Source organism: Manis javanica, chromosome 10 (genome assembly GCF_040802235.1).
Source record: "Manis javanica isolate MJ-LG chromosome 10, MJ_LKY, whole genome shotgun sequence".
NCBI classification, from domain to species: domain Eukaryota; kingdom Metazoa; phylum Chordata; class Mammalia; order Pholidota; family Manidae; genus Manis; species Manis javanica.
In genome coordinates, this window is record NC_133165.1 from 32,558,467 (window position 1) to 32,630,106 (window position 71,640).

At 43.1% G+C, this 71,640-nt stretch overlaps 3 protein-coding genes across 6 annotated transcripts; 1 reads left to right on the forward strand and 2 right to left on the reverse strand.

Moving 5' to 3' along the window:
* Window positions 1-761: 761 nt before the first annotated feature.
* TRIM4 (tripartite motif containing 4) lies at window positions 762-33,430 on the reverse strand. 4 transcript variants are annotated; one of them, XM_073215106.1, is made up of 7 exons: window positions 32,686-33,430; window positions 31,758-31,859; window positions 26,623-26,718; window positions 25,715-25,945; window positions 13,947-13,969; window positions 13,583-13,680; window positions 762-2,362 (listed from the first exon to the last, which is right to left on the reverse strand). In XM_073215106.1, the coding sequence occupies exons 1-7, from the start codon at window positions 33,076-33,078 to the stop codon at window positions 2,298-2,300; spliced, it is 1,008 nt and encodes a 335-aa protein (XP_073071207.1). In that variant the 5' UTR covers window positions 33,079-33,430; the 3' UTR covers window positions 762-2,297. The 4 variants fall into 4 exon arrangements, with proteins under 4 accessions (XP_073071207.1, XP_036867752.1, XP_036867754.1 ...); XM_037011857.2 differs by having other exon boundaries at window positions 762-6,895; window positions 32,686-33,426; XM_037011859.2 differs by lacking the exon at window positions 25,715-25,945 and having other exon boundaries at window positions 762-6,895; window positions 32,686-33,429.
* Window positions 33,431-39,759: 6,329 nt separating this feature from the next.
* GJC3 (gap junction protein gamma 3) lies at window positions 39,760-40,585 on the reverse strand. Its single transcript, XM_017651977.3, has one exon. It carries the CDS (start codon window positions 40,583-40,585, stop codon window positions 39,761-39,763), a length of 825 nt encoding a protein of 274 aa, XP_017507466.3. The 3' UTR covers window position 39,760.
* A 12,455-nt stretch (window positions 40,586-53,040) lies between these two features.
* Window positions 53,041-58,157, forward strand: AZGP1 (alpha-2-glycoprotein 1, zinc-binding). Its single transcript, XM_017651982.3, has 4 exons — window positions 53,041-53,323; window positions 54,561-54,821; window positions 56,880-57,155; window positions 57,574-58,157. Exons 1-4 carry the CDS (start codon window positions 53,056-53,058, stop codon window positions 57,897-57,899), a joined length of 1,131 nt encoding a protein of 376 aa, XP_017507471.3. The 5' UTR covers window positions 53,041-53,055; the 3' UTR covers window positions 57,900-58,157.
* The last annotated feature ends 13,483 nt before the right edge of the window (window positions 58,158-71,640 follow it).

The window sequence follows — 71,640 nt, forward strand, 5'->3', positions numbered from 1 at the left end:
GAGATTTTTACAATGGATAAAGAAGCAAGATGTGAAAGTGTGTGTGTCATACTAAATGAGAAACCAAAAATGGGATTATCTGTCAACAAGCATTCTTTAGGTCTAGACCATCATACTGATAATGGTAAAAATGTGAGGAAAAGCAGATAAGCTGAACTTTCAAGTTTATTCAGAGGACCTTTATCCCTTTGACTATGGAAATCTTCTCCACTTCCAAATCCTGTCTCCTGCATCCTTTCTTTTAGTCCTGAAAGGAGCCAAGGTCACCAAAATTGAAGGCTGTACTCATCAGCATAGGTGTTCTATGACAAATATCTTTCCCAAAATCTTTTTTGAGTCTTAGTTACCTGGGTTTCTTTGTTGTGTCTCCTTTCCAAGTTTTTTTTCTTTTTGGTCATTTCATACCCCCTTACACCTTTCAACATACCAGAAGATGTTTAAAGCAAGTAAATATTTAAATAATTAATAGTAACAGTGTATGTGTGTTTACTGTGTAATAGTAAGATGTATGCCAACAATGGAACAAGGATTGGGAAGCAAAGTCATACTGTTATGAATTATTTCACCACATGAAGTAACACATTTGAAGACAGATGCAAATTTTTCAAAAGGTATACTGTAGACCCTATAACAATTAATAAAAAGATGTTTTAAAATATAAGAAGCAGAGAAGATAAAATTAATTTTTAGAATGCTCAATAAAGCTAGAGAAAGCAGGAAAGAAAGAAAAAACATAGAAGAAATGAACCATAGAAAACAGCTAGGAAGACAATACATTTTAATCCAACTATACAAGCAATAACTTTAAAGGTGAATTGTTTAACAGTGAAAAATTGACAGACTGGATAAACAAAGCATGACCCAACTATATGAGGTTAACTAGTCAGGGTTCTCCAGAGAAACAGAGCCAGTAGGAGATGGACCACTGGCCATTGGCTCAAGTGATCACATAGGCCAAGAAGTTCCACAACACGTTGTCTGCAAACTGGAGAATGAAGAGAACTGGTGGTGTAATTCATCCCAAGTCTGAAGGCCTGAGAACCAGAGGAACTAATGGTATAAGTTCCAGTTGGTGTCTCAAGTCCCAAGAATCAAGAGACTGATCATTTAAGGTCCAGCCCAAGTCTAAAGGCCCAAGAACCAGGAGCACCAATGTCCAGGGACAGAAGATGGTATCTCAGCTCAAGCAGAGAAAATTTGTCCTTCCTCTTGCCTTTTCATTCTATTCAAGCTCTCAACTAATTGAACAATGTCTACCCACATAGGTGAGAGTGATCTCTTTTTTTTTTTTGAGAGGGTATTTCTCTTATTTATTGATCAAATAGTTGTTAACAACAATAAAATTCTGTACAGGGGAGTCAATGCACAATCATTAATCAACCCCAAGCCTAATTCTCAACAGTCTCCAATCTTCTGAAGCACAATGAACAAGTTCTTACATTGTGAACAAGGTCTTACACAGTGAATAAGTTCTTACATGGTGAACAGTGCCAGGGCAGTCATATCACAGAAACTTTCGTTTTTCATCACGCATCATGAACTATAAACAATCAAGTCAGATATGATTATTTGTTTGATTTTTATACTTGATTTATATGTGAATCCCACATTTCTCCCTTATTATTATTATCGTTTTTTAATAAAATGCTGAAGTGGTAGGTAGATGCAAGATAAAGGTAGAAAACATAATTTAGTGCTGTGTTGGGAGCAAACCTGTGGGCCTTTAGGCAGACTCGGTCACAAAAGCCTTAAGACAACAGCAACGTTTGAGTAAAAATCTTTCCTGTAAAGTCAGCTAAAAATCTTTCCTGTAAAGTCAGCAACAATGAACCCATCCACGCGTTAGAAACAAGTTTTCCTCTATTACCAAGAAGTGCATTTAGTGAACTCCTAGGTTAGAGCTAGGGGTTAGGTTACCTAGCAACATATGCATTTCTAAGTTAGAGCTAGTGGTTAGGCTACCTCGCAGCATGTGCCTTTTCTGTCCTTTGTTAAGCAAGAAACACCCTCTGCCCCAGGGGAAAGCCCCTCCGTTAAAACCTCCCTCTCAAGGGCCCCTACCCCCAAAATGGCGAACTCCCCACTTCTCTTCCGGGTCCTCCGTTCCCGCCGGCGCCAACCGAGACCCAATCACCCTTCTACACCTCCCCGCCGGCGCCACCTAAGGTCCAATTATCTCCTGACCCACCCCTTACTTGCTATCTGTATAAATTGAGCCTGCAAACAATAAACTGTGCCAGCTTGATCAGACATCCTGTCTTGCTGGTCGTTCTTTGTGTCCCTTGCCCCATTCTTTTTTATTTTTCAATTCTCTCCTCCAGATCGTCGACCCCCGTTGATAGTCCTGCAGGTCGGGACAGTGCTGTAAGAGGGCAAATGTAAATGATCAGGTCTGTGCCTATAGACTAAGTATTAATCCAAGCTCGACAAGGGCAACAAAACATCCACGGATGCAGAAGATTTCTCTCAAAACAGGGGGGTGAGGTTCTAAGCCTCACCTCTGTTGAACCCCAATTTTTCACCTGATGGCCTCCCTGCGACTGTGCCTGTCTTAGGTTGTTCCTCCCTTGAGGAATCTTACCCGTCTCTGGCTAACCAGTCATCTTCCTGGGGAGAGTGATCTCTTTACTTAGTCTATTGAATCAGATGTTAATCTCTTTTCAGAAACACTCCCATAGATACACCCAGAAATATTTTACCAGCTATCTGGGCATCCCATAATCAAGTTGACACATAAAATTAACTATTACGGAGGTCCACAAGAAACCTATTTTAACATTATGATGGACTTTTAGTTTCAGCCCCAACATGTAAAGTATTTGGAAGTTGTAACTCACATCCTTACAGGAAAAAGATGGGAAAACTGAAAATCAGTGGCTTCTCTTGGACCCATCAAAGAACTGACATTGCATGGCAAACTGCCATCCTAAAATCTGGATAGAAAGGCAAATCTCATGTGAAACCTGAGATGTGCTTACCTAAAGCAAAATCCACTGGAGTCATAACATGGTAAGAATGTTTAAATGGTAGAATTGCTGGAGTGAGAAACTTCTGGGAGCTACATATTGTTGGGGAGGAGAGGACCTATTTCCTAAGTTTTACTCCCAGGCACTTCACCAAATTTCTCAAGCGTGAGAAGCTAACAAAGATCCCCTCATGGCTCTGGCAGGGGGAGAAGGAATAGAAATCACTGAAAAATGTGCCCAGCGTGTTTTCTGTAACAAAAGCCTAGTCTCTAGGGGAAAGACTTTAGCAGGGTCACACAGTGTGGGCAGCTTAGAGCCCCAATGCATGTACCCACCAACTCCGGCAGCCAGAGTGGTGCAAGTCTAGGCTGCAACCTGAGATAGTCAACATCACCTGGAGAAGGTGCAGAATAAATACTCATTGCCAAAGAGTCTTCTGGTAAGTCTTATTGCTGCTTCCAGAGCTAAAGTTTCCATGGTGAAAAAAAGCTTGAGAAATGCTGCTAATGAGTATATAGCACATTAACATAGTAAAGACTCAGACCTCCATACATAAAACTGAACACTGTTGTTACACGTTTACTCTCAATCCTGTTTGTACTGTCAGAAGCATCTGAAGAGTTTATTTTTAACAAATACAACACCTGGGTCCCACCCCACACCTGAGGAGATGATAGGGGCCAATATCAAAACTCAAAAGAGAAGAAAATAATTGCTAAATGGGTACAGTGAGAGGAAAACTTCACAGCGAAAGGTTCAAGTTCTTTGCAATAATCAGTGAAGGAAACCAGAAAGTGTTATCCCAAAATGCATCATCTTTGACATAGAAATTTTGAGCTGAAGGGAATTCAGCAGTAGCAAACCCAGAAAAAGCTCCCCCTTTACTGCCTAAAGGCAGGATACAAATTCTCTTTTTATTCAACAACACTTAGCCAAGAGATGGCACCAGAGAAATCTGCAAAGCAAACATTACTCCATTAGTTTCCTTACAGATACATCCACCCAGTCTGCCACCTTGGAAGTCTAAAATTGCTTTATCCTGTCATTTCTCCAAAACGTATTGTTCTTTGTTGAAGATACTATGTAAGCCAGAATTCTAAACCACCACTTTGAGTTACTCTTCATTTTAGGTTTCTCCTATGTTCTGTGCACTGCATATGTTAATAACTGATTTTCTCATTAATCTTTTTGCTCGAGTCCCAACCGAAAACTTAAGATGAGCAAAGGTGAAGTTTTACCTCCCCTAAAGTAGTATAAAAGGGGGCTCATGAAAGCTTAAGAGGAAAAGGTTTGGAATCACTGCCACCAGGGATGTAAAAGGATGTCAAGGGATGAAAAAATGAAGTTTTTTAACCAAGGAGCTCAAAGAGCCCACCTGGAGTCAGAGAGCAAGACTTTGTAACTGAACCAGACAACCTCATTCAACAGCCCAGAAGGAAGAGTAGGGGAAAGGTACTGATGAGTTTCCTAAGGGCAGGAAACTAACAAAGCAGCTACTGGAGGAAGAGCTGATGGCTTAAATCAACAAATCTATTATCTCACGGTTATAGAAAGCTGGAAGTCTGAAATCAAGGTGTCGGCAGGGCCATGCTCCTTTGGAAGCTTCTAGGGAAGGATTCTTCCTTGCCTTTTCCAGGTTCTAGCAGCTCCAGGTTTATGATGGCATAACTCCAATCTCTCCCACAGCCATCTTCCCTGTGTCTTCACATGGCTTTTCCGTGTGTGTGTGTGTGTGTGTGTGTACAAATTTCCCTCTAATTATAAGGACACCAGTCATCTTGGATTAGGGCCCACCCTAATGACCCCATCGTAATTTCCAAATAAGGTCATATTCACACACAAGACTTCAACACATCTTTTTTGGAAGGCACAGTTCAACTCATAACAGTTATGTTAGAGAGTTAAGGAGAAGTCAGCAGAAATCACTGAATGTGGGGGTTGCTCAGGCTGAACAGGATGACAAGCCAGGATGGGCAAGGACAGAGGCAAGGGGAGAACAGCTAGGGAGGGCGCTGAAAGTCTGTAAGGCTTGTTAAATCACTGCCAGAGTCTATGAAGTCTGGGAGGATATTAAATGTTAGTAGTGCTGAGATTATCTGCAACTTTACATTTCCTTTATGCTTTTTGTATGTTCCAAGTTTTCTACACTAAGTACACAATTTTTATAATCAGAGATCAATCATTATTTAAAGAGAACTATGCAGTCATTGTCACATCCTTTGAGTGTGTAGTCAGAAAAAGGGCAAAGGGAGGAAAACACACAGGGTAAAAATATGTAACAAAATTAAAACCTGAAACAAAGATGACACTGACCCACAGTCAGCAATACAAACAAATGTAGGGTAGAGAAGAGTGCAGGCTTTCATCTTGGACAGATCTGGATTTAATCCCAACACTTGCATATGCCAGCTCTAACGGCTTATTTTCTTGTTTAGAAAAAGAGGATTGCATTTCCATCTCAGCTGTCTAGAACATTATGTGAAGGGGCTGGCATGATATAAATACTTACCAAGTGTTTCCCAGCATTTTCAATATGGCATTAATAACCCTGTATATACAATATATGAATTTCACAAATGGCTAGCATTTCGAACACCTGAGGGCAGAGACATGGGTGGCTGAAGAGAGTACAGCCAAGGGAAGGGAAGATTTCCTCAATGTTCTGATCCAGAAAAGGGAGGGATAACTGCTTACTGGAAAGAAGGGGAATTACACAACTGAATAGAAAGGGAGTCTATAAATCTGTTAAATTTCAAAAAAAGTGAGATAACCCCATATGTGTTGGGATGTCTATAGTATGTGCCTATGGCACCAGTTAGAGGACACTTCAGCCTACAAGTGACCAAAAGGTGATAGAAAATGCCTTATACAATAAGGAAACAGTAATCTCACATAACAAGAAACTTGGGATTAGGGAAATTCCAACAGTTTAATGATGCCAACAAAGACCACATTTCCCCTCCCCACCTGCTACTACTGTGCTCGCCTCAGTTTCAATACACTGCTAACGGAAGAGGGGCTGCGTGCCCCCAAACACCTTTTAAAAACTACAAAAACTTTCCCCAGAAGCACCCCGGAAAATGTCTTATTCTGTCTCACTGTCTGGAACTACCCCTCCTGAAGCACATGGAGGGCACATACCAAACAGTTCAGTTAGAACCAGAACCAGAAGAGGAGGGGAAGAATGGGATTAGCGGCTTCTGGAAAGGCAGCCAGCACGGTCTACCCTGTGTGTCCATGAGCAGTGTACAAAGCATGAGACTGGAATCTGCATGGACAGCACTGATATACCATCCGATGGGTATGTATCAAGTGGCAGAGGAGGGCCAAGGGATATACAGGGAGTACAGGGAGAGGTGCTTGGGCAGGGGAAGTAGAGCCTCATTTCCCACCAGTCAGTGGGAGGATGACTAAAGATGCTAATGGACTCAACCAAAAAAACGGCCGGAGGCGTGAGACCTTAGGACAAGAGAAAGTGTGGAGGTGCGCTCCATCCACAGCATTGTAGAACGAGAGGTCCCCAGCCCCGTGATCTAGGAAGACTCCCACCCGGTGAAGAGGGGGCTCCTGCTTAGTAGGACTCCAACGGAGCGCCCAGACTCCCCCTTCGGGGGACATTTGCGAATGATCCATAATCCCCATAACGTCCTCCCGACACACCCCCACAGCAATCTCAAGGCTATCTCGGTTCTCAACTTCCCAGTAATGTTTCCCTGAAGTGAAAACATTTTTCCCCAAAACACAGGGTAAGTGCTGAAATCTCTCCACAAAGTGTGTGTTCTTCTGAGGACGCTTCCATCCAGCAAAGTAGCTCCATGCTGTAGAAAATAATGGCCAGGAACCAGCTGATGATGGATTTTTCACATATCTCCCTTCCTGGGAGAAGACCAGTGTGGCATGAGCTGTGTTTTCAGACAGATTTACAGCCACTGCAGAGAAAACAAGAGCTGAGATAAATACCACCAGCAGCCCTCCTCCAGAAATGCCCCTCGGTTCCAGCTTCAGGTCCATCCTCCTCCTCCTAACAAGCACTGTTAGGGTGAGACTCCTCCTGGCCCCTCCACTGATCCTCAGCTGGGCCTACGAGGTGCAGCACGGCCTTTAGCAATGTGGAATCTTCATTTCCCCTCTGCTCTAAAAGACTAAGACCTAGAACATGAGGAGCTCATTATTTCATGGTCCCAAGTCTTCACAGTAAGCAGAAAATTTGAAGGAAAAAAAATTCTGCTGTTGAATGAGGGCCAGACCAAGGCCGCCGACTGGCAGGTGCTCTACACAGGCACACACAGATGTCGCTGTGAATGAGGTTTCTCTTCACTGGCTCGGTGGGTCACCAGCCATCTCCCCAGACCCCCCAAGAGATCATTCAAAACAGAACATACTAGTCTAGGTCCTCTTCCGCCCTCTGGGATTAAGCCCCTGTGCACACACTGACATCTTGTCTTCTCTGTCCTCTACCTCCACCTAAACACTCACACTTGAAACCATGAGCTCGTGTCTCTTCTTTCCCTCTGACCCTCAATGGCTAATCAGTCACCAAATCCTATTGGTTCTACCTCCCAAATGTCACTCGGGTTCGTTTCCTCCTCTCCGTCCCCACTGCCCCTATCTTTACTCAAACCTTCTCACTTCACCTGTGTCTGTACCTTCCTTCCTGCCTCCAAATTCTTCCCTCTCCCAGACTTTCCATGCCTCTCTAGTTTGTTTTTTTCAATCAGGAATTGATGTTAGGTTTTGATAAATAATTTTTCTGCATCTACTGATTTTGCTTTTTTTGCATTTTCCTTTTTTTGAGTTTGCTACTAAAATTTTGGTGAATTCCACTCATTTTTCAAATGTTAAACCAACCCTGCTTTTCTGGGATAAATCCCATTTGGTTGTGATATATTCTGCTTTCTTTTTTTTTTTTTGGTATCATTAATATACAGTCACATGAGCAACATTGTGGTTACAAGATTCCCCCCATTATCAAGTCCCCACCACACACCCCATTACAGTCACTGTCCATCAGCGTAATAAGATGCTACTGAGTCACTACTTGCCTTCTGTGTGCTATACTGCCTTCCCCGTGACCCCCACTACATCATGTGTGCTACTCATAATGCCCCTTATTCCCCTTCTTTCTCCCTTCCCACCCACCCTCGCCAGTCCATTTCCCTTTGGTAACTGTTAGTCCATTCTTGGTTTCTGTGAGTCTGCTACTGTTTTGTTCCTTCACTTTTTGCTTTGTTCTCATGCTCCACAGATGAGTGAAATCATTTGGTACTTGTCTTTCTCCACCTGGCTTATTTCACTGAGCATAATACCCTCTAGCCCCATCTATGCTGTAAACGGTAGGATTTGTTTTCTTCTTATGGCTGATTAATATTTGATTGTGTATATGTACCACATCTTCTTTATCCATTCAACTACTGATGGACACTTAGGTTGCTTCCATTTCTTGGCTATTGTAAATAGTGCTGCAATAAAAATAGGGGTGCATATGTCTTTTTGAAATTCGGCTCCTGCATTCTTAGGGTAAATTCCTAGGAGTGGAATTCCTGGGTCAAGTGGTATTTCTATTTTTAGTTTTTTGAGGATATATTCTGCTTTTAATACATTGTTAGATATCAATTTGCTAAAATTTTCTTTAGAATTCTCCCTTCTGTATTCATGAGGGACATTAATCTATAGTTCTGGTCATGTCTTTGATTTTTGGCAACATGATAATGCAGTCCTCATAGAATGAATAAGCAAATATTCTCTTCAATTTTTTATGATTTTGTGCAGGCTATTTATTTCTTAAATGTTTGGTGAATTCACCAGTGAAGACACTTGGGAAGATTTTTAACACCAATTTCTTTAATAGAAATAAGGTTATTCCAGTTAACTATTTATTCGTGGGTAAGCTTTTATTATTTGTGCCTTTTAAGGACTTGTCCATTCAAATACATTGTCGAATTTATGAGCATAAAGTTGCTTGATATTCCCTTATTATCCTATTAATATCTATGGAATCTGTAGTGAGGTTGCCTCCCATTACTAGTATTAGCAATGTATGTCTTCTCCTTCTCTCTGGTCATTCTGGTTAAAGAAGTAGCAGTAAAATCGATATTCTCAAAGAACCAGCTTTTTGTTTGATTTTTCCATTGTTTTTCTGTATTGCAATGATTTCTGCCCTGATTTTTATTATTTCCATTCTTCTGTTTACTCTTGCCTTTATTTTTTCTTCCTTTTTCTAGTGACTTAAGGTGGAAACTAAGGTCACTGATTTGAGAACTTTTTCCTTTTCTAATATAGGTGGTTGGTGCTACAAATTTCCCCTGAAGTAATCCTTTGCTGCATCCCACAAATTCTGATATATTAATTTCCTTTTCACTCAGTTCAAAGTGCTTTCTATTTCCCTTTTTATTTCTCCATTAATTCACGGGTTACTGAAAAGTGTTTTAGTTCCTAATACTTGTGGATATTCCAATGATATTTTTGTTACTTATTTCTAACTTAAATGCATTATGGTCAGAGAAAATACTTTCATAATTTGAATCCTTTTGAATTTACTGAAATTTGTTTTATAGCCTATCTTCATCTATACAGGAAAATGTTCCATGCACACTTAAAAAAGGATGCATATTCTGCTTTGGTTATTCTATAAACACCAGTGGGGTCAAGTTGGTTACTAGCATTACTCAAGTCTTCTATACCTTCCTGACTTTCTGCCTACTTGTTCTAAAAATTATTGAAAAATAGGTACTGAAAACTTCCAGCTATAATTGTGGATTTGTCTATTTCTCCTTGTAGCTCAATTAGTTTTCCCTTAGTATATTTAAAGCTCTATTATTAGATGTGTAAATGTTTAGAACTCTTATGTCCTCCTGATAAACAGACCCCTTTGTCATTAGGAAATGACCTTGTTTATCTCTGGTAATATTCTTTGTTCTTAAATCTACTTTGATGTTAATATAGTCACTCCAGATTTCTTTTGACTGGTTGTATGGTGTATTTTTTTCTGTTGTTTCACTTTTAACATATATGGCTCTACATTTAATGTTTCTTACAGCATGTAGTTGGGACTTCCTTTTTTATCCAACTAATCTCTGCCTTTTGATTAGTATACTCAGACCATTTACAGTAATACAAAATTTATTATTATGATTAGGTTTGTGTCTGTCATCTTGCTCTTTGCTTTCTAGTTATCCTATTTGTTCTTTATTCCTCTTTTTCTGTCTTTTTGATGAAGTAAGTGTTTTTTATAATTCTGCTTACCTATTTTGTTGGATTAGCTTTATTTTTTTTTTAGTGGTTGCTGTAGGTTTAGAGTATAGACATTTAACTTATCACAGCCTACCTTCAAGTGCTATTATACTTCACATATTAAAAACTGTGTAATAGTATACTTCCATTTCTCCCCTCCAACATTCACACTACTGTTCTTGTGCATTTTACTTGTAAATATGTTACAAACTCCATGTCATTTTTTTGTCTGTCTGTTTACAGAGTTAATTACTGTTATTAGCCAGGGTTCTCCAGAAAATGGAACAGGATGTGTATTACATAGAGAGAGCAAGAGATAATAAGGAATTGGCTCAACACGATTATAGGGACTGGCAAGTCCATATCTGCTGTGTGTGACAGCATGCACAAGATCCAGGAAAAACTGATGTTCCAGTTCAAAGGCCATCAGGTAGGAAGAACCAGAGCTACAGATGAATTCCAAAGGCAGTCTGCTAGAGAATTTCTTCTTGCTTAACAGGAAAAGTCAGCCTTTTTCTATTCAGGCTTTCAACTGATATTAGATGAGTCCCACAAACATTAGGGAGGGCAAACTGCCTTACTGAAGTTTCCCAGTTTAAATGTTAATCTCATACAAAAACATTCTCACACCAACACCCAAAATAATGTTTGATCAAAATACGGACACCTGTGACTCAGTCAAGTTAATACATGAATTAACCATACTATTACCCTTTAATGGTATTTAGATAATGGCAAAAAGTGTATATTTATTTATGTCATTATCATTTCAGGAGATTTTTTATTCCCTTGTGTAGATCCAGACTTACATCTGGTATCATTTTCCTTTTGATTGAAGGACTTTAACATTTCTGGCAGTATTAGTCTGTTGCTGGTAAACTCAATTTCTGGATATCAAATATCATTATTTCACCAGTTTTTTATATGTATTTTAACTAAAATATTTTTTAAATAGCATATTACATTGGCTTCAATTGTACAACATAGTGATTCAATAGTTACCCACATTAAACCACCACCCTCAACTATCACAGTTGAGTACAGTTACTATCTGTCAACACAGAAAGATGTTACAGAGCCAGTGACTGTATCCTCCATTCTGTACTTCTCTTCTATCCCCATGACCAACTTATATTATGTTTGAGATTTTGTGCCTCTTTATCTCCCTCACTCACCCAATCCACCTACCCCTCACCTTTGTTTTTGAAGAGTATTTTTGCCAGGAATAAAATTCTAGGTTAACACTGTTTTCCTTTTAGGAAAGATTTTGCTCACTTGCATTGTCTTCAATAAAAAATATGATATTGTCTGTATCCTCGTTCCACTGTAAGTAACATGTCCTTTCTCTTGTTGCATTTTTAATTTTCTCTTTATCACTAGTTTTTCATTTTTTTAATTCTCTTTATCACTGGTTTTGGTGCAGTTTTCATATTTCTTGCAATTTGGGTCAGTAGAGCCTCTTAGATCTGTATACTTAGTTTTTTATCAAATTTAGAAAAATTTTAGCTATTATTTCTTAAAGCATTTTTTCAATCCATCCCCATCCCACTTTTTCCTGCAGGGACCCAAATTATCGTACATAAGGCTGTATGAAGTTGTCCCACAGATGCTCTTCGTGGTATAAGTTTTTTTCTCTATGTATTTCATTTTGGATGTTTTCCACTACTACATCTTCAAGTTCACCGATCTTTCCTTCTACAATGTCTAATCATCTATTAATCCCAACCAGTGTATTCTTTATCTCAGTCACTATAACTTTCACCTCTAGAAATTTGATCTGGGATTCTTTTCTATGTACCGTGTCTCTATATGCACCTTTACAGAATAGTTTTAATAATTGTATCAATGTCCTTCTATGCTTATTCTAATATCTGGGTCAATCCTGGATCAGTTTCAGTTGATCATTCTCCTCAGTGTGGGTCACATTTTCCTACTTTTTTGCATGTCTGGTAATCTTGGATTGAATGGCAGACACTGTGGATGTACATTGTTGGGTACTCATTTTTTAAAATTCTTATTAATCTTCTTGAGTTTTGTCCTGAGATGCAGTTACTTGAAAATAATTTGGATCTTGCTTTCATGATTTGTAAGGTGAGTCCAAAGCTGTGCTCACTGTAGGATTAATTATTCCCACTGATGAGGCAAGATCTTCCTGAGTGCTTGACTTTACCCAGTGCCCCATGAACTATGTTTTCTAGTCTGGCTGGTAGGAATAGGCATTGTTCTTAGCCCCGTGTGAGCTCTAAAAACTTTTTCTTATAACATTTCAGAAACTTCCTTCCTCAACTGCAGGTAGCTCTTCACCAGCATGTGCTGATCGGTATTCTGCTGAATACTGAGGGATGCCCTGTGGTGATAAGGGTTCTCTCTCCATATAGCAATTTCCTCTCCAGTACTCTGTCCAGTACTCTGCAAACTCCCTGCTTTGTTCGCCCTGGACCCTCTTCTCAGAAAGTCCACCTAGCTCCATCTCTGTTACCCCTTCTCAGATGGTCTGGACTCAAAGCTGTAGGCTGGGGCAATCACAGGGTTCACCTCATTCATTTCACATTTCTCAGAGATCACTGTCTTTCACTGCCTCATGTCCAGTGTTTTGAAAACCGTTGTTTCATGTACTATGTCTATTTTGTTTTCATTTTTGTTTTTGTAGTTAACATAGTTTCAGTCAGAAGAATAAATCCAGTCCTCATTTCATCATTTTTAGCTGGAAGTGGACATCCGCAATATGGTTCCTAATCAGAGATGTGCACATGTGAATTGCTTGAATAGTTTTTTCCAGTACATACCTTGGTTCTCCCCTGAGATCCAGTAAGTTTATCTTCAGTCTTTCATCATTCATCTTCCCAACCTTAGCTCCTGCTTTCCCTCACAATGCACCTTATGTAGTCAGAGCAGACACCCTCCTTTCCATTTTGTCCATACCTTAGCTCCTGCTGCCTCTGCTCAGAGGAGTATGCCCCCATCTTCTACTTGGCAAACTCTTACACTTTCCTCAAATTCCAGAACTGACCCCTCTGCTGTGAAAACCTTCCATTTTACCTCCAGCAGAACTCCTCCTCTGTATTTCTATAGTATTTTATCCATACCACTTGATAAATACTGGATCCCACTATATTACAATAATTATTGTATATATGTCTCTCTCTCAATTTTGCTTATGCATTCTTAGAGCTTTTTCTTTTTGTATCACTAATAGCTTATAACACATAGTGTTAATAAATGTTTCCTGGATGAAGCATATATCCACTTACTCCTAAGTTACTACCTTTTTCCTGACCCTCCTGTTGGCTGCATGCTCTTTTTCCTCTTTCCTCCCCAGACTTCTCTGTTTATTCTCTGATTTGAAAGATTTCTAAGGAGCTCCAACTCCTAGAAATTCTGCTCACCTTGGAATCGCTTCAGCATTTCCTTCATCACTGGAATCTGGCACACAGTCTTCACCTTTAGAACTTCAAGGGAATAGTTCACATCCTCGTTCTCACTCCTAAGGAAAGTACAGAAAGCTGCTCTCCTTAGGAGAAAAGTAGGGCAGCCAAGACTCCCAACTCCCACCTGAAGGGTCTAAGCCCAGAGCTCAGATCACTTCTCTCCCATTCATCCTTACAAAAGTGAACAGAAGAATTCCACCTCCATGGACCCCTTTAGGGTGTGCCCAGATTGCTCTATGGAGCCCAGGACTTGTTTCCTGTCTGCCCACCCTGTACCTTTATCAGTCCACTCAGGTCCCCATAAGAATTCAGGAGCTCATACCTGATCAACACATCTTTTGGATTCTGTGAAGAGAAGAAAGAAAGAAGTTATGTACCTTCCTCTTAAGATCTGATGCTCAACTTTGTGAGCAGGTAATTTTCTGTCAGTTGCTTTTGTTACTGTCCATGATCTCATGCTGCCAATGCCATCGACTGATGCAACGCAGTCCTTTTCTCCATGGGACACCCCCTGCACTATTTGACAACCTCTTCCTTGAAATCCTATTCTTTCTCTTTTGGCACTCTGACATTAACTTTCTCTGGGCTTTCTGCCTACTTCTCCATCACTTCACTTTCAAGCACAGACAATAACAAATGTTGGTGAGGATATGATAGGAAGATAAAATGGTTCAGCCACTTTGGAAGACAGTTTGGCAGTTTCTTTAAAACTTAAATGTAAATATTCTATACAGCCCAGCAATTCTGCTCCTATTATCTACTGCAGAGAAATGAAAACATGTCCACACAAAGAATGGCAGGCAAATGTGCACAGCAACTTTATTCTTAAAGCCAAAAAATGGAAACCTAGCAATTGGTGAACAGATAAACAAAATGAGGTATATACTCTACAACAGAATACTATCTGGGAATAGGAAACAAGAATGCAAATGCAATGCTAATACCAAGAATGGGCCTCACAGGCATACTAAAAGAAAGAATCCAGACATAAAGGACACATATTGTATGGTTCTGTTTATAGGCTATATCTAGAAAAGGGAACTCTACAGTCAGAAAGTAGGCTGTCTGGAGCTGGGGGGTAGGAACAGAGATTAACTGTAAACCAGCACAAAGGGATCTCACTGGGGTGACAGAAATGTCCTAAAACTGGACTGTGGTAAGGAATGAATGACTTGATAAAATTATAAAAATCACTCAACTGTACATTTAAAATGGGTGAATTACATATATATATTATACTTCGAGAAAGCTGGGTGTTTTTTTTTAATTGTATAGCAAAATGGTGAATTACCATATGAAGAAGCACCCAACCTCACTGGTCATCAATGGAATGCCATCTGCCTTACAGGAGGGAGAGGTGCTGACTGAAGGCTTGAGATAACATTATACAGCATTCAGGATGGCTAAAATCACAGACATTCAAGTACAGACAAGCATAGAGAGCAACTGGATCTCTCACACACTGCCAGTAGCAGTGTAAACCAATACAAGCACTTTGGGAATCGGTTTGGAATCATCTACTAAAGCTGACCACATGGATGTCCTGTGACCAGGTGCATAACCAGAAGAGATGTGTACATATGTGCAACAAAAGACATGTTCGTCACTACTTTTTGTAACAGTAAAAACTAGAAAAAAACCAAATTTTGCTAATAGTAAAGTGAGCAATATGTTCTGGTATACCAATACACTGGAATACTATACAGCAGCATTTTTCAGCTGCAGCACTGTGAAAATTTGGGCTGGAAAAGTCAGGGCTGGGAGGAATGTTCTGCACATTACAGAATGTTTAGCAGCACCCGTGGCCTCTACATGAGATGCTAGTAGTAACCATCCCCAAGCTGCGACAATGGAAAATGTCTCCCAATACTGCCCCTGGTTGAGAACTGCTGTGAGAACTGATGCACCTGCACCAGCATGGCCTGACCTCACAAACGATGCTGAGCAAAAAGAGCCAGGTACAAAGGACTGCATCCTGATAGCTTCTTACTCAAAAACAGGCAAAACAAAACAGTGTAAATAGTCTGGAGAGAGACTACATTTGAAAGAAGGCAAGGGGCATTGGCTGGGGGCATGAGGAGGGCTTTTGGTATGTTACTCATGTTCTGTTTCTTGACTTGGGTGGTGGTTCTGTGGGTGGGTCACTTGGTAATAATACGTTAAGCTTATGATTTATGCATTTTTCTCTACAGATGTTAAACTTTAAATATTTTTAAACATGTTTATTTTACTATGACAATAAAGTCAGAATCTGTGGACAGAGTTGAAGCAATACTTTGAGATGAAAGTATAGCTTCAGTGTATTTCCCAGCAAACTAAAGGGTAAACAGAAATAAGTTAAGCATGCCAACTCAAAAAGCTGAGGAAAGAGCTACAGAGCACACCAAGAACCAATAAGAAAAAAACAATAATAGTAAGAGCAGATATTATTTCACTGCAAGCAGTATTTGTGATGGTAACAGTGCCGGGGGCAACCTAGGTGGGTAACAGAGGAAACAGGCAAAATGTGGTGGATGGACACATGAATTAAATGTCTATAAAGCAAAAAAGAATGGATCTTAGAAACACAGTTCCTAAGGAAAAAAGAAACAGAATGCAACAGGAATCTAAATCATCGCATAAATCAAAGTACATAAACCCAAGCAACACTATGCATTTTGCAAGAACACATTTAAATGAAAAGATAAAACTTAAGCATGAGAGAATGTTTTTGTTTTTTGTTTCTATGTTTGTAAGGACAATGCAAGTGAGCTATAAGCTAAAAGTGAAGAAACAAAACAATGGAGGGATGAATAGATGGATCAGCAAAGTTCTCTTAGGCTCTGAGATTCTATGACCCAGTTCCATCTTCTTTATAATCATTTCTCTAGACCTGCACTTACACTGGAAGAATATCAAGTTATATCAATCTGATTGTAATGATTAAAAATTAGTAAAAAAGACATTATTTCCCTTAAAAACTGTTGATAAATTATCTATTTGTGATTTTACGTTTGCGTTCTTTTACTGTTTTACAAAGTATACAAACATATTAAAACATGGATGGAGGGGGGGGCGGAGCCAGGATGGCGGCGTGAGTAGAGCAGTGGAAATCTCCTCCCAAAAACACATAGAGCTATGAAAATATAACAAAGAAAAATCTTCCTAAAATAGAGACCACAGGACACAGGACAACATCCAGACCACATCCACACCTGCAAGAACCCAGCGCCTTGTGAAGGGGGTATGATACAAGCCCCGGCCCGGCGGGACCCGAGCGCCCCTCCCCCTGGCTCCCCGCGGGTGGAGAGAAACCGGAGCGGTTTTTTTTTTTTTTTTTTTTTTTTTTTGGCGAGCGCTTTTTGGAAGCCTTAGAGGGACGGGCCCCCGTTGCTGGGGAGGCAGGGTGGCGGGACCGGTGAGGAGGTGCCTGGGAATGGCGCCGGAGGACAAAGAATATCCCGCGTTTCTCCCTGCGAGACCGGGAGGCGGGTGCCTGAGACCGGTGCCTGAGGACGGAGGAGGTCGCGCGTTTTTCCCCTTTTTTTTTTTTTCTCTTTTTGGCGAGCGCTTTTTGGAAGCCTTGAAGGGACGGGGACCCCAGTGCTAGGGAGGCAGGGTGGCGGGACTGGTGAGCGGGTGGCTGGGACCGGCGCCTGAGGACAAAGAATATCCCGCGTTTCTCCCTGCGGGACCAGTGGGCGGGTGCCTGAGACCGGCACTTGAGGACAGAGGAAATCGCGTGTTTTTCCCCTTTTTTTTTTCTCTTTTCTGTGAGTGCTTTTTGGAAGCCTAAAAGGGACAGGGACCCCGGTGCTAGGGAGGCAGGGCGGCGGGACTGGTGAGCGGGTGCCTGGGACCGGCACCTGAGGACAAAGAATATCCCGCATTTTTCCCTGTGGGACCGGTGGGTGGGTGCCTGAGACCAGCACCTGAGGACGGAAGAAATCGTGCGTTTTTCCCCTTTTTTTTCTCTCTTTTTGCCGAGTGCTTTTTGGAAGCCTTGAAGGGACAGGGACCCCGGTGCTAGGGAGGCAGGGCGGCGGGACTGGTGAGCGGGTGCGTGGGACCAGTGCCTGAGGACAAAGAATATTGAGCATTCCTTCCCTGCGGGACCGGTGGGTGGGTGCTTTTTGGAAGCCTTGAAAGGACAGGGACCCTGGTGCTAGGGAGACAGGGCAGCAGGACCAGTGAGCGGGTGCCTGGGACCGGCACCTGAGGAAAAAAAAAAAAAAAAAAAAAATCGCTTGTTTTTTCCTTTTTTTTTCCTTTTTTTTTTTTTCTCTTTCTTTCTGTTCCCTCTCTCATTGTTGCTGTTGTTGTTTTGGTTTGGAGAGTGCTTTTTGGAAATCTTAAAGGGGCAGGACAGGTCACTTAGACCAGAGGCAGGGAATCTGGGGATCTCTGGGCACTCTAACCCCCTGGGCAGCAGGGAGCACAGAGGCCCCTTACGGAGATAAATAGTCTCCTGGCTGCTCCCCCTCCAACGGGGCTCCACCATTTTGGAGGAACAGCCCCAGCCAGGCCAAGCCCACAGCAACAGCGGAGATAAACCCCAAAGCAACTGGGCAGGAAGCAGAAGCCCTGTCTGCGCACAGCTGCCCAGCACAAGCCACTAGAGGTCGCTATTCTCCCAGGAAAAGGCTACAAACCAACAAGAAGGGAAGCTCTTCCAGCGGTCACTTGTACCAGCTCTGCAAACTATCTCTATCACCATGAAAAGGCAAAACTACAGGCAGACAAAGATCACAGAGACAACACCTGAGAAGGAGACAGACCTAACTAGTCCTCCTGAAAAAGAATTCAAAATAAAAATCATGAACATGCTGACAGAGATGCAGAAAAAAATGCAAGAGCAATGGGATGAGATGCAGAGAAAAATGCAAGAGCAGTGGGATGAAGTCCGGAAGGAGATCACAGATGTCAGGAAAGAGATCACAGAAGTGAAACAATCCTGGAAGGATTTATAAGCAGAATGGATAAGATGCAAGAGGCCATTGAAGGAATAGAAGCCAGAGAACAGGAACGTATAGAAGCTGACATAGAGAGAGATAAAAGGATCTCCAGGAATGAAACAACACTAAGAGAAATATGTGACCAATACAAAAGGAAAAACATTCGTATTATAGGGATACCAGAAGAGGAAGAAAGAGGAAAAGGGATAGAAAGTGTCTTTGAAGAAATAATTGCTGAAAACTTCCCCAAACTGGGGGAGGAAATAATCGAACAGACCATGGAATTATACAGAACCCCCAACAGAAAGGATCCAAGGAGGACAACACCAAGACACATAATAATTAAAATGGCAAGGATCAAGGACAAGGAAAGAGTTTTAAAGGCAGCTAGAGAGAAAAAGGTCACCTATAAAGGAAAACCAATCAGGCTAACATCAGACTTCTCAACAGAAACCCTACAGGCCAGAAGAGAATGGCATGATATACTTAATGCAATGAAACAGAAGGGCCTTGAACCAAGGATACTGTATCCAGCACGACTATCATTTAAATATGATGGTGGGATCAAACAATTCCCAGACAAGCAAAAGCTGAGGGAATTTGCTTCCCACAAACCACCTCTACAGGGCATCCTACAGGGACTGCTCTAGATGGGAGCACCCCTAAAAAGAGCACAGAACAAAACACACAACATATGAAGAATGGAGGAGGAGGAATAAGAAGGGAGAGAAGAAAAGAATCTCCAGACAGTGTATATAACAGCTCAATAAGCGAGCTAAGTTAGGCAGTAAGATACTAAAGAAGCTAACCTTAAACCTTTGGTAACCACGAATCTAAAGCCTGCAATGGCAATAAGTACATATCTTTCAATAGTCACCCTAAATGTAAATGGACTTAATGCACAAATCAAAAGACATAGAGTAATAGAATGGATAAAAAAGCAAGACCCATCTATATGCTGCTTACAAGAAACTCACCTTAAACCCAAAGATAAGCATAGACTAAAAGTCAAGGGATGGAAAAACATATTTCAGGCAAACAACAGTGAGAAGAAAGCAGGGGTTGCAGTACTAATATCAGACAAAATAGACTTCAAAACAAAGAAAGTAACAAGAGATAAAGAAGGCCACTACATAATGATAAAGGGCTCAGTCCAACAAGAGGATATAACCATTCTAAATATATATGCACCCAATACAGGAGCACCAGCATATGTGAAGCAAATACTAACAGAACTAAAGAGGGAAATAGACTGCAATGCATTCATTGTAGGAGACTTCAACACACCACTCACCCCAAAGGATAGATCCACTGGGCAGAAAATAAGTAAAGACACACAGGCACTGAACAACACACTAGAACAGATGGACCTAATAGACATCTATAGAACTTTACATCCAAAAGCAACAGGATATACATTCTTCTCAAGTGCACATGGAACATTCTCCAGAATAGACCACATACTAGCTCACAAAAAGAGCCTCAGTAAATTCCACAATATTGAAATTCTACCAACCAATTTTTCAGACCACAAAGGTATGAAAGTAGAAATAAATTCTACAAAGAAAACAAAAAGGCTCACAAACACATGGAGGCTTAACAACATGCTACTAAATAATCAATGGATCAATGAACAAATCAAAATAGAGATCAAGGAATATATAGAAACAAATGACAACAACAACACTAAGCCCCAACTTCTGTGGGATGCAGCGAAAGCAGTCTTAAGAGGAAAGTATATAGCAATCCAGGCACACTTGAAGAAGGAAGAACAATCCCAAATGAATAGTCTAACATCACAATTATTAAAACTGGAAAAAGAAGAACAAATGAGGCCTAAAGTCAGCAGAAGGAGGGACATAATAAAGATCAGAGAAGAAATAAACAAAACTGAGAAGAATAAAACAATAGCAAAAATCAACGAAACCAAGAGCTGGTTCTTTGAGAAAATAAACAAAATAGATAAGCCTCTAGCCCAACTTATTAAGAGAAAAAGAGAGTCAACACAAATCAACATAATCAGAAATGAGAATGGAAAAATCATGACAGACTCCACAGAAATACAAAGAATTATTAAAGACTACTATGAAAACCTATATGCCAACAAGCTGGAAAACCTAGAAGAAATGGACAACTTCCTAGAAAAATACAACCTCCCAAGACTGACCAAGGAAGAAACACAAAAGTTAAACAAACCAATTACAAGCAAAGAAATTGAAACAGTAATCAAAAAACTACCCAAGAACAAAACCCCGGGGCCGGACGGATTTACCTCGGAATTTTATCAGACACACAGAGAAGACATAATACCCATTCTCCTTAAAGTGTTCCACAAAATAGAAGAAGAGGGAATACTCCCAAACTCATTCTATGAAGCCAACATCACCCTAATACCAAAACCAGGAAAAGACCCCACCAAAAAAGAAAATTACAGACCAATATCCCTGATGAATGTAGATGCAAAAATACTCAATAAAATATTAGCAAACAGAATTCAACAGTATATCAAAAGGATCATACACCATGACCAAGTGGGGTTCATCCCAGGGATGCAAGGATGGTACAACATTCGAAAATCCATCAACATCATCCACCACATCAACAAAAAGAAAGACAAAAACCACATGATCATCTCCATAGATGCTGAAAAAGCATTTGACAAAATTCAACATCCATTCATGATAAAAACTCTCAGCAAAATGGGAATAGAGGGCAAGTACCTCAACATAATAAAGGCCATATATGATAAACCCACAGCCAGCATTGTACTGAACAGCGAGAAGCTGAAAGCATTTCCACTGAGATCGGGAACCAGACAGGGATGCCCACTCTCCCCACTGTTATTTAACATAGTACTGGAGGTCCTAGCCACGGCAATCAGACAAAACAAAGAAATACAAGGAATCCAGATTGGTAAAGAAGAAGTTAAACTGTCACTATTTGCAGATGATATGATACTGTACATAAAAAACCCTAAAGACTCCACTCCAAAACTACTAGAACTGATATCGGAATACAGCAAAGTTGCAGGATACAAAATCAACACACAGAAATCTGTAGCTTTCCTATACACTAACAACGAATCAATAGAAAGAGAAATCAGGAAAACAATTCCATTCACCATTGCATCAAAAAGAATAAAATACCTAGGAATAAACCTAACCAAGGAAGTGAAAGACTTATACTCTGAAAACTACAAGTCACTCTTAAGAGAAATTAAAGGGGACACTAATAAATGGAAACTCATCCCATGCTCATGGCTAGGAAGAATTAATACCGTCAAAATGGCCATCCTGCCGAAAGCAATATACAAATTTGATGCAATCCCTCTCAAATTACCAGCAACATTCTTCAATGAATTGGAACAAATAATTCAAAAATTCATATGGAAACACCAAAGACCCCGAATAGCCAAAGCAATCCTGAAAAAGAAGAATAAAGTAGGGGGGATCTCACTCCCCAACTTCAAGCTCTACTACAAAGCCATAGTAATCAAGACAATTTGGTACTGGCACAAGAACAGAGCCACAGACCAGTGGAACAGATTAGAGACCCCAGAAATTAACCCAAACATATATGGTCAATTAATATTTGATAAAGGAGCCATGGACATACAATGGCAAAATGACAGTCTCTTCAACAGATGGTGCTGGCAAAACTGGACAGCTACATGTAGGAGAATGAAACTGGACCATTGTCTAACCCCATATACAAAGGTAAACTCAAAATGGATCAAAGACCTGAATGTAAGTCACGAAACCATTAAACTCTTGGAAAAAAACATAGGCAAAAACCTCTTAGACATAAACATGAGTGATCTCTTCTTGAACATATCTCCCCGGGCAAGGAAAACAACAGCAAAAATGAGCAAGTGGGACTACATTAAGCTGAAAAGCTTCTGTACAGCGAAAGACACCATCAATAGAACAAAAAGGAACCCTACAGTATGGGAGAATATATTTGAAAATGACAGATCTGATAAAGGCTTGACGTCCAGAATATATAAAGAGCTCACACGCCTCAACAAACAAAAAACAAATAACCCAATTAAAAAATGGGCAGAGGAACTGAACAGACAGTTCTCCAAAAAAGAAATACAGATGGCCAAGAGACATATGAAAAGATGCTCCACATCGCTAATTATCAGAGAAATGCAAATTAAAACTACAATGAGGTATCACCTCACACCAGTAAGGATAGATGCCATCCAAAAGACAAACAACAACAAATGTTGGCGAGGCTGTGGAGAAAGGGGAACCCTCCTACACTGCTGGTGGGAATGTAAATTAGTTCAACCATTGTGGAAAGCAGTATGGAGGTGCATCAAAATGCTCAAAACAGACCTACCATTTGACCCAGGAATTCCACTCCTAGGAATTTACCCTAAGAACGCAGCAATCAAGTTTGAGAAAGACAGATGCACTCCTATGTTTATCGCAGCACTATTTACAATAGCCAAGAATTGGAAGCAACCTAAATGTCCATCGGTAGATGAATGGATAAAGAAGATGTGGTACATATACACAATGGAATACTACTCAGCCATAAGAAGTGGAAAAATCCAACCATTTGCAGCAACATGGATGGAGCTGGAGAGTATTATGCTCAGTGAAATAAGCCAAGCGGAGAAAGAGAAATACCAAATGATTTCACTCATCTGAGGAGTATAGGAACAAAGGAAAAACTGAAGGAACAAAACAGCAGCAGAATTACAGAACCCAAAAATGGACTAACAGGTACCAAAGGGAAAGGAACTGGGGAGGATGGGTGGGCAGGGAGGGATAAGGGGGGGGGAAGAAGAAGGGGGGTATTAAGATTAGCATGCATGGGGGGGAGGGAGAAAGGGGAGGGTGGGCTGCACAACACAGAGAGGACAAGTAGTGACTCTACCACATTTTGCTAAGCTGATGGACAGTAACCGTAATGTGGTTGTTAGGGGGGACCTGATATAGGGGAGAGCATAGTAAACATAGTATTCTTCAGGTAAGTGTAGATTAAAAATTTAAAAAAAAAAAGAAAGAAAGAAAGAAAAGGGGGATTACTCCTTAACAGGATAAAACTATTGGTAAATCAAAGATCAACGCATGCTTTAAATATCCTTAATGTTGATCACTTAAAGGGTGTCAGATGATCAGCTATGGAGGTACTCTTTTCTGATAATATTCCTTTCTCTTAATTAAAAAAAAAAAAAAAAAGCAGTTACTGTGTGCTGACCTCCAATGAGTTCTGCACAGTGGTATAGAGGGCATGTCAAAGTGTGGGCAAAGGGTCTGTTTGTTTCTACGCAGAAGATCAAGGCCTAGCTTGGATACCCAGAAAATGAACTAAGATACGATATGAGGAGGAGCTTCCGGCATCAGCACTCTCTGGAGGACTCGTGCCGGGGGATGATCATCAAAAAGCCTCCACAGGGATCCGGACGATGCTGCGGTTGTGGCTGCATCCAGCCCACCGTCTCCTGGACTTGCCATAAGAAGGAGGAGGGAGATGTCTAGGCTGGCATGTGCATACAGTGAGACAACGAATTTGACTGGATCTGTACTGTTGGAACTCAACCAGGAGTTGGGAGGGGTGCAAGGTGTAGCACCCCAAAATCTCATGACTATAGACTATCTATGGTTAAAAGAACATATGGGATGTGAACAGATCCCAGAAATGGGCTGCTTTAATTTGTCTGATGGTTCAAGTACAGTTGGAAAATATCCATCATATCATAGATAAATTTTCACAAATGCCTAGGGTGCCTAAATGGTTTTCTTGGCTTCACTGGAGATGGCTGGTAATTATAGATTTGCTTTGTTTATGTCACCGTATTCCTATTATGTTAATATGTGTGTGCAAATTAGTTAGTAGTTTAAAACCTATACATACTTAAGGTACTCTACAAGAAGATATGTCAAAGAAATAATCAATCCTCCCAAGTTTCCTTCATATGCTACATCTATAGCTTTTCTTCTTCCTTCCTAATTACAAACCTTAAATAGAATTCGTGCCTCATATCGAATTTACTGAGTATCATAATTCCTCCAGGTGGTAAAGATACCTCGAGAGAAGTGCTGGGCATAGAAGCCACAGGGCATAAATCTGCAAAGAAGTAAAAAGCTAACCTTTGCAAACAATATGGCTTCTCTCTCACTTACCAACTTTACATTTCCCTGTATGGCCCCAGAAGATGACTGGTTAGCCAGAGACGGGTAAGATTCCTCAAGGGAGGAACAACCTAAGACAGGCACAGTCGCAGGGGGGCCATCAGGTGAGAATTTGGGGATCAACAGAGGTGAGGCTCAGAACCTCACCCCCCCTGCTTTGAGAGAAATCTTCTGCATCCGTGGATGTCTTGCTGCCCTTGTCTAGCCTGGATTAATACTTAGTCCATAGGCACACACCTGATCATCTGATCATCTATATTTGCCTTCTTACAGCACTAAACTATGTTTTCTACCTTTATCTTGCATCTACCTACCACTTCAGCATTTTATTAAAAATAAAAATAATAATAATAATAGGAGAAATGTGGGATCAACATATAAATCAAGTACAAAAATCAAACGAATATTCATATTTGACCTGATGGTTTATAGGTCATATTGCATGATCAAAACCGAAAGTTTCTGTGATGAATGCCCTTGTACTGTTCACCATGTAAGAATTTATTCACTCTGTAAGAATTCGTTCACCATGTAAGAACTTGTTCGTTATGCTTCAGAAGATTGGAGACTGACGAGAATTAGGCTTGAGATGGATTAATGATTGTACATTGAGCATTGACCCCCCTATACTGAATTTTATTGTTGTTAACAACCATTTGATCAATAAATATGAGAGATGCCCTCTCAAAAAAAAAAAAAAAAAAAAAAAAAAAAAACATGGATGGAGAAGTCTTAGATGTACTTCAGATCCCTCATAAACTATAGACTATATGATTCTAAGTATCACATATTACCTGAGCTCAGCATACCTAAATTTCACATTAATTTCTTTTGAATGGTGAATCTTTTAACTCTTTAATTGTACAATGACAATTAAACTATCACAACTATCAACAGAGAGAAAACATTTCTTCTATTAAACTCACTCACCAGGAAAGACATTCAGCTCTAAAGAAAAGAGGGGGTTCCATTAGTGATGTCAACTAAACCCTGCCAGCCTGTCTCACCTGCAGCAACATCAGGGTGGAACTCTGGCTCTTCTCCCCAACCTCTAAGATGAGCTTCTTCAACGACGTGATTATCTGATGGAGCCTTAGTTTGTTCTCATTGCGTTTCTTCTTTGTCTCTTCTTCTTCTTCGCTCAGTCTCTGAAGAAACAGTTGCTCTTCTTCAGCAAGGAAGTTGTGCAGCTTTGCAAACTCTGCGCTCAGTCTCATTCGCTGATTCTTCATCTTCTCCTACAGCCACATGAGATTTGCTCAGGCCTTGTTTTGCCTGGCCCTCGCCCTTAAGTGCCTTACATGTGACTCCCCGACAATCCATGGCCCTTCCATCCTAACCACCTCCTCCAGAAAAGCTCCTGCCCACACCCCATAAATTTCTACTACTCTTCTATTTTCACTTACTTGATAACTTTGTACTAATCTTTATAATATTAATTCATTTGTTCTAACATGAGTCTCTACTACTGACAGCAATGCCTTGTTTGTATATTTTTAAACTCAAATGCACCTTCACATCTATTTCTTCCCTCAGAATACCTACTGTTTAGTTTTGTTAAATCTTCAGACATGAGTGTGTGTGTGTGCATTGTGCCTCCCAACTGGACCAGCATCTCTGAAAGCAAAGTCCATTTACCTTTCACAAGGCCACAGATCCCCGGACTACAAACTAGGGATTGTAATATTTAGGAAAATGTGGGTAGGAGAGAGGCACTATCTTAGAGATATGGGGATGAAGTGAGTGGAACTCACATCATCCAACATCACAGGTCAGTAGGGAAAGACACTTCCTGCTCTATCACCTAATCTGGCAAAGGGCCTGACAACTGATGACATCCTGCAAGGTCTTCCCAGCAAAACCACAAAACCAAAGGGCCTCAGGGACAAGAAACGCCCAGCCACTGCTCTCTTACCTTCCACTCTGCAGCATTCTTCACTTCCATGTCCTGTAAACGCAAGGCTTGCTTCATCTTGGCCGTCAGACTGCACTGAGTCTTAAGAAGTTTTTCCTGCCAGCAGAAACATGTATCAGAGAAAAATCATCTCTCCAAGCATCTTCCTTGTTCAGGAGCTAAAAAGTCACCTAATCCAAACAGGGAATGAGATTGAGAAAATGCTGAAGATAATCACAGGCCTATATACAAGAAATATTCCGGTCTGAAATCATCATGATACTATGCAGAATTGGCCTATTAAGCTGAAAACAAAAACTGTTGGAGGATTAATAAATACCTAGTATTGACAAAGGAGAAGGCCTTTGGCACCACGATAGGTGAGTAAAAAAGTGCCATCTTTTTTAAGGCTACCTGGCAAGAGTTAGCAAACTTTAAAATGTGCGCAATCCTACTTCCAACAATCTATGCAACAAGACACTAGCAAAAACAATAAATATGCATAGGAATGTTCACTGCAACATTCATTATCCATAAATGGGGAATTACTAAATACGTATACTGGTACTTGGTATCACTTTCAGGTAGTTCTCTATATATTGATATATTAAGTTAAAGCTATAAAACAATAGTATTTTATAATTCTGCTTGGAAAAGAATACACTTGAATCTGTACATGTGTGTGTTTGAATAGAAGGAAAATCTGGAAAGATATATTCCTAAGTATTACTAACACCAACTTGGAAGTTGGTGGGGATGGGGGAGAGCACCCTGAATTTCTACAAGAGGCATTATACCATTTTTGTAATTTAAAAACCCAAATAAGCTATTAAAAAACAAACTGAACCAATCAGCCTTGGCATAGTGGGCTGCAGCAGGACAGCACCTGATAGCAGAAGAGCAGACATGAGCTTAGAGACAGAAGTAGGTAAGTCGGCGACACACACAAGAAAACCCGTGGGAAAGGATGACCAAATGGCTGCAGGAGGAAGGGGTCCAGATTCAGTCCCTGGGTTCTGGCTTCAGTAACTGCATGGGTTGTAGGTTATTTGCCAAATTAGGAAATATAGGAGAATGGGCATGTGTAAATGGTAGGAAAGAAAATTAATCCAACTTGAATAAAGTGAGTTTGAGATGCCTGCGGGATATCCAAATGGATATAGTTAGTTAAGAGTCAAGAAAGATCTGAGCTAGAGAAGCAGACTTCAGAGGTTAAAGCAGGTAGGTGAGACCATGGGTGTCAGTAAAGTCATCCAGTAAGATTCTACAGAGTAAGAAGAGAATCAAGGCTGAAACTGGGAACAGCTACATTTAAGGGGTATGCAGAGGACAACAATGCTGCAAAGAGGTTAAGATGAGTGCTTGGTGAAAAAATGAGAGAATGGTTTCCTATATACTAAAGGAAGAGAAAATTTAAATTAAAAACTTAAATGATGGACAGTGGCCTAGGGCAACTTTCTATGTCTGAATGTATGTCAAAATAAAAAGCTAAAAGAAAAAAATGAATAGAACTAAGAAATAATAGGAAAAAAATGAATAGGACTAAGAAATAAGAAATTTTAATTGTTTCCTCAGAAAGTAATAAAAATAGCTAACACTCTTCTTCCAGTCATTTACAAATGACAATGGCTAAAATAAAGTTAGATAATTTAAAAGCCAAACTGGCTGGTGAGGATGTGGAGCAACCAGAACTCTTGTAAAGTGTTGATGGCTGTGTGAAATAGTACAACCTCTTTGGAAAAAAAGTCTGGCTAAACACACATTAATCCTAGGGCCCAGCAATTCTACCCCTAGGCCCAGGAAAAATGAAAACATGTCTACAAAAAGACCTCTATAATACTTATGGAAGCTTTATTTCTAAGAGCCCAAAGCAGTGAACAGCCAAGGAAGATAGGCAAAGAGTGGTGTGTCCACATAACGGAATACTACTCAACAGCAAAACCTGCACAGTAAAAGAAAAAAGTGTGCCAATGCACACAAAAACAATGAGTCTCAAAATCAATATGATGACCAAAAGGCATCTATTTAAAAGAACACAAACTACATGATTCCATGTATAAGACACTGCAGAACAGGCAAACAAATAAGTGGTGGAATAAATCAGAACAGTGGTTGCACTTGGTGGGGTAAGGAGAGAGAATAACTGGGAAAGGGTATGGAAGCTTCCTGGGGTGATGGAAATGTTCTTTATCTTGAGAAGGGCTTGGGGTGCCCAAGTGTATTTGTTTGTCAGCGTTCAGCAAATGTACATTAAAGATGTGCATATTTACCATAAACAAATGTTAAATCTGGTTAATGATATGCATGCTAACGTATAGGAGGAAATGCACTGTCTGCAATTAACTTTAAAATGCTTCAAAGAGAAATAAGAATTGATGGATGGAAAGAAGATACAGATGGATAGATAGGTGATAAACAGTAAAATGTTAACAGCAGAATCTAGATATGGGTATGCCAGTCTTTTAAAATTCTTCCAACTTTGATATATGCTTGAAAATTGCAAAGTAAGATATTGGGGGAAAATAAAATCAGGGCATAAAGGGATTTACATGGTTCTGTTATATATGACAAAATCACTTGTGCTGTTTTCTTTCTAACACAATGTTTTCTAACATTATATGATCTATTTATTACCCCTAGCTGTTAAGCAGGTATATAATCCTGCTCTCAGTAAACTCTCTCAAGTAATTTTAATCCTTGATTCAATTATGTAACTGCCACTTTGTGATCACTCTCAAATTGGATGCACTTATGAGGCTTGTATTGAGATGAGTAAGTCCTTTAAATAAGACCAAGATTTTGTTAAAGTTTTCACTTTTACTTGATAATGAAAACAAATTAAGTAATATTTTAAACAGAATTTTTCAATTGTTTTAAAGCTTTTAAAAATTCTGCTATACATGAATTATCCTGTAGGGCTGGTTCTACTTAAGTCTTTGAATACTGCCGCAGTTGGGATCTAAGGAGGGGCTCTGACTAAACTTTGGGAACCCATTAGAAATCTCCTTGCAATAACAGATACTGCCACGAGGTGGCAGGAGGACACCACCAAACATTTCAAAACGTGCAAGAAATTTTTAAAAATCACTCTCTTAATTTAACATCAGAAAACTGTTAAGTATATATACCCATAAGTATAACAAAAGTGCATGCTCTTATAGAACTAAGATTACTTGTGATCATATAGTTCAAACAACATTAAACTTCAAATCAGGAGATCTGAGTGGCAGCCTAGACCTTCACACACTGTGAGCAAGTCAACCCCACCCATTTTCTGAGCTGCAGCTTCTTCACCTGTAAGATGAAGCAACGAGGCTTGATGTCGCTTAAATACCGTCCCCAATCTTAGGTTCTATGACTTTCAGTCATTGTAACCTCTGCATTCAATCCAAGCGGCAGGTCTACCTCCGAAAACAGTTATCAAATCAGCATACTCGCTGTCTCCACTGCCCCTCTAAGTTCAAGCCACCCATCATGTCCCCTGGACAACTACAATAACCTCCTGACTGGTCTTCCTACTTCCAATCTTGTCCTTCTCTCATCCAACATCTCTAAAATCCGGTGATACTATATCACTCCTCTTCATCGGCTCTCATCACCAGGAAAATTCAACACCTTGTAATGGCCCAATGTAACCCCGCCCTTGCCTACATCTCCCAACTCATTTCCAGCTACTTTCCCCTTGCTCATGATACTCCAGGCACATAGACCTCTTTTAGTTTCATAAATACGTCCAGTACTTCCCAGCCTCGGGGGTCTTTGCACTTGTGCACTGCCTGGAATGTTCTTCCCAGTTTCCGAGATGGCTCACTCCTCATCCATCAAGTCCCAATGCAAGTATCACCTCCTCAGAAAAGGCTATCCTGTTCATCTTTATTAAAGCCCATTACTTCTCTGGCATAGCACATTATTTCTTTCACAGTACATATTACAATCTGTGTTTATTTATTTGTCTATTATCTACCTCCTACCCCAGCCCAACTAGACTGCGAGTGCTATGGAAACAATCTTCACCTGTCTCGTTCACCATGGTATTCCCAGTGTGTGTCTGACACAAAACAGGTGTTCAAGAAGTATTTGTTAAATGAATTAACAGCAATGGAGGGATTAGCTCCTAGAGTCAGCAGACTCAACACTGGCATGAGGGTTAAGAGCTGGGCTTGGAAGCCCTCTCCACGCAATTTGCTCTCTCAAGTCTATGAAACCCTTTCACTTCCTGTTCTTTTTCTCTGCCCCCCCCCATCAATGACTTTCTTTGAAACAACATATATTTCAAAAGATTTTTTGTGATTTCCCTCCATGAAAATAAGAAGATGCAGGTCCCTGATTCTCTATCCTATCTGTATATCAGAATCACCTAGAGAACTTTTAAACAACGCTCATGCCAAGGGTCCCACCAACTGAATCAAAATTCCTGGGGAGAGGCAGCGGGGAGGCCTGGCTTGGGTAGTTCTTTAAAGTATTCCCAGGTGGTCCTAAGGTGTATCTGAGCCACTGGTGTGGACCAAGCAGCAAGCAGAGCAGGCTAAAAATTCATCAAAGCAGGTTTCGTGGATGCCATGCTCAGGGACTCAGAGCCTGAGCAGAAGCATCTGGCATGTAGTTTGCATGGATCAGATGTGGGCATAGGATGGGGGTTATTTCCATGGACTTTAGGAACTCCCAACTTTAAGACACTGTGCAGCCATACCACATGCTGTGCCACACTACCACACTGCTGAATATGCTGTTCCCTCGGCCTGAACATCCTCTCCCAACCTTGCTGAACTCACCCTTCAAGACAAACCTCACGTTTCACTCCTCCATGAGGTCACTCCTTACCGATTCCTCCGACCTCAGGCCTTCTAAGTACTTGGTAGAAACTTAAATAATTCTCTCACACTGAAATTATCAGTCTTTGTGTTATGTGACTATAAGACAAGTCCCGTGTCTTTCTCATACATTGATGTGTAGATTCTAGAACAATGCCTGGTATATGGAAGCATCAATAAAGTTTACTGAATGAAGGAATGAATAGATAGTTTCTAGTCCCACTTCGCATCTTTTTTCCTGTTTTCAGTCAGCAGATAAAACTTGACAGCATTTCATACTTTACAAAACACCTTAACTTGATTTATTACATTCATATATTCGACCAGTACTTACTAGATACCCACTCTTTTGGAGACCACTGGAGTTACACCGTCAGTAATGGAAGGGGTAGGGCTACTCTGGAAAGGATGACCAAGGAAGATCTTCAAGCTAAAAGCTAGAAGTATCTAAAGATAGAAGGTGTGGGTAGAGAAAGAGAACAGGCTTGAAACAAAAGCAAGAAGGCCAGTGTGGCTAGAGCAGAGTAAGATAAACTGATTTATTCAACTGAAGTTTCTTAACCAATAATTAAGATAGGTAGGCCTGATAACCTCCAAATTCAAACATTAAGTGATTTTCCCATCTGATGGAAGAAAGCTAGTAACCAAACCCAGCCTCATCACTGCAATCCAGGCTTGTCCCAAACCATCAGCTGTCGAGGACATCTGTAGATACAGACCTGCACTGTCCAATACAGCATCCATTAGCAACCTGAGCACCTGAAATGTGGATAGTCTGAATTGATATGTGCTGTAAACGTAAAGTACCCACAGATTTCATAGACCTATTACAAAAAAAAAAGTAAAATATCTCACTGATAATTTTTCATACCAATTAATGTTTATTACTACTTTGGACAATTGGGTCAAATAAAATATATTAAAGTTAGCATCACTGTTTCTTTTCACCACTAGAAAAATGTTTTGATTACTTATGTTGCTGGTATTATGTTTCTATTGGACAGCACTGGTATACACCCTCAGTACGTCTCCAACCAAGAGCTCTCACGGGCCAGGCCCTTGCAAATTCTGCACAGCGATGACAGCTTGCACTGCCTGAACCCCCAAACCCCCATCCCAGTTTTAACTTTAGCTCCGCGTGTCCCTTAACTTCTTTGAGCCTGGCGGGGGCTGTTCATGCTTCCAAAGGGAACAGCAGCCACCTCCTGGGTCTTTCATGAGAATTAAGTAAACGTTCCCGGGCAGCACCGGCAGCCCGTAACGGCCGGCTCACCCGGTAGCTCTCGAATGCCTCGTCGATGGGCGCCATGGTGTGTGCCTGGTGCTCCCGGGACTCCCTGCACACCAAGCACACGGGCCGCTGGTCGTCCTCGCAGAAGAGCCGCAGCGGCTCCCAGTGGCGGCCGCACAAGCCGGGGGGCACGGTGTCCTGGCGCCGGCGCCGCGTCTTCTCCGTCAGCCGAGCCAGGGCCCAGTTGGGCCGCAGCGCGGCGGACGCCGACGGCTGCCGGCACTCGGGGCAGGGGAACGTGCCGCCACCCGGCGCCCAGCTTCGGCGCAGGCAGCCACGGCAGAAGTTGTGGCCGCACTCGATGGACACCGGGTCCTCGAAATAGTCCAAACAGATGGAGCAGGTCAAGTCCTCCTGGAGGTCCTCGGCTGCCATGCCGCTTTCCTGCCCCTGGGCCAGAGTCGGGTCGATGTGAGGCGCTGGAGTGGCCTGCGGACTACGGGTGGTGACACCGGGGGCCCTCGAGCCCGCGGCCAGCGCCTCCGCCGGAGGAGAAAGTACAGACTCTCTTCCGGGACTCGGGACCCAGGCCGGGCGGGTGACATCCGGGTAGCGGCCCCTCCCCGCGCGACCGCTAGGCGTTTGAGAGCGTGAGTCCGGCCCCTCGGGGTTTCCGCCGGAGAAGGGCGAGCCGGCGGTCGGGGCCTGGCCGCGGGGCCTGATGAGACGCGGCTGCGCCTCCGGCCAACGATAAAGATGAGGAAATCCCCCAGGAAGCCTAGAGAGGCCTTGACCAACCGTCGGGGCTGGAGAGACGCTGGGGGCTGTTTGGCCAGCCTTTCAAGTTTGAGGTGTGAGATCCACGTTAGCTGGACGCTCGCGGCGATTTAAATTCTGGAGTCCTAGGCGAACTGGAGCCCAGAGGGACTTCCTAGTCCTGCGGCAGCCTTGGGGCCTGGAGGGCCAGGAGGACTACGATCTGTGCAGCTGGACTTGGAGTGGGGCCATGGAGGCACTGGTCCCATTAGGCTTGCTCCCCTTTTTCCTTCATCAGCTTCCTTTCTCAGGCAAAGAGGCCCATTCTCGGCCTCCAACCCCAAAGTCTATCCTAAAAGGCCATGAAGCCCACCAACTTGAAGCCCACAGACTCTCCTGTAGTTTGAGGAGTCGGGCCAACCAGACAGCCAGCATTCCAAGAGGCAAACAGGAAAGGCAGTTTAGCCCCAGGAGCTAGTGGAGAACTGTCTGATCGCCCTGCCACCCTGATTTCTCTTCTCAGACACAGAAGATAGACACCAGGTAGAGAAAGCCCATTCTCAGAGCATGGGACACACTCATGCAGTCAGATCGGGATTCTAACAGTTGAATTAGGGGAAAGAATCCAGGGTGAGATGGTTCCCCAGATTTGAGACTTCCACCAGTGTCTCAGGTGGTTCAACTCCCAGAAGTTCTGTGGGATCTGCTGAGTGGCTGTCATCTATGATGACTGGAAGGAGCAGATCCTGGTAGCTGGTGCTGCAGTTACTGACCCAGTTCAAGATCAGGGTGTCAGAACACTGCCTGGAGAATGCTGCTGAAGCTGTAGATGTCATGAGGACATTGTGATAGATCCGACAGGACCCGGAGAGTGTGTGAAGAGATCAAGTTTCTTAAGTGGAAGTACTTAAAATTCAGAATCATAGATACAGTGTCTTTTGTACCCAACTTGAACAGCAACCATTTTGCTATCCCAAGGAACATCCATGGAGACTTTCAACAAACAATATGCTTGCCTGTTGCAGAGAATTATCTATTTCCCTTTAATGGATTTTTTATCTTGTGTTTCTGAGGTGCCCTTTTTTTTAATTCTTCCCACTCCATTCCTTTTCTGATGAATGAAGTTTTTAAATTCTTGTGTCCCAATATCAGATACTGTGTTTCCAATAATACTCTCTAGAAGTAGTTGCTGAATGTATGATTAAATTATTTGGAAGGAGTGTTCCTGTGATCTCTGTTTGGGGGTTTTTGATGAAAGTCCCACCGAATAGTTTTTTAATGTTTAAATTATACAACTAATAAATGCATTTTCTTTGCAAACTGGAATATTTTGTAAAAGGAATCTGAGTCAGTATGAACCAAGTGGGAAAAAATGCTCTTATCAGTTACTGATGTTTGCTGTGTTTGTGGTGTATGTGTCTGTATGTCTGCCTATGTATTAAGTAGCTGACATAAGGTCTTGTATCTCCTTAAGGTTGTTATGTCTTCTGTCCTGCTGTACTCCTGAAATGAACTTCCATCTTTCCTGAAAATACTGAGGTTCACTAAGTCACAGTTTTATTCATATGGAATTCATAAGGCAACTTCAGGGAACCTCAAATAACCAAACTATTTTGAAAAAGAAGAACAAAGTAAGAGGACTCACATTTCCCAATTTCAGACTTTATTTCAAAGCTAAAATAATCAAAACACATGGTCCGGGCATAAGTACAAACAAACAGATCCATGGAATAGAATTGAGAGTCCAGAAATAATGCCATACATCTACAAGCAATTGATTTTCAAAAGGATATCAAAACCATAATGAAAAAAATAAGCATTTCAATAAATGGTGCTGGGACAACCAGATATCATGCAAAAGAATTAAGTTGGGCCATTATCTCATGCCATATATACAAAATTAATTCAAAATCAATCAAAGACCTAAATATAAAGCTAAAACTATAAAACTCTTAGAAGGAAACGTGTAAATTTTCATAGCCACAGATTAGGCATCAGTTTCTTAAATATAACAAAGTCATAAAAACAAAAGAAAAAATTGATAAACTAAATTTCATCAAAAAAACTTTTGTGCAGCAAGGACACTATCAATAAAGTGAAAGACAATCCACTGAATGGGAGAAAATATTTGGAAATCATAAGGACCTGATAAAGATCTAGTATCCAAAATACATAAAGAACTCAACAAAGATACAAACAACCCAGTTAAAAAATGGGCAAAGGATTTGAATAAATATTTCTCCAAAGAAGATATACAAATAGCCAATAAGCCAATGAAAAAATGCTCAAAATCATTAAGTCACTAGGGAAATGCCTATCAAAACAACGAGGTACCACTTCACCCCAACTAGGATGGCTAGAATTTAAAAATCAAACCAATAAAAACAAAATATACCAATCATTGGCAAGGATGGGATCAATCAGAACCAATTTATACATTGCTGTGGGGAATGTAAAATAGTACAACTGCTGTGGAAAACAATTCAGCAGTTCCTCAGAAAGTTAGAGTTACTATATGCCCCAGCAATTCCACTCAGTATTCCCGAGAGAATTGAAAACATATGTTCACACAAAAACTAATACATGAATGTTCATAGCACCTTTATTGATAATAACTGAAAAGTAGAAACAATCCAAATGTCCATCAACTGAAAAACAGATAAACAAAATGTGGCAAGCCATGCAATGAAATAATAGTCAACCATTAAAAAAAAGGAATGTTCTTGGTTTCACTGGATGTGGCTGGTAATTGTAGGTCTGCTTTTGTTATATATCTGTATTCCTATTCTGTTAATGTGTGTATGCAATTTAATTATTTGTTTGTTAAAACCTATACATACTTATGTTACTCTACAAGAAGTTATGTCAAAGAAATAATCAATCTTCCCATGTTTTCTTCCGTCTGCTACTTCTATAGCTTTTCTTCTTCCTTCCTAATTACAGCCCTTTAGTAGAATTCGTGTCTCCCCATATCGAAAATTACCGAGTATCATAATTCTTCCAAGTGGTAAAGATACCTCAAGACAATTGCTGGGCATAGAAGCCACAGGGCATAAATCTGCAAAGAAGTAAAAAGCTAACCTTTTCAAAGAATATTGCTTCTCTCTCACTTACCAACTTTACATTTCCCTGTATGGCCCCGGAAGACAGCTGGTTAGCCAGAGACGGGTAAGATTCCTCAAGGGAGGAACAACCTAAGACAGGCACAGTCACAGGGGGGCCATCAGGTGAGAAATTGGGGATCAACAGAGGTGAGACTTAGAACCTAACCCCGCCCCCCATTCTGAGAGAAATCCTCTGCATCCGTGGATGTTTTGTTGCCCTTGTCTAGCTTGGATTAATACTTAGTCTATAGGCACACACCTGATCATCTACATTTGCCCTCTTACAGCACTAAATTATGTTTTCTACCTTTATCTTGCATCTACCTACCACTTCAGCATTTCAGGGAGAAATGTGGGCTTCACATATAAATCAAGTATAAAAATCAAATGAATAATCATATCTGACTTGATTGTTTATAGTTCATGATGCATGATCAAAACCGAAAGTTTCTGTGATGACTGCCTTTGCACTGTTCACCATGTAAGAACTTGTTCACCATGTAAAACCTTGTTCGTTATGCCTCAGAAGATTGGAGAATGTTGAGAATTAGGCTTGGGGTTGATTAATGATTGTGCATTGAGTCCCCTGTACAGAATTTTATTGTTGTTAACAACCATTTGATCAATAAATATGAGAGATGCCCTCTCAAAAAGTAATAATAATAATAATGAAAAAAAGGAATATAGTACTCCGACATGCTACAACATGAATGAACCTCAAGGACATTATGCTAAGTGAAAGAACGCTGTCACAAAACACCATGTATTGTATGATTCTTCCATTTTTATGAAAAGCCCAGGACAGGGTATAGAGACAGAACATTAATGGTTACTTATGTTTGAGGAATATGGGGGTTTGTGGGTAAGCTAAGGGTTGTAGGCTTTCTTTTCGAGTTGATAGAAATGTTCTAAAATTGTGTTAATGGATGTACAACTCAATACCAAAAGCCATTGATTTGTATGCTTTAAATGGGTGAATTATATGGCATGTGAACTATAGCTCAATCAAACTGTTTAAAAGGACACTGTCAAGGAGGAAATCTGAATGGTGACATTTCTTCTTTCCCATCCTTGATTACTTGGCTGGACTCTGGATATAGAAGAAAAGGGATTCTTTATGAAACAGAGAAAAAATCATTATTTTACTAGATGTTGCCAAAATGGCCCTTGGGCAACAGAATGTCTTTCCTTAGGACAGAGACTTCCTAATGTACTTGGGGATAACTTAGAATTCAGAAGGTGAAGACAAAACTAGATAGCTGCTCTCTGATGAGAATGTGAAGGGGAGGAAGAACTGAGGAGAGAGATTTCCAAAAACAAGGTGGGGCCGCAGGGGGGTGGGAGACACACTTGGACAGAAATGACAGAGATTCAAGAAAAGACAAGCATGATATTCAGCTTCAAATTATCCGCTGAATCACACTGGGATGTAAACCTCCCTTCCTATGACCCCTGACCCAGCAGTAAAACTCTACTGTCTTTTCTGTGTAGTATCGAGAGAGGGGCATGAGTTTAAAAAGTAGGGAGTTGGCCCCACATATGAGTGGTGGCTGTGCTGGAGACAGTGGGGTGGCTGCAGTGCACCAGGCAGATGAGACCTGGGCAAAAATTGCAGCTGGCCGTGGTCCAGGGGACATAAGCCTCTGAATTCCCAGTAAGGGTGTGTCTGGACATTTGAATAAATCTCATCTATATATTAAAGAATAGCAGGTTATACATGCTTGGAAGCCAGTCTGAATATGACGTATGCCACGGGGTTGGGGCGTTTGTAGGTCACAGTGAGACAGAGACCGTGAATGTAGTCAGAGTAGGGTGAGGGCCTCTGGAAAAAGCAAGGCAGGATATTTACAGTCAGAGCAATGTAACTACATGCAAGGAAACCCCCTACCAAAACTCCGTATTAAACAATTAAGCAAAGTCAGAGTCACATTAGTTCTCTAAAGTAAAATATCAAACTAAGAATATAAGCATTCTTCAGTGAAAATTAGTTAAAACTAAAAAGCCAGGAGTAACTTAGCCTGGAATGTTTGAACATCTCTCAGATAATAAAATACCTCAGCATAGCCCATGTCTTGTTTGTGTCAATTAAATTAAGCTATTATAAAATTTACGTCAGCCTGCTAAAAAGCCCACTTTAACTTTACCCAGATGCTGCTTTTCCTCCTCCAGCCCTAATTAAGTCAATAACTCAGCTCACCTTGAAAGCAAAACAGGCAGCCTTGACTAATACACTCCCAAACCAAGAAACTGCTATTCTGAGAAAGGATCAAAGCAGTAAATTTCTTAATGTTAACTCTACAAAATAGTCCGGAAAACTGATAAGAAACTTAGTGCCTCTTTAAAGAGAAACATTTAGAGACCATCTGGTGAATCTACATCCCTAGCTCTTTGTCTCTCAACTGCCTATAAATCCCCTAGACAGCGCACAGCTACGGACTCTCTTGTCCCCTCCTGGCGTGAGCCAGCAGCTCTATTCTCTCACTGCATCTCTAAATAAAAGCCTCTCCCCTGGCTCTCCTACCTTGACTGTTTGCTTAAGTTCATTCTTCGACTCCGCAAACAAGAACCCCGGCATCAACAGGACTTTGAACTTGGGGGAAACAGAGAACATGAAACAACAGAAGAGACGTAAGCAGAGCCTCTATAGCAGAAATGAAGATGTCTTCAGCAGCAGGAATGCTGACAACAGTCATGAATATTTCTAAGGCAGGACAGGGGAGAGGCGCGGTTTTATGGAGGCTTCTGCTGGCTGACTCAGAAGCAAGCCCATGAAAATCATGCTGCTCACACCAGAGAGAATCCTGGCGAGGAGGCACTAGCAGGCATTCCTCACAGAAATGCTTCAGACAGCACGGCCCACCAAGGCCCTTATTGCTGCTTCAACAGCCTCTAATTTGCCATGGAGGTAAATGCGCACTCACTGGATTCACAGGAAGATCTAAACCACTGGGCTCCGTTCAAAGCAAGGAGGGGTCTTCATAACTCTGCAAAGTGGAGAATCAAGCAGAAGCTGAGGCTTTTTCTAAGTGGGAAGAGACCTAAAGGGAAGGGCAGCGGAGACACCTGCCTGAGCACTCTGGTCCTGGTTCAGGAGCCAAGGAGGACTCCTGGGAGGAGAGGTCTGGTGGGTGGGGGTGGGGGTGGGAGATGGGCTCAGAGCACATCTGCTTGGAACCTGGTTTTCTCCTTGTAACCTGTGGAAGTTATACTTCCCGAGGATGAGGGGCCTGCCGCGGGAGAGCATCAGGGCAAAGACATCAGGGGCAGGAAGAAAGAGGGACTTGAGGGCCCTTCTCACCTGCTTCTCGGAACTGCTCTTTTGTTTCCAGTGCTGGGAAGTTATCAGTTGGTTCCTGGTGTCTTTTGGTCCTCTTTGAAGTTGGGATGTAGCTAGGAGAGGGAGATCTCTGCTTCCAGGTCCTCCGCCATTGGCCCAGGCCCAGGAGCATGAGCTCCAAAAGGGTAAAGGAGAGGCAGAGCCCACTGACCCCAAACATGGTCTTCAGGAAGATGGTCTTCTCGGACGGGCGGGACAGGGTACAGGTTATGCTCCCTGGGCAAGGCTCTCGACGGCATGCAAAGGAGCTGGGCATCTTGAACCCATACAGGTGGTACTGCCCCACCAAAGCTGCCCCCTCCAGGACCAGCCGCACCCCCAGCTGGGCTACATAGGCCCAGAGCAGCCTGGGGCTTCCAGCCCCTGAGGCATCTCCACTGCCCTCCCCTGGGCTGAGCAAGGTCTCCTCTTCCTTCCTCACCTCCCCTGATTCTTCCCAGTGCCAGATCACATGATACAGGGTGAAACCCACGTAGAGGGCTCCAGGCACAGCCACGGAGATAACCTGGAAGGCCCAGAAACGCAGTGGAGATAGGGGGTGGAAGTCGTCATAGCAGGCGGCCTTGCAACCTGGCTGCAGCGTGTGACACACAAATTCACTCTGCTCGTCGCCATAGATCCCCGCCCCGCTAGCAGCCAGCAGCACGAGGCGGAAGCCCAGCAGCACGGGCAGCAGGAGGCGCCCCACGGGGGTGGAGTGCCAGCTCTCCTCAACCACCAGCCGCCTCAGGAACCTGCCACACATCCTGTGGGGACGCAGAGGACAGAGAGAAGGTTACTGTCATTTAAGAGAAGCACCAGGCCGCCTCTTCCCTCCTAATCCCAGGATGGGTAGGGCAAGCCTTCATGCTCCTCTCCAAGGTTCTGGTTGATCAACTACCAAAACCCTGCACCTGTTTGAAGTTAATGGAATCATCTATGTAATATAATAACGATGAGTGGGTGTGGTTGTGACTCTCCCTTCTGTCCCCTCTTCTGTACTGCTGGACCGAAGAGGAACTCCAGACAGAGGGACACTCGGGTGTGCCTTTGTCACTGTCTTTCCCTCCCTTCCTCTTACCCTTCCCAGAGGCTAAATAGTAAGAAGCCCAGAGTCCTCTGGAAACTGTTGCTTCCCCAGGTGGTGGCTGCCAGGTCTGATGGTCCTGTCAGGTCGTGAAGGGACGCAGCGCAGACTCAGGTGGGGGGAGTGTGAGTTGCCTGCCGTCTGCTTTTCTCGGGTCCTGCTCACAGATGTGTCAGTCTGGCCTCTGCTTCCATCGCAGTGGTAAGACTGAGATGCAGCTGGGACTCCATGGGGATCAAGTGAACAGAACGAGTGTCAAGACTTGCTTTAGTTTGATATTCTTTAGATCTAACCAGCCTGGCAAAAGGAGAACATTTTTAAGAAAACCCAGAAAAATCGACTAGTTAAATGTAATGGGTTTGGGGCCAATGATAGAGCCAACTGGAGACAAATTCGAAAATCACCTCTACTTTGTCATAGTTCCTTGAGCTTATATATCCCTCGCGGTGAGAGGTGACTGTGGTCAGGGGCAGGCTGCAGAAATTCCTGAATCTCAATTCTCTGGACAAAATACATATCAAATATAATACCATCGTGCTGCAAGCCCAGCTTGCCAGCTCTATCTTTGTCCTGATCGGCAGCCTTCCTCGATGCCCTGCTGTGCTAACCATCCCCATTCAGCCCAAACTCTTATATACCTGGTCCCATCACTCTCAGAAGACCGTGCAAACCTCCCATTCCGTGGAGAAAAAAACAGAGGCTCCCTGATGGAAAACCCCACAGCCATTACATCCCTCCATGTCTCCGGTCACTTCCTTCCAGACCATCTTCAAGAAATGAGTGACCCTGCACTGTCCGAGGCTACTCTCCCTCCCAACTTCGCATCCTTGGGTCTCTCCTAGCAGGCTTCTTCAAGGATCTGATCCCCAGGCTGTAGTCCCTCTAATTCAGACCACTCTTGTTTCCTCCTCATGAACTTACTTAGGTTTCTCTCTTTAATAAGAGACCTCTAATAAGCTGAATTTCTAAGTTAACATGGCAGCAAAGGAGACATTCCTAATTTGTCTCCTATCAAATATAATTCCCAGAAAGATGCACGAAGCAATTTCAAATGGGCATTAGTGTCACAAACCATAGATAAGAACAGGCAGAATCGTCACTTCTGTGCAGTTGGAAGGAGTGGATTGAGATGCTTCCAGGAGACTCTTCTGAGGGTCTCAGCTGACCAGAGAAACATGTTGCAATCCACCAAATGTGAGAAACCATATTTTGAGCCACTAGGAATCCCAGTTTGAACCTCCACCTGCTCCTCAGGCCCAACTCTACCTCCATCATAGACTGTGAAGACTCAGAAGTCTATCAGGTGCTGAAAATTCTTTTCTATAAAACTGAGTTAAAATTTTAGAAGAAAGCTATTGGCTCTAGAAAATTGCAAATTTGGTTTCATGATTAAATATTGAAGAGAGAGATGTGTCCCCTCTCATTCCCAAGACTCCTTGAAAATGAGAGTAAATGGATCTTTGAGCATATAAACCCCCTACACACAGAGTAGAAGACAGATCATCACAACTGGGATCCGCTTTGAAGGCAATAGGAAGGATTCTGAGGAAAATCAGAATCACATTGGGTAATTCTTCCATAGTTCAGAGGAAGAAGACAAATAATTGGAAATAATAAAAGGTAAATAGATCAAGGAACAAAATCTCTTTCCTAATTTGAAAATCAAGACAAGAAAACAAAATCCCTGGCTTACTTGGTGAGTGAGAAAACACTTAGTGCCTGGAAAAAAAAGACTTTCTCAATAAATGTTTTGGTTTTTTGGCACGTTATTGAGCTCCACAGAGGACCAAAGGGAAGGTCAGGTTCCAAAGGTGGTCCTGGGTTTCTCAGCCTTGGCCCTGTTGACATCTGAGGCCTGATCCTCTGGTTTGGAGACGGGAGTCATGCTGTCCTGTGCCTTGTAAAATGTTCGGCAGAATTCCTGGCCTCTATCCGCTAGATGCCAATAGCACACGTCCCACCCCCCACCCACAATTGTCTCCAGACACTGCTGATGTCTCCCGAGGTCAAAGGTACCTCTGGTTTGGGTAGCACTGATCCCTCACCTCTCCTCTCTTAGTTTCCATTCCCAGCTCTGTAGAGCAAGACGTCTGTACCAGAGCATCTCAAGAGGTTCTTATTTGGTGGGATAACCATCAGCCCGTTTACAGGCTGGTTGTGCACTCTCCTTCAACCAGCCCCACCTGTTAGGAGAAGGCAGCCCCTCCCCATCTCATAAGTCTATGGGGTCCCTGCATGCAGGAGAGGCAGCCCCAGATTTTGAGGGTTTCTGCCGTGGGACTGCTGCAGAGTTTCCAGACTAAATGTTAATTTGGTAAATACTCAAGCCTTGCTCTCAGTCTCATCTCATTACAAAGTGCAGGCCAAGGCCCCTCTAATCCATTTCCAGCACATTCCCAGCAGACCTGGGATTTAATATGGAGCAGACCTGGTATATTCCAAACGTTCCATATTTGACTTGTTTCCAGAGGCCCTATTTCTTGTTCTTTGTCTCTCTCATGTCCACCCCAGACCCACAGCCAGTCATCCACATGTCCTCTGAGAGGCTCCAGGAAATAAACTTTGGTGTCCAGAGCTCACCACACAGCTTTGGAGGTTTGGAAGGGAAAGAGCAGAAAAAGCAGGACAAGAGGACTTGCCTGAGAACCCTTTGCTCCACGGCTGTTACCACCAAAACAGTGCTCATTCCGCATGCATTGTGGGGCCTCGTGGAAGGTTCAGACAAGATCCTGCCCCATCCCTCAGAGTCAGCCGACCACAGGGAGCTTCCTACCCAACCAGGACAAACACAGTCTCTGGCCTTCCTCCTCTCCCACTTTCCTGGGACCCTGCAGACTTCCCCTTCTGTCCCAGCCTGCCCCAGGCCACCAGCTCAGTCCCTGAGACCCACATTCTCTCACAAACAAGTCTGTCTCTTTGTCTTCAGGGGTCAGAGCCCCCAGGCTGAACTTCAGGATGGAGGGAACTGAGGGCTCAGCATTGTTGGCAGAGCTTGGTTCAAAGGACGCTGCTGTTTCCAGGAGTGCACAGAGTTTGCAAGTAAGTCTACACAGAGGGAGTTGGCAGCAGCTGAGCCATGTCAAGATTTCAGTCAGTGAAGTTCAAGGGCTGGGAGAGGGAGGAAAGCCCAGAGTGTGAGGAGATTTTCAAACAGGTAAGTCGATTTTTTTTTTAATTCTACCATAATTTTGGTAAGTTTTCTGAGCATCCCTTTTCTTTTGGAGAAAATGTTCAGGATCCCATTGGTGGCAAACTCCATCTCCTACAGTCAAGTATGAGGGAGGGATGTCCAGTGAGGCCTGCAGGACCTGGTTCATTGCTGCCCTCCCCCCAGCCACCCTACCAGCCAGAAAACGGTCTGGATTCTTCAATTCAAGTGTGGTCCCTGGAGCAGCAGCACCGGGATCGCTCGGAATACAGAATCTCAGGCCATATGGCAGCCTTAGCAAATCAAACCTGAATGTTAATAATGTCCCCAGACCACTAGCCTGTGCATTAGCGTTGGAAGAACCTGTCTAGAGTCCTGGGCAGCCCCCACCCTCGCAGTCCCCAGGCCCTGTGCCAGCCCAGCTGCTCTCTGCCCCAGCACTCACCTGGCCTCTTTGAGCAGAAGCACCAAGGACAGGAAAGAGGCCGAGAGAGAGTCCTCCGCCTGGAGCCCACAGGGTCCCTCGCTCCCCAGGGCCTGCCTCCCCCCACCACCCACATCTTCCCCCTCCCCTTTTCATTCCTGGCAGCCTTAGGCAGGGTGAAAGGATTGCAGCTTGGTGGATGGACTGCAGGAAAGGCAGCCCTGCTGGTAAAGAATGGGCTCCAGAGAACAGCCCTCCGCTGATGGAAGGTGTACATCTTCTAAGTGCACTGAGGCAGGGATTTCAGAAAGGGAAAAATAGCTTTGTCCAGTGGGGTGGGGGGGGTGCTCACAGGCAACAACAGGGATAGTTTCCATAACTTTAACACTATTAAGTCTCCCGCTTTCCTGGCCAAGGACCCAAAGCACAGATTTACCCACAAAAGAGAGAGAGAGAGAGAAAGAGAGAGAGAGAGAGAGAGAGAGAGAGAGTGTGGGGTGTGTGTGTGTGTGTGTGTGTGTGTGTGTGTGTGTGTGTGTGTGTGAGTACGTGCTTCATTTCCTCAGTAGGGTGTATCCCCTAACTCACTGTGTGCCCCTCAGCAACTCAGGGAGCCCAGCTCCTCTCCACCAGGCCCAACAAGAACATGACACTCGCTGCATACGCATTCCTGAAGCATGGCTGGGAGCCAGGGTGCCAGGTCTCCTCCAAAATGGGGAAGGGGCAAGGCGGGGGCGAGAGAGTGACTCTGCAGTGGGGAGTTGGAGGGAGCCTCAGTTCCAGATATACCCCTGTGGATATGTGAGGCATCCTTCCTCGATTTTCTAGCATTTAATAATGTCACAGAGAAGTGTAAGTCCAGCTTGGTAGTCTCATCTTTTAACTGATTTAATTTTCTTGACACTTTGCCAAATGGATCCTTTTTCACCTTTGAAACCTGTTCCCTCCTCAAGGAGATGCTATTAAGCAAGTCAGAAAATAACTTCCTGCTGACTTCTCCTGGGCATGGGTACGTGGGTCCATAGGATATATTAATGGGCCAACATAAATACTTTGGGCCAACAAACCAGGTGTGCAGGCCAATTCCAGTACAGCCACATCTACCTCCATCTCCCAGAAATCTAATCTCCTGCCTTTTTGATTTTTCAGGCAGGAGCCCCTAGCTGTATGTGCATATGTGAGCCCGCTCACCAGACTTGAGCTGGGGGAGAGAGCTCCCTCAACCCTGTCCCTTGAGAAGAACTAACTGCACACCTCTTCCCAAAGACATCCTCTCTCCAAAACTAATCCTCTATCCCTCTAATTTCCAACAACCCTGCCATTGCATACAGTTTTGATGTGGGTGCCAAGTTTAAGAGCGACATAACATTATGTATTTATTTGGGGATTTTTTTCCTTTGAAATATTTCATCTCAGATGAGCAAATCACTTCAGACTGTCATGTGTTGTCTTTTCTAAAACGTTGCATCTGGAAATCAAATTTTCCAAGTTAATGGACTGTGACACTAATATATATTCATATATATATGCTTGTATTTATATGACAGATATCCTAAGTGCTATTTAGCTATTAACTCACTTACCCCTCATAACAACATCATGAGGTAAGTATTATTATTATCCTCTTTCATAGAGGAGAGAGATGAAGAATAGAGAAGTTAAGTAACTTATTCAAGGTCAACCAGCTAGTGAGTGGAGCTGTTGGGATTTGAACAAGCAATCTGGCTATAAATAGTAAACCCTTAAACACTATTATATTCTGCCTCTGCTAGCCTCCCTGTTATTCAAACTACCAATCTTTAAAGAGCTTTTGATTGTAAATCCATTGTATTTCCATAGCCTCTAGAAAATAAAAATCCTCTGCTTATCTGTTCCACATCGGAATGACTAACTCCACTGTCCACCAGGGATCCCAAACCTGGGTGCCGTCACTGGCAGTTCTCCTGCACCGACCACATCTTATCAATTTACCCATTGTACAGAAACTGTCCCTTGAATTAAGAAGGTGTTTCAGTTCAAGACCAAATTACTGAAACATCATCCTAGTGTCCCTGCTCCTAGACTTTGTCCCCCTCTGATCCATACTGTGCATTGCCGACAGAAGATTTAACTCAGTTCTTATTTAGATTTACCAACACATTTACCAGTTTCTTTGCTCAGAGTTGCTTCTTGAATCCCACGCCTTCCTTGTAGTTAAATTTTTTTTAAACCATCTTAACCATTTTAAATGTACAGTTCAGTAGTGTTAAGTATATTCACATTGTTGTGCAACAGCTCTCTAGACTCTTTCATCTTACAAAACTGACACTTTGTACTCATTTTCTCCCTCCCCTGGGCCCCTGCCAACACCATTCTACTTTCTGTTTCTTTGAAGTTGACTCCTCTAGATGATTCATATCACTGGACTCATACAGCATTTGCCTTTTTGTGACCAGCTTAGGTCACTTAGCACAGTATCTCCAAGGTTGATCTAAGTTGTAGTATCTATCAGAATTTCATTCCTTTTTAAGATCAAATAACATCCCATTGTACATATGTATGTCCATACATACATTTTTATCACTCCACTTAAAGTATTTTTTTATTTTCTATCATTATTTCTTCTGGATTCCATGAAACGTTTAGAAGTATGTTTTAAATTTCAAAATGTATGGGAGTTTCCTACTTCTCTTGTTAGTTGCACCACAGTCTGAAAGAACATAATCTCGGTAGTCACAGCCCTTTAATTTTACTGAGGCTGATTCTATGGGCTAACATGCTCAGTTTTCTTAAATACTCCATCTATGCTTGAAAATAATGTTTTTCTTTGTTGAGTACCTTATAAGTCACTAGATTATTCTTACATTTTGTTTTACATCCATACTATGAATGCATTAACCATGTGCTACATGTGGTTATTGAGCTTCTGAAATGTGACTGGTACAGCTGAAAAACTGAACCTGTTAAGATTATCTAATTTAAAAAAATAAGTTTTACTTACATTTTAAAAAGGAAAGTCTGTAAAGTATCTTTCTGTTAAACACAATCTTATGGTTTTAGTAGGACGTTTTCCTTTAACCATGGACTGCATGATACTTATGTTTATTGTAGTGCAAGTATCAGGTGTGTGCAGTTTCTAGTAAATCACGTAAACATATTACCAGTTGGGGCAGTGACAATGGATTGATTCAGTTCAATGGATTTCTTTCTACATACTGATGTAACATTAAATGTGTTTATTCAATATTTTATGCAAACAGCACAAGTTACAACAATCCCTATGTAAATCATAATGGTAATTGAAATGCTTTTTATTTTCATTATAATATAATTAAACTATTTTACTAGCTAAAAAATAAGTAAGGATAAATGTTAAAATTTGAAATGAAGACATACTACTGATACAGAATCAAGTGGGATAAAAAATCTAGTATTGTGACCAGGACAATAAAGAGAAAAAAAACTGGAAAAAAGCGGGTCTCAAATTTCACAATGAGTGACAACTGCGATTTGCTGAGGCAGAGCAAAATTTTAAAACCATTTGTTGTCATAAAGAAATTGAAATAATAAAGTTTACTGTAGTAAGACATTATTAGCACATAGGTAGTGAATTTGATAAGAAATTTCCTCTCAATAGTCAACAAAGTATTAAAAAAATTAGTCACATAAATTACATGCCCAGCAAAAAGTTTTTAAGCCATTTTTATCTTCTGAACTCGTAACTGTGGCCAGCTATGAAATAGCTTAGATTCTTGCACACAAAAAAAGGAAACCATTTTTAAGATGGAAGATGAATTATATTAATATATTAAGATGGAAGATGGAAAATAAATTATTTCAATTATGGAAATTTTTTTAGAAAATTATGAGGTAAAGTTTTAAAAAAAGGACATTTCACAGAACAATGAAAGATAAGATCATTAAGCTACCAAACAATCACCCATAGATTTCCAGACCTTCTGTCAAAGATCAATTGATAAAAAATCTGAAAAATTATGAGAACTTCTTTTTAGCCTTAGATGAATCATGTGATATGAAACACTGCCCAATTAATATTTTAGATACATTTTGTCTCAATATACTTCCAAATTGATGAATAAATGTTGTCAATTCATGTCCCAAAAAAATCAAACTTGTGGTATACATATTTTGTAATCTTTTACAATTATCAAAGAATTTCAGCTACAAATGAAAAACAATTTCTATCCCAATGGACAGTTCCCAGATGCTTTTGTTTTGCTGTATTCTACTATATGATACATACTGAAAATATTTGTGCTCAGTTTTCTGAAGCAGATTCTAATAAAATTGTCATAAATACAGTTGATAAAACCAAGTGTTTTCTGCAGTTCCTTTCACCAATATCTTAAAGTTTTCAGTGTAAAGCTTTCACTTCCTTGGTTAATTTATTTTTCTTGTCTAATTGTTCTGAGTAGGACTTCCAGTACTATGTTGAATAGGAGTGGTGAGAGTGGGCATCCTTGTCATGTTCCTGATCTTAGAGGGAAAGCTTTTACCACTGAATATATCAGTCATGGGTTTGCCATATATGGCTTATATTATATTGAGATATTTTCCTTCCACACCTAATTTGTTGAGAGTTTTTATCATGAAAGGATGTTGAATTTTGTCAAATGCTTTTTCTGCATCTATTGAAATGATCATATATTTGTTTTTCATTCTACTATTGTGGTGTATCACATTTATTGATTGTGTGTATTGAACCATCCTTGCATCCCAGGGATAAATTCCACTTGATCATGGTGTAGGATCCTTTTAATTTGCTGTTGAATTTTGTTTGCTAGTATTTTGTTGAGCATTTTTACATCTATATTCATCAGGGATATTGGCCTGTAGCTTTCTTTTCTTGTAATACCCTTACCTCGCATCAGGGTAATGCTGGCCTTGTAAAATGAGTTTGGAATTGTTTCCTCCTTTTCTATTTTTGAAAGAGTTTGAGAAGGAGTGCCCTTAATTCTTCTCTAAATGTTTGGTAGAATTCACCCATGAAGGCATCTGGACCTGGTTTTCTTTTGGGGGAGGTTTTTGATTATTGATTCAATCTCCTTAACTATTATTGGTCTGTTCAGATTTTTTTATTCATGATTCAGACTTGTAGGTTGTATATTTCTAGAAGATTATACATTTCTTCTAAGTTGTCCAATTTTTTTTATAATTGCTCATAATAGGTTCTTTGATCCTTTGTATTTCTGTGGTATCAGTTGTAATGTTTCCTCTTTTATTTATAATTTTATTTATTTGAGTCCTTTCCCGTTTTTCTTGGTAAGCCTAGCTAAAGCTGTGTTAATTTTGTTTATCTTTTCAAAAAAACAGCTCTTAGTTTCATTGATCTTTCCTATTGCATTTCTGATCTCTATTTCATGTATTTTTGCTCTGGAAGAAGCAGGAGGAGAAATAAAGGTGGCTCTAGGGTCAGATTCAATTACTTCTCAAGGAGGATCCACTGAGTCAGGTCCTTTAGCACATTTTTGCTCATGGCATGTAGTCATCTACTTGGAAACTGAGAGCTGTGACCCCACCATTCAGGGCTCTGCAGATGGTCCAGCCAGAGTGACCAACATCCTTATCTAAATGTCTAAAGTGGGGGTGGAAAGTGGGGAGATACACAGGGCCCAGGGAATAGGGACATTTTTCAAAGTTGCATGAATTTCTCCCTATTCCTCAATGGCTCCATTTATAAGTGTCCACAGTGCCCGGGTCAGTGTGGGTATCAGGGGAGGAGGTTAAGTTTGGTGCTGGGAGGGGGTTGGGGGAGTCTGCCTAGTTATTTCTAAGCTTCTGACAGGACCATAAAGCACCAAGACAAATTTCTCTTTCACAATAAGTATCTGAGGATTGGTGCCAGGAAATCAGCCCCTAAGGGTAAAGAGAGTTCTCATTACCCTTCTTTATTCCACCAGACAATGCCCTCTTTGTCTCTCCTCTTCCCACCAGATGAGACCAGCCTCCTCCCACAGCCATATGTGGGTGACATGTGCCAAGATCTGGAGCAGCAGGGTGCAGGGATCCCCAAGGGTAGGGAGTGGAAAGAAGCACCTCTGTACCCCACAGTGTTGGGAGGAGAAATTTTTCTTCTCTCCCTCCTTCTCTTTTCCACAGCTGGACTGGCTGAAGGCAGAGTGATAGGCAACCAGGAGCAAGGGTTCAGGAGGGGTCCCCAGAAGGAAAGTGTCAGTAAAGGAAGGAGACATCTCCCCAGATAATAGAATACAACAGCATTGGGCCTGGGACCCTGTGTGGCCTGGAGAGAATGGAGCCACACTAGTCCTGGGCCCACCATCACCTGAGGAACAAAAACATACACTAATAATTTCTTAAGCCTGTGCAGGTTTAACTGAGATGGGACTGGTGGTTACCATGAGGTAGTTGGGGGTGAGGGGGAGGAGGTTGAGGGTGATAAAGGGGCACAAAAATTCTCACTGATAATGTAGTTTGGTCATGGGGATAGTAGTACAGCATGGAGAATATAGCAAATGATTCTGTAACATCTCCCTATGTTGACAGACAGCAGCTGTACTAAAGGGGGGTGGGATTTAATAATGTGGGTAACTGTTGAACCACTGTGTGGTATACTTGAAACTAATATGATTGTGTATCAGTGATACTTCAGTTAAAAAATGAAGACTGTGCAGGTTTGAAATCTGTAACATTTACAAATAGTCAACAAATCCTTTTCTCACCAGGACGGCAAGGTTTCAATTTAGCAACAAGTTTAACTCAACTGGCAGGATTGAGGCAGCATCCTGGATTTATTCCACACTGATCCCACTCTGGTTCATTAGGTGAACTTCTAGAAAATTCTCCTTCCTGCATTTTCTACCATATAAAGGCAAGTCCTCGCCCACATGAGCATGTAGTGCCAGCAGGCTGGCAGGAAGAAAAGCCAGGAGACCAAAGCTGCGGGCAGCTGTTAATCCCAATGATCAGGTCTTTCTTCTTTCCAAATTTCCCAGGCTTAGTGTTGTCATCCCCCAATCTTCAGCCACTGCTTGCCCCGACAATCAGGCCTTTCTCTACGACTGTAAGAGCAGCAAACCCCTGGGACCCTTGAGCCACGTGGTAGGGATGGAGGATGGGAGGACAGCCAAGGTCAGAAGGCCAGGAAGGACATCTTTGGGAAACATCGTAGACAATTCCAAGGACAGAGAAGGCCAGAGGACTGAGGACTGTGCACGGAGAGTAAGGATATGGTGTTTCACAAGCTCAAGGGGCTGTCCCAGGTAAGCCTGAAAAGGAGAGTTAGCAGGAAGGAAACATCAAAGTCCCACAAGATTAACAAAAGGCACGAATAGACATACACAGACATTTCTGCAGCCCCTGTCCCACAACACATCTCCTTTCCTCCTTCCCTTCACTGCCAGACCTGACACTCAAGGAAATGACTTGAGAGTCAGCTCTTATCTAGGCATATATGACATCTCAGCCCCACACCCCACCTGTCTGAGGCTGATGCCACTTTAGAAGGGGTCAGACTCACTCCTGCCCAGGGATGTTGTGGGCCAACCTCAGGGTCAGTCAGACCTGGGTTCACGTGGTGGCTCCCAGTCACCAGTGGGACTGTCTGCCCAGTACCCCCATTGCCAAGGACATTGCTCGGCATGGAGTACAGCCCACAGTTCATAGTTCATGCTGGGTGCTCCCTAAATGCTTTCCCCTCCATAGACTGTTACAGCTACATGGAACCCCTAAGGATCATTCTGCCTTCTTTGCTTCGCTGACTCCTGACTCCGTGTCCACGGCAGGAGCATCTGAGCCCAGGCCATGTGCACCTGTTCTACTGTAAGGGAGGCTGGGAAAAGGGGAACCTCGTTGTTTCTGCCCAGTAATGGAAAGGCCTGGACTCCCCAAGCAGAGAAAGGGAGGGAGGCAGAGATGTAAATTGTCTCCTCAGAGGCTTCCCAGGTGAAATCTGAAACAGGCCCACAAGCAGAGGACAGGGAGAAACCAAGGAAAGAGGCAGGCCACTTTCGGGTGGTAGGGGCAGTTTAATACACAAGGAACTTACATAAGAAGCTTCCTTGTGTGGCCACAAGACAAGTAGATCTCTGTACCTGCCGCCAAATCTCAAAATTTATTTAGAGGCCTTCACTAGGTTCAGCTACATATATACAGTCCAGATGGTCTCAACACCCTATTGCTCTCAAGGCTGCGTCCTTGGGGCAGCTTCTGGGAGCAGGAGAGGCGAATGGGACAGAGGACAAAGGACAGAGGAGGGGGTGGGGAGCCTCTGATTGCTGAGTCCAGCTCACAGGTCAACAGACAGTCATGTCTTCTCGATGGCCTTACCTAACAGTGTGGGGCAGTGAGGGTCACACCCTACTCAGGCCCAAGCTCTGGGCACGTTCAGAGCCTTTCCAGAGGGGAGGGAGGAAGTGAGGTCTGACTTCACCCAAATCCCCCTACACCCCGGGATGGAGATGTCATAATAGACTGGAAGGGTGACACACACCCAGGCTTCTGCCCCTCCATACCTCCTCTTGGCCCCCATCCACTGGTATTCTTTTACCCAGGTAGACACAGAGGCCCAGTCCACAGAACAGCTGTCTGCAGACTTGCTGAGCACCCACTCGGCCGAGCATGGCTCGTGCATCTTTTTCTCAAGCCGTTGGGGAGGAGCCCATCCTGGCACTCTCATTGGCCTGTGGCTTCACCTACCCCAAGCTGGGCTCAAAGCCCAGCCATTCCCATGACTACACCTGGCTGTACCTCCAAGCAGTCTTCTTTGAGCCCCAGGATCCAGGCAAGTCCAGAACCTTCCAGTTGGGCACAGTGGGCACAATGTTGCCTGTCCTGCTATCTCTACTGCTGCTCCTGCTTCCTGCAGCCCCCCAGGAGACCCACGCTGGTGAGTTGGGAAGCAAGGGTGGCTCTGGAGAAGAATAGAGTGGGATTAATAAACAGGACAGACAGCTGGAGAAGGATGCCTGATGCAGCTGAGATTCCCAAGGGTAGAGTGGGAATGGGTGTCCAACTAACTCAGCTGGCACACTTCCAGAAGCATTCAAGGAGCCCCTGGACTCATGCTAAAAGAGACCTTAAAGAATCAGAATCTAAAACCCTTAGATGAACAAGGGTTCATCTGGTCTTAGACCAGAGAGGCAAAGTGGCCTGTCCAGAGTCATACAGGCAGGACAGAACAGGAGCCACCAGGAAGAACTTGTCCCTCCCCTCCTTCCAGTGGTTGGATGTACATGTCTGACTCTCGGGGAAAGACAGAGCAAAAGAAAGGAGCATATGTGAATGCACCCGTGCAAGAACAATGTCAGTACTTGAATGAGGAACCTGCCATATGACCTCCAATATTACTGACACCCATGTGAGTTATATCATGAACTAATTATGGAATTAATTATGGAAATGTCCCCCTGCTCACAGTCCCTGCCTCATACCAAAATGCCAAAATGCAAGCCCTGGGAATTCTTGAGATCCAGATCCTGGCTTTATGCTGTGCCAAATCATTCTAGGTCATTTCCTGAATTTTCTAGTAAATTCTCCTTCCCTCACTTTCTAACTGTATGTATGTGTCAGGTTACCCTGAGCTATGCCCCACTAACAAAGTTTTTAGTGGCTTAACCCAACAAATGTTTTATTTCCTGCTCATGTAAAATTGAATAAAGATCAGGTAACTTTGCTTCCCTCCATGGGGTGACTCAGGAACCCAAGCTACTTGCATCTTAAGAGTCTTCTGTTTCATCCTGTGGCCTCCAATCATCACCTAATAGAAGAGAGACGGAGGGGGCAAACCAGCTCACAGGGCCTCGGACCAGAAGACAGATATCACTTCCATTCCCGTTCCCTTTTGACAGAACTTGATCACATGTCCCAATATACCTACAAGGAAGCTGAGAAATATTATCTTCTTATATGCCAAGAAGAGCAAAGAGAGTAGGGAAGACACAGAATGGACTCTGAACTATCATCCACAGATGTGAAGTGCAGTGAGCAAGCCTCCAGTGTGTGAGGCTGACGGCAGGGTGCAGAGGGCTGGGGAGGACCAGGTGCCCCATCCTGGCCCTCTGCTCCTCCACTTTGGGACATGCTTGCATGGACCCCACACCTCAACATATTCTCCTCTTTTGCAGGGCCTTACTCCCTGAGCTTCCTGTACACAGGGCTGTCCAAGCCCAGCAAGGGCTTCCCCAGCTTTCAGGCCACTGCCTTCCTCAATGACCAGGCCTTCTTCCATTATGATAGTGAAGGCAGGAAGGCTGAGCCCCTGGGCCCCTGGACCCAAGTGGAGGGCATGGAGGACTGGGAGAAGGAGAGTGAACTTCAGAAGGCCAGGGAGGACATCTTCATGGTGACCCTGAGAGACATCATGGACTATTACAAGGACAAAGAAGGTCAGTGGACTACAGATCCCTGGGGAGGGAGGGTCTTAGCTCAAGAGACAGCCCCTCAACTGCAGTCCCGTGAGCAGAAAGGGTCAGCAGGATAGAAATAATCCCTGTCCCAGAGGAGGAATGGAAGGTGCATGTGCACACACACAGTGTCTCTGCATCCCCCATCACACATCTGCTTCCCTCCTTCCCCTCACTGCCCCCTCACTCCCAGGTCTCCACTCACAGGAAGTGATGTCAGAGTCAGCACTTACCCGGGCACACGTGACCTCTCAGCTCCACATCCCTACTGGTCTCAGGCTGATCGCATGTTAGCAGATATCAGACTCATCCCTACCAGGGATGTTGGAGGGAGAGTGGGCCAGCCTCAGGCACAGTCAGACCTGGGTTCACTGTCTCTGCCAGTCATTAGCTGTTTGACAGTGAGTTTGTTCTTAATTATCTGATCTGAATCTACAAAAACTGGGACAATGAGACCTGCCTCCAAGAGATTCTGTAAAACTTACCTATTAATTCCAGGAAGGCTAGAACAGTCTGCCTTGCTCTTCCCTGTAGCCCCACCACTGAGGACACCCAATAATTCTTGCTCAAATGAGTTACGCTGAATGATGGAAAAACAGTACTTAGCATAAACCATGGCCTGTGCAAGGAGATCAGGAAGGACTGAGTTCAAAACTGCAGACCATTACAGTTGCATGAAATCATGAAGACCCTTCCAGCAATAAGAAGCAGACTTGGGAGGGGTCACCTGGGCTTGGGGTGTGAATAGCCAGTGCAACATAGAGCACAGAGACTAGTTCCTGTGTCTCCTGAGCCCAGCACTCTCTCTCCTGAACCACGCTGTCTGCGCCCCCATCCCCAAGTCAGCCCACTGCAGGCCTGGGGAGCTGTTGGTGTTAAGTTCTTATAGGGCAGGTGTCAAAAGATGGGTTTCTCAGTACAAAAATGTCCAGAAGTACATGGATTCTGAATGTATCCAAAAAGAGACAAGAATGAGGCAGAAATCTGCAGAATATGGAATGGGAAGCTGTAGGGAAAATGGCCTGGGCTGTGTGTCAGAAATCAGAGAGGGTTAGGCACGGGTGCCCCAGAAGGACACCAGAAGACCCCTCCCAAGTCTGCTTCTTATTGCTGGAAGGGTCTTCACGATGTCATGCAACTTTGATTGGCAGGAACAGAAATGTTGAAGTGACGGATTATAAATAAGGAGGGTAAATGAACAAAAGCTTTGCTAGAAAATAACAGAAGCTAAGGTTTATTGAGCACTTACTCTGTACCAGCACAGTGTTGACATTGCCATCTCAGGGATGAGAAAAGTGAAGCACAGAGTTAATGGATCAAGGTCATGCACCAGACCACACAGGGATGGAGAGAAGTCTGGGATTTGAGGCCAGAAAGCTTGAGATCAGAGCCTGGGCCAAGAGCACTAATCCGCCCCGAGGAAACATCTAGTTTTATTGCCAAAATGAAGGGGTGTGTCTCCCTTCCCGAAGGAGGCCAACCTCCAATCTCCAAGCGATGTTGCTAATCGGGAAGGGAGGAGGGGCTTTAGAGATTTGTACTGAATATAACCGACACCCCGCGAGAGGGAAGAAATGACTGAATTGTGTTTACTCCCATGGTGACTTCAACTCCACCTAGAACCAAGGCAACAGGAGAGATTTCATAACCTATAGAACACTACAATAATTTCTATTTGACTTGGAAATGCACTTCAGTGTGGCTGTGTCAGGTGCCTGAGAACTCCCAGTATTTTCAAACAAAATTCATTAAAAGAGATGACACAGAGGGGCTGGAAAATCTCCCCACAGTCGGGAACTCTCTGAAATTCTCTGGCTGGTAAGAATGTCATTCATCTCAGACCGGCTCAAAACACCAAACCAAACCACATTTCCCTGTCTCTGTTTGCTGTATGTCTGGCTCATAACCCATCTGCCAAGATAAAAGGATTGCATGCTTAGCTTTCAAAAACCTTTCTTCTGCCCATCGAGCTGCGAGAGTTATTAGGATGGCATTGATGCCAGGCTGACTGGCTTTTGGTGGGGCCGGGGGTGGATGCAGGGTCTCACACCTTTCAGGGAATATTTGGTTGTGAGCTCTGGAATAACAAAAGCAGCAGAGCATTCTGGAGGTATGCCTACGATGGACGGGACTTCATCGAGTTCAACAAAGAAATCCCAGCCTGGGTCCCCCAGGACCCAGCAGCTCTAAACACCAAGAAGAAGTGGGAGGCTGAAGAAGTCTATGTGCAGCGGGCCAAAGCCTACCTGGAAGAGGAATGCCCAGGGATGCTGCAGAGGTACCTGCTCTACAGCAGGGTCCACCTGGACCGGCAAGGTACCTGGTGCCTCTCTGTGTAATGAGAGTGAGGGTCTTGTGGGACAGGGCAGGGAGGGGTGCGATGGGGAGCGGCAGGGCCTAGACTGGGGGAGGAGGGGGCCACAAAGCCCACTCAGAGGTTTGGGGGAAAACAGAAAAATGTCTGGGGGCATTCACCATTTCTTGCCTTCAGTCATCAATACACGGTGGAGGGGCAGGAGGCAAGAGAGTGGCCACAGACATTCCATGATCCCGTGGGGAAGGCTCATGGACCCCTCAGCCTTAGCTGACCATCTTCAGGTTCCCTGGGGAGGCAGATAGAGAGCCAGGACCCGGAGCTCTGCTCATCACCGACATCCAGGGAGTGGGGAGAGGAGAGCTGTGAGCAGGGAGACCTACCTCAGGCCCTTAAAAGCCACACTCTATCCCTCCACAGAGCCTCCCTCTGTGACACTCACCAGCCACATGGTCCCTGGAAAACACAGGACACTCAAGTGCCTGGCCTATGACTTCTACCCCCGAGGAATCAGTCTGCGCTGGACTCAGGGAGGCGATGCGCAGGACACTGAGGCGGGGGGAGACGTCCTTCCCAGTGGAAATGGCACCTACCAGTCCTGGGTGGTGGTAGGAGTGCCCCCTCAGGACAGAGGCCCCCGCTCCTGCCATGTGCAGCACAGCAGCCTGGCCCAGTCCCTTGCTGTGCAGTGGGACAGGAGGCAGGAAGCAGGGCCTGGAGGTGATGTGGGGACTTGGGCGCAGTAGCCATCCTTCCTGTGGGCCACAAGAGCAATGAACCCTACAACTCACTGCCAATGTCATCATTGAGGCCCGGGTGGCAGGCAAGAGACATGTGGTGGGTTCGGAGATGAAAGACTTTTGAATGCCTGGCACCGCGCTGACTCACTGCCAAGCCGCCTTGCAGAGTCCAGTTTTCTTATCTGTAAAATCAAATCAACAATAATCGCCTTGCCTGATACACAGTATAGAAAAGTATTTTTAAAGTGTGAAATGCTGTCTAAATGTGAGATGTTTTGCATTCATCCTGCCGCCGCCTCCCGCAAGCATTTGACTCCTCTGAAATTCTTGGTATCTCCCCAAAGCAATGTTCACCTGGGGTATCTAGCATGGTATGGGTCACCTGGCCCCTTGGGTATCATTCAGGAGCCCACTGCTGATGTCCCCTCTGGCCATGAGGTTGCAGGAGCTCTTCAGTACAAACCCCAGCCTCTTCTGCACCTCATTTTCCCAGTGGTCCCTCGCTCCTGTGAGACACAGCCCTCCGGTCCAGCCACTCAACCTTTCCCATGTTGACCTTGAGGCCACACACCATAGTTCATGTCTCCAGGACCCACCCCCCTGGAAGCAGGAATCAGTCCTGATGTTCCTGGACTCCCCCCACATTCATTTCAGTATGCTCTTCTAACTGAGTCACCTACCACCATACACAGGTTTAAACTCTGAAAGACGGAGCAGAGCTCTCGCAGCTGCCTTTTGTATTCAGCTCTCCTGCCCGGAACTGCTTTTGCTTCCCACATAACAGGACCTTCCAAAGACAACCGTCCAGGCTGAGCTCCTTGAGGAAATCATTCCCAGGCTTCAGAATTCTGAGTGACTCTCTTATCTTTCTTGAAATACTATATTTGAAAATTCAAAGCTGAGAAATAGCTTCTTTAGTTTATGTGAAATCCACATTCCTCTCCTCTGGAGCAGAAAAAAAAATAAAGTCCTGTCTAAACAGTAGGTGGGCTGCAGGGAAGAAAATCCAAAAGGGAAACATATAGCAATCGATACTTCAGAACATCATGACCCTTTGAACAAACAAAGAAAATCACGTGACAGGAGAAAGACTTCAGATCAATGAGGAAACCCAAAGTGCCCCCGAACAGGCCAGGGGCTAAGGCAGATTGGAAGGTAAGGCCCCACCCCACCTAGGACTGGAGAGACAGGTGGAGTGGGCCAGGGGAGGAAACCTCAGAGGACCTGTGCTGGCCCAGTGGGCTGAGTGGGAGAGGGGCACAGAGACCCTCAGACACCCAGGGAAACTTCCTGGAGAGATTCAGACACCAGAGGAGGTGTGAGGGCCTGAGACAGCTTGCCAAGAAGAAATAAAAAGACTGTTCCTGACCAGTCAGGTGTGAACTAGCTGGGAGGGGTGAGTCCCCAGGGCCTAACAGGGAAGTGACCCCAGAGCAGGACTGGGCTGTGGGCATCGACGGGGCATCCAAGGAGGATAAAGGGGCCCAGAGACCAACTGTGGAACCACAGTGATTCTTCTGCAGGCGGGACCAACTTCAAGGGCACTCTGAGGCAGTCCCATCCCAGGAGGGCTTTGTTGCCACAAAATTACCTGCTGTTTAACAATTCCTCAGTTACTCAGTACTACAACCCATCTCCTGGAGGATTCCTCTGGGAACAGGTCAGCTAGACTGCAGGGATGGAGTGCTGTGAATTAGGCAGGGGATGCCCACCAGGTGCAGGACTCACACACATTCTCTGTCCAAGCCCTCTTCAATTTTGGCAAGAACTCACTGTTCTAGACAAAGAAACCTTATTGTTCATCAGACATATTTAGTGTTTTCTCTGTATTTTCTTTGCCCCTTTATTGGTGGATTCATTCAACAATTATCTATTGAGTGTCTGTTGTCTGCTTGTACTCCAGTAAGCACAGGAGACCCAGTAGAACAAGGTCGCACACAGGCCATCTGCCTCAGCTGCCCTGGGCGGCTCTCGCTCTCCCTGATGTCTTCTGTTTGAATGCCCAGAAGCTCCGTCCTGGACTGCAGCAGAGACAATGTTGCGTGCCCCCCAAACCAGTTCATTGTCCTCCTGGACGCACAGCATGGTTGCAGCCCCAGCCACCCCACCCCCACCCCCACCTCTAGGGTCCTGTGTCTCTGTCCACCCTATGGATGTAGGTGGAAGTGAGACAGGCTGCTTCTAGGCCTGGTGTCTCTAAACCCTCCAATAATCTTTCACACTCTCTCTTCCTTCCTCTTCTATAAAGTCTATCAGGGCTTAGAAGGTGGCAGAACCACTGGGCAGAAAGTTCTGGGGTCCCTGACTGGGTGGAGCCCCTCCCCTTCAGGTTACCGCACTCACTGGACAATGAAGAAAGTGACAAACCCTATATTTTGTCAAGCCTTTGGGATGTGGAGGGGATTTTTGTACTTGGTCAACCTTTCCTAACACATGGCCCTCCGTTATTTCCCATGTGCCTGCTGTCTCCTAGGCTTTTCACTAATTCCCGTGGATTGAAAAACCATCCATCTGCTGAAAGCTCCCACATTTAGATCTTCAGCCCACCCTTCTCTTCTAAGCCAGGAACTGGAAGATCACCCCAAGCTCTCCTTTCCCTACCCACCCCTCCCAGCCCATCACCCAGTCCTCCCTGACTGCCCACACCTCCGCCTCCAGGCCGTCCTCCAGACTCCAGGTCCATGAGATTGAGAGAGACTGAGATATTCTGAACCCTGACCCTGTTACAAGAAAAAACAACTCCCAGCTTCTCCCCTGCGGGAGTTTTCAAACTGACCCACACAGGGCACTGTTTCCAAAGCTCCCAGTCACTGCAGGGGCCCCACGCAGCTCCCCCCAGAACCAGCCTCCAATCCAATCCAAGCTGTTCCTTTTTGCACCTTTCCTCTCTCTTAGCTCAAAACTCTGTCTTCTGTCCCTCTGTTCAGAGCTGCAAGCTAAGCTCCCGTTACACCCCACTTTTCAACATTCTCTCCCTACCTAGCCTCACCCTGCCTGCACAGCTTTCACCCACCTTGTCAACAGCCAGCCTACTGAGCCCTGCAGACGCATGGCCCATGGTACTCCCGCGGGGTCAAAAACCAAAATGCAGCTGACTCCTCACTTGGGCGGGGGTCTCTGCGCAGAAGTGTCAGGTAATCCATCCACAGTCTTCCAGGGAATCTGGGGAAGCCAGTGTGGCTGGGTTAATACCCCCAACAGCAGGAAGTGGAAATGTTTTCTACCTGGGAGGTTAATAGCTGCTACTGATCATTCTTAACCAAAGAGCTGAGAGAGGAAAGAACCCCAGGTGGCCTCTGCTCAAATTTAGTAATACCCATTCAATCGATACTCTGGCTTAAATAAATATTCCCCATGTTGAAGATTTTTCTTGCTTCCCATTTTTGGTGGTGTGGATAAAGTGAAGGTTTCTATGGCCAGGATTCTCACCTGGCCCTGGGCCTCTTGCTCACTACACACGTGTGGGCAATACGTTGTTATTGTCTATGTATAAAGAACTCTGCCCAATGCTCTGGGCTGCTGCACAGCTGCAGGGCTGCTTGGCTACAGGAGAGCAGAGGCTGGAGTGGTGGCAGTGCTGAGGACAGAGACTGAGACAGCTGCGGGGGAATAGAGGCCCAGAGGCGGAGACCGGCTTGCTGCGTGCAGACTCGCTCTGAATGGACGGGATTCTAGTGATTGACGTGGGAATAAAATTGCGTATAAACCCTTTCACCCCAAAACGTTCCATTGAACTGTTTCAAGGTTCAGGAAAGACATATCCACTCCTTACAGGCTCAGTTGCAGTGGCATGATATTGCCACGAGATGGCACTCTGTATCCTGCTAATGCTTTGGAGTTTTTGTTTGTTTTTGTTTCCGCTTTGTTTGTTTGTTTGTTTGTTTGTCTGTTTGTTTGTTTGTTTGTTTTGCCTGCAGCAGTCAGAACCTGCAGGGCTAGCAAGGAACCCTGGTTCAGGTGGAGAGAAGAAGATGTTTCTCTTCAACTACATTTGTTGATCCCTTTTCTAATTCATAGGTCATCTCACTCCGTTTCAACACCTGTCCCCAGCATTTCCACCTGGGGCAAGACACCTCAGAATCACTAGTCCAATTCCAGCATGGTCATCCCCACTCCACCCCAACCCCCCCAGAAAACAAAACAACACTGCCTCCTTCTGCTTCATTCCCCCTCTTCTTTCCCCTTCCCCCTCCTCCTCCTTCAAGGTTTCTCTCCTTGTTAAAGGCATCTTTATCATCCCAACCACCCAAACTAAGACCTTTAGTTCCTGCCTTCTCCCTTTCATCCCAAGCTGCCTACATGTCACCAAAGCCAAGTGATGCTTCCACTCTGATCCTTTTCTCCACCCAGACTACTCCTTTGTCAACCAGGTAGAGGCCAGTCCTCCCAAGCCTCCCTCACAGGTCTGACAACACAGGTAAGATTACACTTTCCCTCTTTAAAGGTTGAGATGAGATAGAAGTAAGTCCGCTGTCCATCCAAGGGTGATTAGATAAACAAATGGTGTCTATCCATTCAGTGGAATGTTATTCAACCTTAAAAAGGAAGGAAATTCTAACACCGGCTGCAACACAGATGAACCTTGAAGACATTACCTTAAATGACAGCAAAGCTCAGATTAATCCAGAACTGACTTTTGGACCCAGATACTTTTATCAGTAGACCAGGCTTTTGAGAGAAAGTCCTAACACATGTTAAATGGTGAGACAGAGGAGTCAACTTCTAACATAACACTGATTTAAAGTAAACCTTTGAATCAGCTGTTTCCTCACTCCACATTTATTAGTTTCAGAAGGGTCCTGATTTGAGTGGATATTAGGACACTGAATAAGATATCGAACTGACAAAAAAAGATTTCCCAAATTAATTATTTGTCAACCAGGTAATTTGTCTCTGAGTTTTCCTCTAGTGTGTGTGTGTTTTGTTTTTTGTTTTTTTCTTAGAACAAATGTTTTTTTTCCCTCAGTTTTATAAAGGTGTAACTGACATATAAAATTGTGCAAGTTTAAGGTGTGCAGGGGGATGATTTGATACAATTATATATTGCAAAATGATTACCACAGAAGGATTAGTTAACCTCACCTCACATAATTGCCATTTATTTTTTGTGGTGAGAATACTTAGGATCTACTCTCCTATTGGCCCTCAAGTATATAATCCAGAATTATTAACTATAGTCACCATGCTGTACCTTAAATCTCTGGAATTTATTCATTTTATAACTGGCTGTCTTTGACCAACATTTCCCCATATCCCCCATCCTCCATCCCTTGGCAACCACCACTCAGGTCTCTTTCTATGAGTTCAGCTTATGGGACTCCACATGTAAGTGATACCGCAAATACTTGTCTTCACCTTTCTCACATTTTACTTACCATAATGACCTCAAGGGCCATCCATGTTGTCAAAAATGACAGGACGTCCCTTCTCATGGCTTAATACTATTAATATTCGATATATAAGTATTGAATTACATAGAATATATAATATTACATAGAAGTCTGTATCTATATATTTCACATCTTTATCCATTCATCCATAGGTGGGCACTTAGGTCGATCCCATGTTTTGGCCGTTGTGAATGACGCTGCAGTGAACATGGGGTGCAGATACCTCTTCAAGATCCTCATTTCATTTACTCTGGATAAATACCCAGAGGTGTGATCCCTGGATCATATGGTATTTCTGGTTTTAATTTTTTGAGAAACCACCATACCGTTTTCCATAGTGCTGCACTAATTCGCATCCCTTCCAGCAGTGCACCAGCATTCCCTTTTCTCCACATCTTCTCTAGCATTTATTTCTTGTCTTTTTGATAATAGCCATTTATAACAAATGTAAGGTGGTTTCTCAGTGTGGTTTGATTTGCATTTCCCCAGTGATTGGTGACATTCAACATCTGTTGATGTACCTGTTGGCCATTTGTATGTCTTTTTGGAAATATGTCCATTTTGGGTCCTTTGTCCATTTTAAAATCAGATTTTAGGTTTTTTGCTATTGAGTTCCTAGCATGTTATATAGTAACTCCTTATCAGATAGATGGTTTACAAATATATTCTCCCATTCCATGGTTGCCTTTTCATTTTTTGTGTTTTTTTTGTTTTTCCTGAGTAGAAGCTTTTTAATTTAATGCAGTCCCACTTCTTTATCTTCACTGTTGTTGTTTGTGCTTTTGCTATCATCTTCAAAACATCGTTGCCAAGACTGGTGTCAAGGAGCTTTTTCCCGATGTTTTCTTTGTGAGTTTTACAATGTCAGCATTGAGTATGACATTCACTGTGGGCTAATATATGGCCTTCATTATACTGAGTCACAATCCTTCTACTCCAAATTTTTTGAGAATTTTTATCATGAAAGGATGTTGAATTTTGTTAAATGCTTTTTTGGCATCTGTTGAAATATGATTTTTCTGTTTCATTCTGTTTGGTGGTGTATCACACTTACTGATTTGTGTGTATTGAACTAACCTTGAATCACAAGAGTAATCCCCATTGATCGTGGTGTATGATCCTTTTAATGTGATTTTGAATTCAGTTTGCTAATATTTGTTGAGAGGTTTGACATCTATATTCATCAACTGCAGGTTATTGGCCCTGTAGTTTTCTTTTCTTGCAGTGTCCTTATCTGGCTTTGGAATCAGGGTAATTCTAGTCTCATAAAACGAGTTTGACAGTGTTCCCTCCTATTCAATTTCTTAGAAGAGTTTGAGAAGGATTGGCACTAATTATTCTTTAGATGTTTGGTAGAATTCACCAGGGAAACCATTGGGTCCTGTGATGCTCTTTGTTGGGAGGTTTTTGATTACAGATTCAATCTCTTTACTCATTATTGGTCTTATTATTAGATTTTCTGTCTTCATGATTCAGACTCGATAGGCTGAGCTTCCCATTTTGCTTTGGTGCTTTCCAATTACAGACAGTTTTACTGGGGGAAGGAAGGTAATTAATTTTGGAAAATAAAGCCCTTTATAGGACCTTCAGATATTCCTGCTGGGCTCTCCAAAGCAGAGCTCAGGACACCTGAGGAAAGCACTGCTGGAGAGGGCTGGTGAGCAGAAAGGGGGTTGCGAATGGGAGGGTCATCTTGTATTGCCTGGAGTCAGCCTTGCTCTGGGGTGGTTTCTGAGCTTGCAAACCCACAGACCAGGCCCTCCTGTAAACATTCCTTAGAAGCGCCACTGCTGCCTCCTCTTCACACATCCTCTTGCTAATTTACATGTCCCATGCTGCCTTTTTGCAGTCCCCAAAGCTATGTGACATGCAGGATATTGAGAATGATATGCAGAATGAAAAGTATCCAGTCACTTTTCTTCTGACAGTGGCAGGACTTTTGTAATGTGCTCTCTAGTACTAGTTTTCCATAAATATTAAGTAATTCTCTCAAAGCTATAGTATCAAGCTTTTTTGAGAGGTTTCCAGAATCTTCCTGGTACCTGGTATAGAGTTTCAGTTTTTTGTCCCAATATCTTGTAAAACCTGAGATTGGGATGGTGGTAATGCCATACCCATCCGTGAAATATCAGTTAACATCATTATCTATAGGCTTTCATTTGCATTCTGCTGCCAATCCTGTTCACTATTTCAGAAATCCCACTCCACTTTTGTAGCACAGGTCTAATGTTCTTTACATGGGATTGGGTCTTCTCTGAGCTCTGTTTAGTGTGTGTGGTAAAATACACATAACATAAAATTTACCATCTTAACCATTTTTAAATGGACAATCCAAGTGGCACTAACTATATTTGCGTTGTTGTGCAATCTCCACGACCATCTCCATCATCCATCTCCAGAATTTTCTTCATCTTGTAAAACTAAAACTCTGTACCCGTTAAAAAGCATCTCCCTAGTTTCCCCCTCCCAGTGCCTGGTAATCACCATTTATTTTCTGTCTCTGAATTTGACTACTCTAGCTCACTCTTATGAATGGAATCAGACAGTATTTGTCCTTCAGTGACTGGCTTATTTCATTTAGGATAATGTCCTTGAGGTTCATCCACGTTGTGGCATGTGTCAGAATTTCCTTCCTTTTTAAGGCTGAGTAATATTCCATTCTGTATAAGCCACTTTTCGTTTTCTGATTTGATTGTCAATGGACACTTAGATTGTTTCTACTTTTTGGCTACTGTGAACAATTCTTCTATTCATGGGTGTACAATATCACTTCAAGTCTCTGCTTCCAATTCTTTGGAATTTATACCCGGTAGTAGAATTGTTGGATCACCTGGTAATTTTGTACTAGATTTTTTGAAGAGCTGCCATACTGCTTTCCATACTGACTGAATCATTTACATTCCCACCGGCCAGGCACAAAGGGTTCCAATTTCTCCACATCCTTGACAACACGTGTTTTTTAGTTTTTTTGACAGTGGCTTTCCTAGTGGGTATGAGATGGTCTTCTCTGAATTCTTGCACATGGCATTTGTCGGTTTTAAAACTATTACTTGTTTCCTACCATGCGAAAGCATAAACTTCATTTTTAATAGTGTTCATTTCTAAAGACTGGCAGCCCTGAACAGTGGAAAATACACAGACCGGTCCTCGTGGCACAAAGCCCCTCTCTGTCACTGGGAATCCCTGAGCAGAATAGCACTTTCTCCAGGCCTCAGGTTCCTCCTCCTCTGGAGGGCGCCAGCGTGATAATCCACTATACTCCAACCCCTTAGCTGATATTTAGGCCTGGACACATTTCAAGTGGAGCATCTTCCACAAGTGAGTTGCGGGATTCTATTTCTGATGTTTTTTTTATTTTGGCTTATTTTGCTGCCCTGAAGTGCAGTACACGCCCTAGGTGTTGGGGTCTTTCAAGTTGGCCCCAGGGTGTCCTTCAAACGTGGGGAACCACCGAAACATGGGACCTCCGGCATCCTAGAGAGGCCACCTGCACACGTGGTACCAGGCGCACTTCCGGCCTTTGTGTGCCGGCGGCGACGGCGGCCCAGGCGGGTCAGAGTTCGCAATTTCTGCCCAAGCGGGGTTCCGGGTGAGACGAGGGTGGCCCAGCTGTCTGAGGCCTGGTTCGGCCTGGGGGGCCTCCCACCCGAGGAGGCCTGCTGCATCGCCGCGTGTCTCCTCCTGTTCCTGTATTTTCGGTTTCCCCGTCCTGCTGTGCTCCCAGCCAGCGAGGAACTGAAGAGGACCCGGAGGGCAGTGATGGGGAACGGGAATCCACGGTTTGAACACCCTCGTTTAGGCCTCCTTGGAGCAGCCTGGCTGCAGAATTCAAGCAGTCTTATTAATTATTCTTCAACATACATTTAATGTTGCCAGGCAGCTGCGTCGGGGGAGGTCTCTCCCGGCGTACTAGGTGAAGCACTAGGAGAAACCTCAACCTGGACGGGGGAGGGTTTTTGACCCTGAAAGAGAAAGAATTCTTGAGCAGGTCAGAAGAGTGTAGGTAGAGAAGGAATTCATCAGAGTGAGTGCAGCAGGGAATGGCAGCTGCCGTGCAGGCAACAGAGAACAGGAAAGAGCAGAGGGAAAGGGAGAAAGTTCTCGGCCTAGGGCAGATTCCTTGCCAAGTCCTGAAGCTAGGGTCACCTGGCGCCCTGTGTCTGCTTGGATCTGCAAGGCATGAGGACTAGTCCCTACCACTCCAGGATTTGGGGGAGCCACAGGGCACAGCATGAAGTGAGATTATGTTCTGAAAACTTACAAAGAAAGGAGATACGGAGATATTCAGGCAGACTACTAAGAGCAGATTGGCACAGCTGCAGTCGGCCCAGGTCACCCAGGCTACCAAAACGTGCAAGCCCAAATCTGAGCTCTTAGCAGCCCCTTCCTACTTGGTGGAAGTAAATTGGAGATAGAGTGAAGACCTGAAAGTAAAATGAAATGGCAAAGAGACAAACTGCAATAATTTGAACAGTGGGAAAGCTGTATTTGAAAGTACACACTTAAGGAAAGTGCAGGCGTCCTCAGAGGAGGTGCACTGAAAGTTTGGAGATTCTGCTTTATTTTTTATTGTTGTTGTTTTTTGTTATCATCAATCTACAATTGCATGAGGAACATTATGTTCACTAGACTCCCCCATCACCAAGTAACCCCCACAAACCCCATTACAGTCACTGTCCATCAGCGTAGTAAGATGCTGTAGAGTCACTACTTGTCTTCTCTGTGTTGCACAGCCCTCCCCATGCCCACACACACACATTATACATGCTCATGGTAATGCCACCTGTCTTTCCACCCACGCCCCTTATCCTTACCTTCCCACCCACCCTCCCCAGTCCCTTTCCCTTTGGTAACTCTTAGTCCATTCTTGGTTCCTGTGAGTCGACTGTTTTGTTCCTTCAGTGTTTTTTTTGTTCTTATACTCCACATATGAGTGAAATCATTTGGTACTTGTCTTTCTCCACCTGGCTTATTTCACTGAATATAATACCCTCTAGCTCCATCCATGTTGTTGCAAATGGTAGGATTTGTTTTCTTCTTACGGCTGACTAATATTCCACTGTGTATATGTACCACATCTTCTTTATCCATTCATCTACTGATGGACACTTAGGTTGCTTCCATTTCTTGGCTATTGTAAATAGTGCTGCAATAAAAATAGGGGTGCATATGTCTTTTTGAAACTGGGCTCCTGCATTCTTAGGGTAAATTCCTTGAAGTGGGATTCCTGGGTCAAATGGTATTTCTATTTTGAGCTTTTTGAGGAACCTCCATACTGCTTTCCACAATGGTTGAACTAGTTAACATTCCCACCAGCAGTGTAGGAGGGTTTGTTCCCTTTTCTCCACAACCTTGCCAACATTTGTTGTTTGTCTTTTGGATGGTGGCGATCCTTACTGGTGTGAGGTGATATCTCATTGTGGTTTTAATTTGCATTTCTCTGATGACTAGCGATGTGGAGCATCTTTTCATATGTCTGTTGGCCATCTGAATTTCTTTGGAGAACTGTCTGTTCAGCTCCTCTGCCCATTTTTTAATTGGATTATTTTCTTTTTGTTTGTTGAGGTGCATGAGCTCTTTATATATTTTGGATGTCAACCCTTTAACGTATCTGTCATTTATGAATATATTCTCCCATTCTGTAGGGTACCTTTTTGTTCTATTGATGGTGTCCTTTGCTGTACAGAAGCTTTTCAGCTTGGTATAGTCCCACTTGTTCATTTTTGCTTTTGTTTCTCTTGCCCTGGGAGATGTGTTCATGAAGAAGTCACTCATGTTTATGTCCAAGAGATTTTTGCCTATATTTTTTTCTAAGAGTTTTATGGTTTCATGACTTACATTCTGGTCTTTGATCCATTTCGAATTTACTTTTGTATATGGGGTTAGACAATGATCCAGTTTCATTCTCTTACATGTAGCTGTCCAGTTTTGCCAGAATCTGTCTTTTAAGGCTTTTAAGAATGGGGCAAAGGGCAGAGGGGAGTTGTTGGGCATAGGCTTGACTTGTGATCTCAAGGTGCTTATCTCTGGTGAGAGACACCATGTCTCCCTTCCTTTATTATAAGTCCTCCAGCTGATTCTGCTAAATAAACCCAACACAAGGGATTTATTTATCCTGTTTTTCTCCAAGATAGTGGTTACCCAAAAGCAGTGGGGACATATCAGTTAAGACTGCTTGGCCTGCATTAAGATAGGCTGTTGGGCTATTGTCTGATTACCAGAGAATATATTAGGAATCTTCTCAACTCTCTGCTTTTTAAAATGGAATCTTAGCCTTAAGATGGGGTCCCTCCTGTTCTTACTATACTGTTTATATCTCAGCATTTTTCATCATAGGCAGGAAAAATTGATCATGGTGCTTGTCCCATGCCTGCCCTTCCTCAATAACACAAGTGTTGGGCTAGGTATACAAAAATAAATATACAGACTAGATTCTTGCCTCACCCAGACAGGACAGTCTAGCAAGGGAAACTGACATGCGTGTCCTGGTGCAGTGTGAGATAGAATCAAGGAGAAACAATGGAGGTAAGGCAAAGATCTACTGTCTCTGGGATCTGCGAAGACTGCAAAGTGGGTGCTCTTCCAAGGACGGGTAGGAACTGGATCTGTGAAAATGCCCGGAACATTCCAGCTAGAGCTGGAACAAAAGCACAAAGGTGAAAAGGTGGAGAGAATTGCAGGGAGAGTGGTAAATATTTCAACACAATTCTGATAAATATTTATTCTGTGGCGGGTTGTGAAGTTTAAAGAATGTGTGGCCACAATTCCCTGCTCTAGAGATTGTTTAATCCCCTCTGCTAAAAATAGCCAACCCCCTTAAACTAAACAAAAAAAGATAGAGAAAGCTTGTTTACTGGCGGTAGTGTAATATCCCATTCGGCTGTGTGGCCTAGGGCAGTTTTCTTAACCTTTCTGACCATCAGATTCTTTCTTTGTAAAGGAAGAATAGTAGGTATTTAGTAGGGAGAAAAAAAAGGCAGGATGTATAAAACAGACACCTCAGTTGCATGTGGCAGGTAGTACTAAAGTCCTGTATTTCTTGCTGCCCCTGCTTTGAAATGGTACCAGTATTTTTGTCTAATATCATTTCAGACGTCTGGCACTTTTCCTACCATCTTCATTTTTCTTGGCACAAATCTCTTTGCTATGTTATTTCCCTCTTGCCTTCCTCAGTTTCCTCATTTTAGATTCTATTTCTATTCAGCTTTTTAAGATATTTTTTTCTTTTGAGTATTTTCTCAAATTTATTTTCAGAGTTGAAATCAAATGTATTATTTTTTGTCTTCAAGCTTATATACTTGCATTTGTGCTGTATAGTGATGTACGCATTCCTAAAAGTTTATGTTCTAAAAATCTTCTTGTTATACTGAATTGCCCAAAATTGGACCAAGGTTAATAGAGTGGGGAAGACTCCTTGAAAGTATGTACTTTTGTAGCCAGAACATCAAGAAAAACAGTAAACAATAACAATCCTAATTTAAAATGTTAGCATAGTTTTAAAAGACTTCTAATTCATAATAAAGGAATACTAAATATAGAGGAATTTACATTAAAAATAAATACATGGACAGACATGCAAATGACTAACAAGTACATGAAAAGATGGGTCAAGATGGCTAATCAGGGAAATGCAAATAAAAACCACAATGAGATAACACCACACATCTGAGAATGGCTATTATCAAAAAGACAAGAGATAACATGCTGGTGAGGACGTGGAGGAAAGAGAATCCTTGTGTACTGTTGGTGAGAATGTGAAATGGTACAGCAACTATGGGAAACAGAATGGAGGGTCCTCAAAAAGTTAAAAAACTATAATATATGATCCAGAAAGTCCATTTATCTGAAGGAAATGAAATCACTATCTCAAAAAGATATCTGCACTCCCATATTCACTGCAACCTCATTTACAATAGCCATGACATGGAAACAACCTAGGTGGTTCATCTATTAGTGGATGAATAAAGAAAATCTGCTACACAGACAATGGGATATTATTCAGCCCTAAAAATGGAAGTCCTGCCATTTGCAACAACATGGATGGGCCTTGAGGCCATCACGCTAGGTGAAATAAGACAGATACTGTATGATCTCACTTACATGTGGAATAGAAAGACACCAAACTCAGAAATGAAGAACAGATTGGTGGTTGCCAGAGGCTGGGGATTTGGGGAAAAGGGTAAAGGTGGTCAAAAGGTACAAACTCCCATCCAGAAGTCCGGGGGATGTAATGTACGGAATCGTAAATACAGTTAGCAGTACTGTGTTGTGTATCCGAAAATTGCTAAGGAAGTAGATCTTAAAAGTGTTCATCAAAAAAAAAACACCACATGTGAGGTGATGGATGTTAACTAGAC

What these genes read in the sequence shown, in the direction of transcription:
- GJC3 (XM_017651977.3), bottom strand. Translation starts at nt 40,585, where the DNA reads ATGTGTGGCAGGTTCCTGAGGCGGCTGGTGGTTGAGGAGAGCTGGCAC.
- TRIM4 (XM_037011857.2), bottom strand. Translation starts at nt 33,078, where the DNA reads ATGGCAGCCGAGGACCTCCAGGAGGACTTGACCTGCTCCATCTGTTTG. An exon ending in CTCCAGTGGTCTCCAAAAGA is followed by an intron (nt 26,719 to 31,757) that starts GTGGGTATCTAG and finishes TTCTGCTGGCAG; the next exon opens with GAAAAACTTCTTAAGACTCA. An exon ending in CCACCCTGATGTTGCTGCAG is followed by an intron (nt 13,970 to 25,714) that starts GTGAGACAGGCT and finishes TTCTCTTCACAG; the next exon opens with AATCCAAAAGATGTGTTGAT.
- AZGP1 (XM_017651982.3), top strand. Translation starts at nt 53,056, where the DNA reads ATGGCTCGTGCATCTTTTTCTCAAGCCGTTGGGGAGGAGCCCATCCTG. An exon ending in CTATTACAAGGACAAAGAAG is followed by an intron (nt 54,822 to 56,879) that starts GTCAGTGGACTA and finishes GGGTGGATGCAG; the next exon opens with GGTCTCACACCTTTCAGGGA. An exon ending in GGTCCACCTGGACCGGCAAG is followed by an intron (nt 57,156 to 57,573) that starts GTACCTGGTGCC and finishes ATCCCTCCACAG; the next exon opens with AGCCTCCCTCTGTGACACTC.